Here is a 72,089-nt window from a genome sequence, read left to right as displayed (position 1 = left end):
CTCTCAGGAGGACCAGTTCCACCACAGAGCACACGAGATGGCCTCCTTCTTTCGAGATCGCAATTACCCTTCCCACATGGTTGAAGATGCCCTTCAATGCATATCATCCACATCCTGCACCTCTGCCCTCAAATGCCAACACTCCAACCATAACAAGGACAGAAATCCCCAGTCCTTACTTTCCACCCTACCAACCTTCACATAAACCGCATCATCTGCCGACATTTCCGCCACCTCCAAACAGACCCCACCACCTCCCCACCCCTTTCTACTTTCCCCAAAGCCCATTCCCTCCATGACTACCTGGTTAGGTCCACGACCCCCAACAACACACCCTCCCACCCTGGCACCTTCCCCTGCCACTGCAGGAATTGCAAAACCTGCGCCTACACCTCCTCCCTCACCTCCATCCAAGGCCCCAAAGGAGCCTTCCACATCCATCAAAGTTTCACCTGCACATCCACCAATGTCATTTACTGTATCCGTTGCTCCCGATGCGGTCTCCTCTACATTGGGGAGACTGGACGCCTTCTCACAAGGCACTTTTGGGAACATTTCCAGGACATCCGCACCAATCAACCCCACTGCCCCGTGGCCCAACATTTCAACTCCCCCTCCCACTCTGCCGAGGACATGCAGGTCCTGGGCCTCCTCCACCGCTGCTCCCTCACCACCAGACGCCTGGAGGAAGAACGCCTCATCTTCCGCCTCGGAACACTTTAACCCCAGGGCATCAATGTGGACTTCAACAGTTTCCTCATTTCCCCTTTCCCCACCTTACCCCAGTTCCAAAATTCCAGCTCGGCATTGTCCTCATGACCTGTCCCACCTAACAATTTCCCTTCCCACCTATCCACTCCACCCTCCCCTCTGACCTATCACCTCCATCCCCACCCCCATTCACCTATTGTACTCTTTGCTACCTTCTCCCCAGCCCCACCCCCTCCACCCCCCATTTATCTCTCCACCCTGGAGGCTCCCTGCCACCATTCCTGATAAAGGGCTTTTGCCTGAACCGTCGATTTTCCTGCTCCTCGATGCTGCCTGACCTGCTGTGCTTTTCCAGCACCACTCTAATCTAGACTCTGGTTTCCAGCATCTGCAGTCCTCACTTTTGCCTAGTTTCAGGGTGGGCTAGGCAGAAGGTCTGCCTGGAGATTCTAGAACTGTCGTCCAAATTTAGAAAGTGAGGACTGCAGATGCTGGAGAGTTACAGCTGAAAAGTGTGGTGCTGGAAAAACACAGCAGGTCAGGCAGCATTAGAGGAGCAGGAAAATCAACGTTTCGGGCATAAGCTCTTCATTCAGGAATGGGTTGGGGGGATGAATAGTGCTGAGAGATAAATAGGAGGGTGAGGGTGGGACTGCGGGGAGGTAGCTGGCAAGGTGATAATCTGATGAAGCTGCTTCTTTAACAAGGTTACACCATCGTTGGCTTTTATTTTATGCAGGTCATAAATGACACAGACTTCAAAATATCTGGTGGCAAAGGGTTTTAGGGCCATTTTGATAATAGCTAAAAGAGACTGCCTCTGGCAGAAGGCTTTCAAGTTTAAAAAAAACTCTTGTACAATGAAAAGGCAATGGCCAGTTCTCCCAGCTCAGCTTTCTCTAGTTTGGTTTGGTTTTTAGCAGTAGTTGAAGAAAAGCTGCTGAACCCACAAAAGCAGGTCCAGGCTGGTATTCTCTCTCTGCCATCTCTGCTGTAAGAACTTGTTTTGATTTTACCTTTTGTGCCAATGGGTGTTTAAGGGGATTGTGGCAAGTATTTGGAACAGCATCATTGGGATGATTTGTTGAGTTTTCGGAGACGTTAAGTTATTTTGTATTCTGTTTTCTGCTGTTTGGGTTTCATTCAGTAATCTTGTAAATAAACTTGTTTTTTTTTAAACTAAGTCATTTGACCAGCTGATTCTCTCCTGGAATATCCACTCTACACCTGCTTAAAACAACTAGCAAAGTTAAGATCTGGGTTACCTTCTTGAAATGTTTTGAGGAGGTCTAACCTGGTCCATAACAATAGGTAGATGCAAGTGGAGGTGATGGTGATAGGTTGGAGGGGAGGGTGGAGCGGAGAGGTGAGAATGAAAATGGACAGGCAGGTTCAAGAAGGTGGTGCTGAGTTGGATGGTGGCCATTTCAGAGACATGGGTATTGCAGGGACAGGAATCGTTGTTGCATGTTCTGGGACTTAGATGTGTCAGTAAGAACAGAGAAGATGGTAAAAGAGGTGGGGGTGTGGCATTGCTTGTCAAGAACAGTATTACGGTAGCAGAAAGGACGTTTGAGGACTCATCAACTAAGGTAGTATGGGCTGAGGTTAGAAACAGGAAAGGAGAGGTCACCGTGTTGGGAGTTTTCTATAGGCCTCTGAATAGTTCCAAAAGTTTAGAGAAAAGGATAGCAAAGATGATTCTCAATTGGAGCGAGATTGACAGGGCAGTTGTTATGGGGGCTTTAACTTTCCAAATATTGGCTGGGAATACTATAGTTCAATGTCTAATATGTTCAGGAGGGTTTTCTGACACAGTACGTAGACAGGCCAACAAAGGTCAAGGCCGCATTAGATTTGGTACTGGGTAATGAACCCGGCCAGGTGTCAGGAAGGTCAATACTTTGGTGATAGTGACAACAATTCAGTTATGTTTACTTTAGTGATGGAAAGGGATAGATATATGTTCGAGGGCAAGAGCTACAGCTGGGGGAAAGGCAATTGCAATGCAATTAGACAAGATTTAGGATGCATAGGATGGGGAAGGAAAGTGCAGGGGATGTGCACAATAGAAATGTAGAGCTTATTCAAGGAACACTGCTGTGTGTCCTTGATAAGTATGTACTGGTCAGACAGGGAAGAAGTTGTTGAGTGCAGCAACTGTGGTTTACTAAGGAAGTTGAATCTCTTGTCAAGAGGAAGAAGGCGGCTTATGTTAGGATGAGATGTGCAGGCTCAGTTAGTGCCATTGAGAGTTATAAGGTCGCTAGGAAAGACCAAAAAAGAAAGCTAAGCTGAGCAAGGAGGGGACAGGAGAAGTTGTTGGCAGATAGGATCAGGGAAAACCCTAAAGTTTTCAAGGGGTATATAAGGGATAAAAGAATGACTAGAGTAAGATTAGGGCCAATCAAGGACAGTAGTCGGAAGTTGTGCGTGGAGTCAGAGGAGATAGAGGAAGTGCTAAATGAATATTTTTTAATCTGCATTCACACTGGAAAAAGACAATGTTGTCGAGGATAATACTGAGAAACAGGCTACTAGACTAGATGGGATTGAGGTTCACAAGGAGGAGGTGTTAGAAATTCTGGTAAGCGTGAAAATAGATAAATCCCCTGGGCTGGATGGGATTTAACCTAGGATTCTCTGGGAGGCCAGGGAGGAGATTGTGGAGCCTTTGTCTACAGGAATAGTACCAAAAAACTGGAGGATAACAAATGTTGTTCCCTTGCTCAAGAAGGGGAGTAGAGACAACCCTGGTAATTATAGATCAGTGAGCCTTACTTAGGTTGTGGATAAAGTGTTGGAAAAGGTTATGAAAAATAGGATTTATAATCATCTAGAAAGAAATAAGTTGATTAGGGATAGTCAACAAGGTTTTGTGAAGGGTAGTCATACCTCACAAACCTTATTGAGTTCTTTGAGAAAGTGACGAAACAGGTGGATGAGGGTAAAGCTATTGATGTGGTATATATGGATTTCAGTAAGGTGTTTGATAAGGTTCCCCATGGTAGGCCACTGCACAAATATGGAAGCATGGGATTGAGGGTGATTTAACAAATTTGGATCAGAAATTGGCTAGCTGAAAGAAGACAAAGGGTGGTGATCCTGGAGTTCAGTTCTAGTGGTGTACCGCAAGGATTTATTTTGGGTCCACTGCTGATTGTCATTTTTATAAATGACATGGATGAGGGCATAGAAGGATGGGTTCGGAAATTTGCAAATGACACTAAGGTCGGTACAGCTGTGGACAGAGGAACATAGAGAAGCTACAGAGCTGGGCTGAGAGATAACAAATGGAGTTTAATGCAGAAAAGTGTGAGGTGATTCACTTTGGAAGGAGTAACAGGAAAGCAGAGTACTGGGTGAATGGTAAGATACTTGTTAGTGTAGATGAGCTGAGAGATCTCGGTGTCCGTGTTCATAAATCCCTTGAAGTTGCTACCCAGGTTGATAGGGCTGTTAAAAAGGCATACGGTGTGTTAGCTCTTATTGATAGAGGGATTGAGGTTCGGAACCATGGAGTCATGCTGCAACTATACAAAACTGTGGTGTGGCCACACTTGGAGTATTGAGTGCAGTTCTGGTCACTGCATTATAGGAAGGATGTGGAAGCTTTGGAAAGGATTCAGAGGAGATTTACTAGGAGGTTGCCTGGTATGGAGGGAAGGTCTTACGAGGAAAAGTTGAGGGACATCAGGCCATTTTCATTAGAAAGAAGGATGTTGAGAGGTGACTTAATTGAGGCATATAAGATAATCAGACAGTTAGTTAGGGTGGACAGTGCGAGCCATTTTCCTCGGGTGGTGAGGGCTAGCATGAGGGAGCATAGCTTCAAATTGAGGGGTGATAGATATAGAACAGATGTCAGAGGTAGTTTCTTTACTCAGAGATTAGTAGGGTGTGGAACTTACTGCCTGCAACAGTAGTGGGCTCGCCAACTTTACAGGCATTTAAATGGTCATTGGATAGAAATATGGATGAAAATGGAATAGTGTAGGTTTGATGGGCTTCAGATTGGTTTCACAGGACGGTGCAACATTGAGAACTGAGAGGCCTGTACTGCGCTATAATGTTCTATGTTCTATATGGGATGAGGTCGGGGGGGCAGCGATGAGGAAACTGGTGAAATCGATGTAGATGCTGTATAGTTGGAGGGTCCCAAGGTGGAAGATGAGGTGTTCTTCCTTCAGGCATTGGGTGGCTTGGATTTGGCAGTGGAGGACACCCAGGACTTGCATGTCCTTAGTAGAATGGGAGGGGGAGTTGAATTATTCGGCCTCAGGGCAGTGGGGTTGTTTGATGTGTGCGTCAAATATAAATCTCTTATGAAACCAAACATTCCACTTGAGTTTACACTGCTTAAGTTATTGCCCATCCCTAATTGTTCTTGAGAAGGTTTTGGTGAGCTGTTTCTTTAACTATGACAGTCCACATGGTATAGGTATGACATAGTGCTGTTAGGGAGAGACTCCAGGACTCAGTAACAGTGAAGTTAAGGTGATATTCTTCCAAGTCAAGAGTCAGTATGATTTGGAGGGGAACATGCAAGTAGTGATAATCCAAGATATGTGCTGCCTTTGTCATTTGAGGTGGCAGAAGTTCTGAGTTTGGAAGCTGTCTAAGGAGCCCTGGGTAGGTTGTTACAGTGTATCATGTACATTGTAGGGGGATGATGGAGAAAATGAATTAATGATTGTGGACGAGGTACCAAGCAAACGGGCTGCTTTGTCCTGGATGGTGTTGAGCTTCTTAAGTGTTGTTGGAGCTGTGTACATCTAGGCAAGTAGAGAGTACTCTTCTACATTCTGGACTTGTACATTGTTGATGGTGGACAGGTTTTCAGGAGTCAGGATGGAAGTTACAAAATTCTTTGCCTCTGATCTTCTCTTGTAACCATTTAAACAGCTGATCTGGTTCAATTTCTGGTCATTGGTAACCCACACATTTCTAAACACTTGACTCTTGAAGCCACTTCTTTGGTAGCTTGACACTTCTTGACAGATCTTGTCAAGTTGGACAGTTCCAAAGGGGTTATGCACCATTTACATGCAAATATTTCCACAGTTAACATTCCAAAGATTACCTGGCAACCACTTCGGCAAAGGATACAAGATGCTTGCAAAAGCTCCCTCCCCCACAAGAAATCCCTGAGCCTGTCCGAAAAGTTTCCAGGGACTATATCCTCGTGGGTACCCCAGCTCACCAAAGGGATACCCTGTTGGTCCAAAGGAATTTTTTTTGTACTGTAAAAATATACTTCATTCACAGGAAAAAGTTGTTATGTACATATACAGTTTCTGAAACACTTCTGTCCAGTCTTTGCACATGAAGAACAAACAAACATTAGAATTTGGGATTCCCTGCAGTTATAAAAAACCCAAGGCATTCCTTCCTGATACAAGATTATATTTACATACATTTGAGGCACCAAGACGGTCTGATAACTGAATGGACCCTCATTGTGCTTTGGCAGAAAGACCTTAGACGGTGGTCTTTCACTGCTGTGCCTTGGTGGCAGCTGCCCCAGGCTTTATTGTGTCCCTCAGTATGTAGCCCTGGACCTTGGAATGTGCCAGTCTGCAATACTCGGTTGTGGTCAACTCCTTATACTGGAAGAGCAACAAGCTTCAGGCAAACCAACAAGCGCCTGACAGCAAATTGATAGTCCTCCAGGCGCAGTAGATGCTTGTCTCGGTGTGCGTCCCGGGGAACAGCTTGTAGAGCACAGACCTGAGTCACTGAGCTGCCCGGGATAAACCTTAACAAAAGCCACTGCATCTCTCTCCAGACATCCTTTGCAAAGGCGTATTCCAGAAGGAGATGTGTGACAGCCTCCTACCAACGACCCTCAAGCCCCCACACCAACAGCCACTTGGAGGGCAGCGTGCAGTGTCGCAGAGAGTCCAGGTGTATGCAAAGGATCTCACAGATGGTGGCCATCTCACCACCAACCTTAGAGCTTGTTGGAAAGTTCTGGTGCTGAGTTACTTTGCCAAATGGCTTTGACAGTCTGCTTAAGGAACAACCTGATACGATTATCTGGGGCCCTTTCCCACAGGGTCTCAAGGGTGCTCATAGCTGACGACTAGGTTTTTATCTGCATTGGAAAGGGTGCTGTGTTTCTGCCTCCCCTTGACAATACGCTCCTCTCAAGCTTCGGCTCATGCCCTGGCCCCTTGTGAATAATATTCCACGCACCTTCAGGTAATCTGTCCTGATAGGTCGGCACAGTTCCCAAAGAACATGGCCTGACTCTTGCTTCGATTTACCTTAGCCCCTGAGGCCAGCTGGGACTAGTTGCAGATGCTCAGGAGTCTGCACACTGACAACAGATCCGAGCAAAAAATGGCTTTGACCTGCAGGCCTCCACTGCCTGGAATAGTCACCCCTCTCAGGCTCACATCCAAGGAGCCTTGGTGAAAAATTGGAGTCTTATGGAGGGAATTCCAGAACTTAGAGCCTTGGCAGCTGAAGGCATAGTTACCAATGTATTGTGATGGATATCTGGTATGTTGAGGAGGCCAGAATTGGAGGAATTCTGACATTTCAGAGTGTTGATTCTAATACCCTGTCTAAGCTGTGCTGGTGTGTGTCCATACAGCAATCTGGAAAATGCCCTGCCAGGAAAACAAAACAACAGTGCTCAGGGAAAACAGTCTTTAACATAATCAAGTTACAATCTGAACAGGACCACAGTGTGCAACAAGTCAAGCACACAAAGCAAACAGAAGTTAGAAGGTCAGGTGGTTGTAAGGTTAAGGAGATTGCTGAGGTAGAGAAAGGTGAAGTATTGGAAGTATTTGACCTGACACTGCAAACTGGGACAACTTGGACAGACTAATAAGTGTGTGTGCTTGCCAACATCTGTGTTAGTGCTCAGCTATCATTCCAATTTTTCACATTGATGATTCAGTTGAGATAAAGAATACGCTGTCAACTTCTGTTTGATCTTGCAAAATGATAAACTGTTGAGTTACACACCTGATTTACAATTTACCCATTGGCATAAAACGTGCTGGGTTATGAAACAAACGCTTAAGCACTGTTAACATTAATTCACAAGAGCCTTCAGTGGGTATGTGCTGACTGAAAGATTGTCAATGCCAAGAGAATAGTGAAGTCTTCAATATTTTGCATTTATATATCACTTTCATGAACATGAGGTCCTCCAGCCTCATGATCCTGATGAAGGGCTTTTGCCTGCTCCTTGGATGCTTCCTGACCTGCTGTGCTTTTCCAGCACCACTCTAATCTAGACTCTAGTTTCCAGCATCTGCAGTCCTCACTTTTGCCCTGTTTTTAAATGAAGCAATGTTGAAAGTAAGACTGCAGTCAGACAAGGCACAGTGAGATACTAGATAAGCAATGGGATAAATTAGCTGATAATCCGTTTGAATAATATCGTTTGGAAACGTAAATGCCTAGTCCTCTGGGAGAATTTTCCCGCATTCTGTCAAACAGCGCCAATAACAAAAAAAAGCAGATAGGAGCTAAAGTTTAAAAACTCATCTCAAAAGCAACATCTCCAACAGTGCAGCACTGCCTCAATGCTGCATTCAGTCATGCACACAGGTTTGGAAAGCAGGTTGTACCTGTCTCCCTCTGACACAGAGTTAACACTGCAACCACTAAGCTAAAGCTTTTACACCACACCACAGCAGAAACATAATCGCACCACAATGAGTTGGCACCTATGTTAGCATCGGCTCAGTTTTTGGACTGTAAACCCATTTTGAGAGCCTTTATTAATGCATGATTAAAAGGGACACAAAAGTACAAGGTCACCTTAGATTAGAATGCCGCACTGCTGCCCAGAAAGAAATGCTCCCTAAGTGAAACAAATTGCACTGGTCAAAAATGCAGCACTGTGGCAAGGTGTGGACGAATCAATACACGGATCAAACTTGGTTTTAAACAGAACCAGATCTTATGTGACTTGCTCTAAAATGGAGTATCCAGGATGCATGATGGGGAGTGGGAGTTCACTGAAATGTATATAATCAAGTGGCATTGAACCACATAATTCATCATGAGTCTCAAGGGCAAATGGGTCATATAATCTGATGCCACTGTGATTTATTTGAAGCAAACCACTGCCTCTGTTCTGTACCTTTTTTGTACCACACACATTTATTTTTCACTGTATTTTTGTGCAGAATGAAGACATTTTGAATTAAATGTTCTTTTGTGCAGAGCACATGGTTTTGCTCATAATTGTCAAAACCATACAACACCAGGTTTGTGCAAGCCAATCTGTCCAAACCCCTGGGAGTTCTGGGCATCAGACGCTTTGTTTTCACAGATTACTGTTTGCATCTGTGCCTGTTGGTTGGAACGGAGGTGTGCCTGTGAAGCCGAGACTTGAGAGCAGAGTTATGGATATGATAGAACACAACAAAAAGACTGCGCAATGACTAGAGAATGGGGGTCAGGGAATATCTGTTTATTTGAGAGAGGGACTCAGAGCAGAGGAGGAGAGGGTGAACTAGGGCATAACTTCAGGGGGTAGGGTAGGAGGTGAAATTTGGTTATTATGAAAGATACTTACAAGCTATTGTGGAGAGCAATCGAGTGATATAATTTCAAGACCATTGGAGAAAACAGATGAGAGAAAATTGAATGCAGAGTAACATAAAGGAGAGAAAGATGTGGAGGTGACAGCTGAGTGGTATTATCATGAGACTGTTAATCCAGAGATACTGGTAATGTTCTGGGGATCTGGGTTCGAATCCTACTATGGCAGCTGGTGCAATTCGAACTCAACAAAAATCTGGAATTAAGTGTTTAATGATGACCACGAATCCATTGTCAATTGTTGTAAAAACCCAGCTGGTTCACTAATGCCCTTTAGGGAAGGAGACTGCCATCCTTACCTGGTCTGGGCTACATGTGACTCCAGATCCACAGCAATACGGTTGACTGTTAACTGCCCTCTGGGCAATTCGGGATGGGCAATAAGTGCTGACCTGGACAGTGGCTCACTCATCCCGTGAATGAATGAATAAAAGTGGTCACTGAAACTCAGTGTAGACAGGTGCAATGGGGAGAGCCGCTTGGTAAAGAACTTAATGAAGAAGAGATGGACATGAGAACTCAGCGTGAAATAGTATGAAGGACAGAAAAAGGTAAGCATGGAAAGGAGACATAGAATGGAATGAAGGATAGGTACAACTCAGAGTCATTGGAAGATAGAGCCAGTGAATTACATCTGCAATAAATGCTATTGGTTGCAAATCCTATCACATCAAATGGATCGGTTGGAGTGACAGTTAGAGGCAATGAGGAATTTATGAGAGAAAGGGGGTGTGATGGATGGCAGTTATAGGAGGGGAGGGAGAAAAGTTGCAGATACAGTCACATAGATGGGTTAACTCCAGGAAAGGTAAGACAGGTAGGAAGGTAGTGCAGGAGTCTTCTGTGGTTATTCCCATGTCAAACAAGTATACTGTTTTGAAAAAGGTAGGGGGTGATGGATTCTCAGAGGAATGTAGCATGAACAGCCAAGTTTCTGGTATTGAGACTGTCTCTAATGCAATGAGGGGTACGTCGGGTTCCAAGAGATCAATTGTGTTAGGGGATTCTCTAGTCCGAGGTACAGACAGACGTTTCTGTGGCCAGCAGTGAAAATTCAGAATGGTGTGTTTCTTCCCTGGTGCCAGGGTCAAGGATGCCTCAGAGAGAGTGCAGAATGTTCTCAAAGGGGAGAGGGACCAGCAGGAGGTCATTGTACACATTGGAACCAATGACATAGGAAGGGAAAAGGATGAGATTCTGAAGGGAGATTACAGAGAGTTAGGAGGAATTTAAAAAGGAGGTCCTCAAGGGTAGTAATATCTGGATTACTCCCAGTGCTGCAAGCTAGTGAGTGTAGGAATAGGAGGATAGAGCAGATGAATGCATGGCTGAGGAGCTGGTGTATGGGAGAAGGATTCACATTTTTGGATCATTGCAATCTCTTCTGGGGTAGACATGACCTGGACAAGAAGGACGGATTGCACCTGAATTGGAAGGGGACTAATATACTGGCAGGGAAATTTGCTAGAGCTGCTTGGGATGATTTAAAGTAGAAAGTTGAGGGGGGGGTGGGGTGGTGCATTGGGGGCGGGGGGCGGGGGGCGGGGGGGGGGGGGGGATGGTGAGCGGTGTGGAGGTGGGACCCAGGGAGCTAGTGAGGAAATAGATCAATCTGAGACTGGTACAGTTGAGAAAAGAAGTGAGTCAAACAGTCAGGGCAGGCAGGGACAAAACACAGAACAAGGTAGGACTGATAAATTAACCTCCATTTATTTCAACGCAAGAGGCCTAACAGGGAAGGCAGATGAACTCAGGGAATGGTTAGGAACATGGGACTGTGATATCATAGCAATTACAGAAACATGGCTCAGGGATAGACAGGAGAAAGTGAGGACTGCAGATGCTGGAGATCAGAGCTGAAAATGTGTTGCTGGAAAAGCGCAGCAGGTCAGGCAGCATCCAAGGAACAGGAGAATCAACGTTTCGGGCATAACCCCTTCTTCAGGGATAGACGGGACTGGCAGCTTAATGTTCCAGGATACATATGCTACAGGAAGGACAGAAAGGGAGGCAAGAGAGGAGGGGCAGTGGCGCTTTTGATCAGGGATAGCATTACAGCTGTGCTGAGGGAGGATATTCCCGGAAGTACATCCAGGCAAGTTATTTTAGTGGAACTGAGAAATAAGAAAGGGATGATCACACTATTGGGATTTTATTATAGACCCCCTAATAGTCAACGGAAAATTGAGAAACAAATTAGTAAGGATATTTCAGCTATCTGTAAGAATAATAGGGTGGTTGTGGTAGGGGATTTTAACTTTCCAAACATAGACTGGGACTACCATAGTGGTAAGTGTTTAGATGGAGAGGAATTTGCTGAGGGTGTGCGGCAAAATTTTCTGAATCATTATGTGGATGTACCTACTAGAGAAGGTGCAAAACCTGACCTACTCTTGGGAAATAAGGCAGGGCAGGTGACTGAGGTGTCAATGGGGGAGCACATTGGGAACAGTGACCATAATTCTATTAGTTTTAAAATAGTGATGGAAAAGGATAGACCAGATCTAAAATTTGAAGTTCTAAATTCAAGAAAGGCCAATTTTGATGGCATGAGGCAAGAACTTTCAAAAGCTGAATGGGGGCAGATGTTCACAGGTAAAGCGACAGCTGGAAAATGGGAAGCTGTTAGGGTGACAGGAAAGGCTGGTATGTATAGAGAAAACTGGATGACTAAAGAAATTGAGTGTTTGGTTAAGAAAACGAAGGAAAGCATATGCCAGGTATAGGCAGGAGAGATGGAGTGAATCCTCAGAAGAGTATAAAGGCAGTAGGAGTATATTTAAGAGGGAAATCAGGAGGGAAGAAAGGGGACATGAGATGGCTTTGGCAAATAGAGTTAAGGAGAATTCAAAAGGCTTTTTATAAATACATTAAGGACAAAAGACTAACTAGGGAGAGAATAGAGTCCGTCAAAGATCAGCAAGGTGGCCTTTGTGTGGAGCTGCAGGAGATGGGGGAGATACTAAATGAGTATTTTGCATTGGTGTTTGCTGTGGAAAAGGACATGGAAAATATAGAATGTGGGGAACTAGATGGTGACATCTTGAAAAATGTCCATATTACAGAAGAGGAAGTCTTGAAACACATAAAGGTGGATAAATCCCCAGGACCTGATCAGGTGTACCTGAGAACTCTGTGGGAAGCTAGAGAAGTGATTGCTGGGCCTCTTGCTGAAATATTTGTATCATCGATAGTCACAGATGAGGTGCCGGAAGACTGGAGGTTGGCAAACGTGGTGCCATTGTTTAAGAAGGATGGTAAGGACAAGCCAGGGAACTATAGACCAGTGAGCCTGACATTGGTCGTGAGCAAGTTGTTGGAGGGAATCCTGAGGGACAGGATGTACATGTATTTGGAAAGGCAAGGACTGATTTGGGATTGTCAACATGGCTTTGTGCATGGGAAATCATGTCTCACAAATTTGATTGAGTTTTTTGAAGAAGTAACAAAGAGGATTGATGAGGGCAGAATGGTGGACGTGATCCATATGGACTTCAGTAAGGCATTCGACAAGGGAGACTGGTTAGCAAGGTTAGATCTCATGGAATACAGGGAGAACTCACCATTTGGATACAGAACTGGCTTAAAGGTAGAAGACAGAGGGTGGAGGGTTGTTTTTCAGACTGGAGGCTTGTGACCAGTGGAGTGTCACAAGAATCGTTGCTGCGACTATTACTTTTTGTCATTTACATAAATGATTTGGATGTGAGCATAAGAGGTACAGTTAGTAAGTTTGCAGATGACACCAAAATTGGAGGTGTAGTGGACAGTGAAGAGGGTTACCTCAGATTACAACAGGATCTTGACCAGATGGGCCAATGGGCTGAGAAGTGGCAGATGGAGTTTAATTTAGATAAATGTGAGGTGCTGCATTTTGGAAAAGCTAATCTTAGCAGGACTTATACACTTAATGGTAAGGTCCCTGGGGAGTGTTGGTGAACAAAGAGACTTTGGAGTGCAGGTTCATAGCTCCTTGAAAGTGGAGTCGCAGGCAGATAGGTCAGTGAAGGAGGTGTTTGGTATGCTTTCTTTTATTGGCTAGAGTATTGAGTAAGGAGTTGGGAGGTCATGTTGCAGCTGTACAGGACATTGGTTAGGCCACTGTTGGAATATTGTGTGCAATTCAGGTCTCCTCCGTATTGGAAGGATGTTGTGAAACTTGAAAGGGTTCAGAAAAAGATTTACAAGAATGCTGCCAGGGTTGGAGTGCTTGAACTATTGGGAGAGGCTGAATAGGTTGAGGCTGTTTTCCCTGGAGCATTGGAGGCTGATGGGTGACCTTATAGAGGTTAATAAAGTCATGGATAGGGTAAATAGACAAAGGCTTTTCCCTGGTGTCAGGGAGTCCAGAACTAGAGGGCATAGGTTTAGGGTGAGAGGGGAAAGATATAAAAGAGACCTAAGGGGCAACTTTTTCACACAGAGGGTGGTGTGAGTGTGGAATGAGCTGCCAGAGGAAGTGGTGGAGGCTGGTACAATGCAACATTTAAAAGGCATTTGGATGGGTATATGAATAGGAAGGGTTTGGAGGGATATGGTCCGGGTGCTGGCAGGTGGGACTAGTTTGGGTTGGGATATCTGGTCAGCATGGGGTCGGATTGGACCGAAGGGTCTGTTTCCATGCTATACATCTCTATGACTCTATGACTCTTTAATTAGTTCTCCTCAATGTGAGTTCTAAAAACAAAACACTTGCACCATTTAAGCACGATCAGGACATCAATGACCCAAGAGAAGAACAGTCATCCTGAATGATCTGCTGCAGAATAAAGCCCCATTTATTCTCCAGTAAGTTTAAGCACTGTTGTGCTAATGAGACAGAAGCAATGAAAAATATTTTGTCTTCGTTGCACCAAGGCTCAGCATCAAGCACTCCCTGATCAATATCATTGGCATTACTCTAACACAATGTCCTCAACCCCAATCTCAGATAACTGCACAGTGTGTAATTTGCATGTCCTCGTGCAGCCATTATTTTTAGGTCTCCAGAGTGAAATTGCTGATCTGGGGTCAGTTTGCCTTGAGTTGTGGATAGTCTTGTCCTGCGGTTTCATGATCACCAAGAACTGTATTGAGGTTTTTGTAAGTCAGTTTCATTTAAGATCCTTATAGCCAGTGAACAAGTTTGCACATAATCCAGACCATGACTATTTACATAGGCAGTTGCCAAATGTGAAAGGACTTTACTGGAACCTAAAGACACCTGTAAAAATCAATTCTAATTTTAAATGCACATACAAATAATATCCGTAAAAGAAAATCACTTGCATATATTTAATATCTATTTATTTTTTATGTTACCTTTTAGATGTAAATGACTTTGCAATGAGCTCATATTTTATTTGCTGGATGCAATTGGTCAGAGATGAACCTATTTATAAATCTCGACTAACCATGCACTTCTGGCTAATTCTGAATGATGTGAAACTGTGTTGTCGGTTAGTGTTAACATTGGAATGGAGCAATTCAATTCTTTTATCTTTCTATATTACACCAGCAAGGTGTGCCACAGTGGATTGATAGCACTGGCATTATAGGTGAGGTGTGAGACCTGCTGCTGGACTTTGCTCTGATCAAAAAAGCAAAATATCATAAAACCAAAATGGGTGGCTTGGTGGCTCTGTAGTTAACACTGCTGCCTCACAGTGCCAGGGACCTGGGTTCAATTCCAGCCCCGGGTGACTGTCTATGTGGAAGTTACACAATCTCCCTGTGTCTGTGTGGGTTTACTCTGGGTGTTCTGGTTTCCTCCCACAATCCAACCATGTGTAGGTCAGTTGAATTGGCCATGCTAAATTGCCCATTGTGTTCATGGATGTGTTGCTTAGGGGTAAATGTAGGGGAATGGGTTATGGTGAGATACTCTTCAGAGGGTAGTTATGGACTTGTTGGGCCAAAGGGCCTGTTTCTACACTGCAGAGATTCTATAATCTGTGGTACAATATTCAAATATGTTAAACTGTATAGTTTCCCAGAAGTTTGGAACTGTCTTTTGAAATGGAAATTGAAGCTAAATCAATTATTAATTTTAAATCTGAGATTGATTGTTTTTGGCGAACAGTATTAGAGGATATGGGGCAAAGATGGGTTATTGGAGGTAAGTCCCAGATTAATCACAGCCTCATCGAACACTGCATTACATTTGCAGGATTAAAGTGCTTACTTTTTTTCATTTGTTCTTAACGTATCTTGATGATTAGAACAGGTTTTCGTTCTGTGGATATAAAATTCAAGCAAGGTATATGTTATCCCTGCTCTGTTTGTCATTTTAATCAAACTCTCCCAGGTGGGTGTGTTCTGACATGTTTCTTCATCTCCTTTGCAATCTACAATGGTATATTTTTCTTCTTCACCACAATTGATGAAGATCTGGGTCATTTGTCTGACATTTCAACTGATGCATACACAATGGTGAGGATGGTACAATGCCAGAAATATGTGCCATTCATTAATCAATTGTTGATTTCTAGCAATGGATCTTGCATCACTTGGATGGCAAATGCAAATTTGGGGTGGGGGGGTAGTGGTCACACTGCAAAAAAAGACTGACGGAAAGGAATTTCGTGCTTTGATTTGCAATTTTTAAAGAGAGCATTCATATCTTCATACTATTGAACAAGGTGGCCCTTAGCCTAACAAACTGCATGTATAAGAACTTCTGTCATTGACAGAGAAATCTATGATCCACGAATCTATGTGATTATATCATAGAAATGGGGAAAGCTCCATTTGCTCGCTCTGGCTTCTTAGTTCAATGGGGAGAACTATATTAACTATTCCACCCAGCTAGAGTGATGGGAACTACGAGACATTGTCTGCCCTTCTGCGTCAAAATGATTTTTCTGTACATTAGTCATATTTTTACCATTATTATCTATCCGGTCAAAAAGATACTTGGAAACCCGTGACTCCAAGATGGTCATTCCTGTAATTCCATGGCTATCTAACTTGTTACGTGCTTTTGTGAGAAACCTGGCTCCAGTTCCTCGATGAAATTTTTTTTAGGGGGTTTTCCTCATTGTGCAGGTCAGGAAAAGAGAGCATAAAAGGTTCATGTCCATGCTCCATCACTTCATACACCACGGCTTCTTAAATGCTCTGTGGTCGCTTTTTCATCAGCTTCACCCTCACTCTATTACCATCATTATTTACATCCACTTTTCATCAGAATTGTCTTCACTGACATGTGGAGGGAATTCTTTTTTTAAAACTTTAAAGTTAATAATAACTCTTTCCAAAACTAGGTCACCAGAATGAGTTACCATTTCTCACAAGAAACAAGTGACAACACTAAGCTGACAATGAACTTTCATAGAGGAAGAAACCTTTGGATACAGTCAAATGATTTATCAAGTTTGCTTGCTCCTCATGTTGTCAATCTGTTATGTCTATTAGACAACAATACTTAGGAACAACCTGAGCCTAAAAGATAAAAACTTTTCTGCTGTGTCTTTGCTTGAGCCCACAGATTACCTCCACATGTTAGTCCCTCCACATGTTCGTCATGTCATTTCGTTTAAAGCAACATTTTCAAACTTTCCTTTAAAATAAAAAAAACAGAAAGAACTGGTTTATAAAAAAACCCAGAGAGTATCAGTCAGCATCTGCAAAAAGATGGAGAAGTTCACTTGCGGTGAAGTGTGTACATATATAATATTATTAACTGCAAGAAACAAAGTTTCTGTGTGGTTATGCTGATACTACTATCAGTGCAATCCCTTGGGAATTAAACAAACCAGTACAAGAAAACTGGGAATTTTAAAAATAAATGAGTTAAGCTCGAAAATTGCTTACCTTTATGCTTTCCACAATTATTTACGTTGGTTTTAGATTCAGCTCATCTGAATTAAGTTGCACACAGAAACTGACTTTACCCTTGAGGCCAATATTGGGAAGTTCCACCTGTCATGCCATCATGCGATCTGGGAGAGGGAGCATAGAAGATTCATACTCTATGCTCTATCGTTGAATACCGCACTGCCAATATCCTTGAGGTTATCATTGACTGGAAACTCAAATGGACTGACTGATTAAATATAACAGATCAGAGACCAGAAATTCTACAATGAACAACAACCTTCCTGTCTCTGTATTGCCTGATTACCATCTCCAAGGAACAAGTCAAGAGTGTGTTGAGATACATTCCACTTACCTTGATGAATGTAACTCCAACATACTTAATAAGCTCAATACATGCAGGTCAAAGCAACCCATCTGATTGGCATCCCAATTATTGCCTTCAAAATGCACTGCCTTCATCAGCAATGCACATTATAAGAATTTATTTATTACACGATGCACAAGAACAATGCACCAAGACACCTTCTATAGCACTTTCAAAAGCTTGTGGGTTTTGAAGGCAAGGTCAGCAGATGTATAGGAAAAGTAGCAATTGCAAGTTCCCTTACAAGTCAGGCAACATCCTGATTTAGAATGTTTTTACTGTTCATTCACTGTCATTAGGCCAAAACCCTGGATCTCCCTCTTTAATTGCACTGTGGGTGTATCTACCTCCATGGACCCCAGTGAATCAAGAAAGCAACTCACCACTGTCTTTTCAATGTCAATCAGGGGAAGGCAATAAACGCTTGTCGAGTCAGCAACGTCCACATCCTGCGAACAAATAAATGAAAATAAAAATTGGAGGTGTAGTCACTCTCTCAGGAACTTAAGCATTCCTAGAATTCTGCTGTAGCACAGATTATTGGATTGGAGTGAAATCCTGCAAGCTCACTTAAGAATTGGTTTCCACGGCTATGATGAAAGCAGTGCACATGACCTGCTTGGCATAAAACAGGGCTTACATAGAAACAAGAATCAATCTCACGAACTCTGAGCTTCCACTGCAGTGCACAGAGATATTGGGTGGCTTCTACTTGTGCTGTGATGGAAGCTGGCACATATGCCCTCTGACACTGCACATGGTATGATCATAGTTCTCCTCAAAGAGTTGTACAACACTTCCATACTGGAAAGACTGGGCTCCAAGCTTTCAATAGCGTCACCATTTCTGAATCCTTGACCATCAACTTAGTGAAGGTTTCTGTTGACCTGAGATTGAACTGGACCAGCAATTTAAGTATTCTGATTGCCAGAGAAAACCAGAGACTGTGTATTCTGCAGTGAATAACTTAGTCAACAGTAAAGCAGGTTAACTAAGATTATAAAGGGGTCAATTGAACTATTGGGCTGAGGAGTGGCAGATGGAGTTTAACTTGGATCAGTGTGAGGTACAAATGAAGCAGAGCTTACACAGTTAATGGTAGGGCCCTGGGTAGTGTTGTTGAACAGAGACCCAGAGGCTTAGGTACATAGTCCTTTGAATGTAGCATCAGAGGAAGACATGGTGGTTAAGAAGGCACTAAGCATGCTTCCCTTCATTTTTCAGATCTTTCAGCATAGGAGTTGAGACATCATATTAAGGTTGTACAGGACATTGGTGAGGCCACTCTGGTCGTCCTGCGATTACTAAATTGGGGAGGGTTCAGAAAGGACTTACCAGGATGTTGGCAGGACTGGAGAATGTGATTTAGAATGAGAGGCTAAATAGGCTGGGACATTTTTCCCTGGCATCTGGAGGTTGAGGGGAAAGTATTATAAAGATAGGTTGGGACTTTCTTCATTGAAGCGTAGGAGGGATAACATTATTGAGGGTTATGAAATTATGAGGGCATAAATAAGGTGAACAGCAAAGGTCTTTTCCATAGGATGGCGGAGTTTAAAACCAGGGCACATATTTTTGAAGTGGAGAAAGATTTAGAAAGGACCTGAAGGATAACTTTTTCACACAGACCATGGTTCACATGTGGAATGAACTGCCACAGGAAGTGGTAAATGCAGGTGCAGTTATAACAATAAGACATTTGGACAGGTACATGAATAGGAAAAAGTGAAGACTGCAGATGCTGGAAATCAAAGTCTAGATTAGAATGGTGCTGGAAAAGCACAGCAGGTCAGGCAGCATCTGAGGAGCAGGAAAATTGACATTTCAGGCCAACTTTTGCCTGAAACATCGATTTTCCTGCTCTTTGGATGCTGCCTGACCTGCTGTGTTTTTCCAGTACCACTCTAATCTTGACATGAATAGGAAAGTTTAAAGGGATATGGGCCACATGCAGGCAAGTGGAAGAAGTTTGGTTTGGAGAACTTGGTCAGCATGGACAAGTTGGACTGAAGGGTCTGTTTCTGTGCTGCATAACTCTATGACTCTATGAGTGTTTTTCCTGGAGCATTGGAGACTGAGGGAGTGACCTTATAGAGGTTTATAAAATCATGAGAGGCATGGATAGGATAAATAGACAAAGTCTCTTCCCTGAGGTGGGGGAGACCAGAACTAGAGGGCATAGGTTTAGGATGAGAGGGGAAAGACATAAAAGAGACCTAAGAGGCAACTTTTTCACACAGAGGGTGGTACGTGTATGGAATGAGCTGCCAGAAGAAGTGGCAGAGATTAGTACGATTGCAGCATTTAAAAGGCATCTGGATGAGGATATGAATAGGAAGGGTTTGGAGAGATATGGGCTGGGTGCTGGTAGGTGTGACTAGATTGGCTTGGGATATCTGGTCAGCATGGACGAGTTGGAACGACGGGTCTATTTCCATGCTGTATGACTCTATGATTCTATAACTATTTAGAGGTACAGGTCAGTTTATTAGTTTTCAGCTTGTCTGGGAACGATGGAAGAGCCAGAAGATCCCAACCAGTTAGTTGAAAAAAGACTTAGAAGTTATGACCAGTTGGCACACCCAAAGGCCAGTATAAAGACATTATAAAGACTATTTGGAAACACACAATGGAAAATGGATGTTTGAACTGTTAGGTCCTTTTCATAACTCAAAGGTACAGTGGAGCTGTGTTGGAATTCATTCATGTTAGGTAGAAGAATGTAATGTCTGCGGAAACTGGATTTTGATCTTTTGTGAGACTAGTTGGCACCAGGTGTCCTTGGGTTTAAAAAGAACATAAACTGTTTCGCAACAGATTTTACATTCATATGGGAGCAGTGTATCAGTGAACCGAGAGGACATACAACAGCAGAGGGAAAAAGAAATAACAACTCAATATGTTGACAAAGAGAAAAAGTCTAATTCAAGCCAGCCCTTGATCCAGCTAGTCAGCTACAAACCTGAGGATCACCATGGTCAACAGCAGTGTGTGATATTGTGTTGGATGTAGGTTTGCTCACTGAGCAGGAACGTTCATTTCCAGATGTTTCATTACCCTACTAGGTAAAATCTTCAGTGGGCCTCAGGTGAAGCAATGCTAAAAATTCCTGCTTTCTATTTATATGTTTGGGTTTCTTTGGGTTGGTGATGTCATTTCCCATGACGATGTTATTTCCTGTGGTGAAGTCATTTCCTGTTCCTTTTCTCAGGGGTTGGTAGATGGGGTCTAACTCGATGTGTTTGTTGATGGAGTTCCAGTTGGAATGCCATGCTTCTAGGAATTCTCATGCGTATCTTTGTTTGGCTTGTCCTCGGATGGATGTGTGTGTTTTAGTTAGTGGTTTTTTGTTAGCCCATAAAGTCACCAACACACTAAAACAGCAGCTAATGAACTTGAAAGACCCTATACAGACAACGAGCAAAACTAATGTCATTTACAAAACACCATGCAAGGACTGTAACAAACACTACATTGGGCAAACAGGCAGAAAACTAGCCACCAGGATACATGAACACCAACTAGCCACAAAAGATATGACCCTCTCTCACTAGTATCCTCACATAAGGAAGGACACCACTTCGACAGGGACAACACATCCATCCAAGGACAAGCCAAAGACATGCATGAGAATCCCTAGAAGCATGGCATTCCAACTGGAACTTTATCAACAAACACTTCGAGTTAGACCCCATCTACTACCCCCTGAGAAAAGGAACAGGAAATGACTGCACCACAGGAAATAACATCACCACAGGAAATGACATCACCACTCAAAGAAACCCAAACATATAAATAGAAAGCAGGATTTTTCAGTATTGCTTCAGTGAGACCCACTGAAGATGTTACCTGGTAGGGTAACGAAACGTCTGGAAATGAACGTTCCTGCTCAGCAAGCAAACCTACATCCAACACCTCAACCTGAGCTACAAATCTTCTCGAAACTCGCTAAGTGTGATATCATGGCTAAACGTTTAAAAAAAGCACTGTTGGGAAGCCCTCTCATTTCCCCTCATGGTTTGGAATCTTGATCAAGAGATTTTGTTCCTTTTTCATCTCTTATACTTCTGAAATACTGTTGAGTCTATTGAACATATGAACATTTGGATTTCAAGAGGGATTGATTTAAACTGAGAAATGAGTAATGCACTTTGCTGATATTAGAGAGAACGTTGGTCGTAATAAATAAGTTTTGGTTTTCTTGTGAAATCTGTTGTGAGTTTCTTTTAGAATATAGAATTACAATTGTAGAAGCAGGCATTCAGCCCTCTAGTTCTGGACTCCCCCACCTCAGGGAAAAGACTTTGTCTATTTATCCTGTCCATGCCCCTCATGATTTTATAAACCTCTATAAGGTCTATTAGTATGAGGAAAGGCTGAGGCACTTGGGGCTGTTTTCATTGGAGAAAAGAAGGTTTAGGGGTGACTTGTTAGAGGTGTACAAGATGATTAGGGGTTTAGATAGGGTTGACCATGAGAACCTTTTTCCACATATGGAGTCAACTATTACGAGGGGGCATAGCTTTAAGTTAAGGGGTGGTAGGTATAGGACAGATGTTAGGGGTAGATTCTTTACTCAGCGAGTCGTGAGTTCATGGAATGCCCTGCCAGTAGCAGTGGTGGACTCTCCCTCTTTATGGGCATTTAAACGGGCATTGGATAGGCATATGGAGGATAGTGGGCTAGTGTAGGTTAGGTGGGCTTGGATCGGTGCAACATTGAGGGCCAAAGGGCCTGTACTGCGCAGTATTCTTCTATGTTCTATGTTCTATAGGTCACCCCTCAGCCTCCGAGACTCCAGGGAAAACAGCCCTAGCCTATTCAACCTCTCTCTATAGCTCAAATCCTCCAACCTGGCAACATCCTTGTAAACCTTTTCTGAACCCTTTCAAGTTTCACAACATCTTTCCAATAGGAAGGAGACCAGAATTGCACGCAATATTTCAACAGTGGCCTAACCAATGTCCTGTACAGCCACAACACAACCTCGCAATTCCTATGCTCAATACTCTGACCATTAAAGGAAAGCACACCAAATGCCTTCTTCACTATCCTATCTACCTGTGACTCTATGAGCTATGAATTGTGGGAGGAAACCAGAGAACCTGGAGGAAACCCATGCAGACACAGGGACAACATGCACACTCCACACAGACAGTCACCCAAGGCTGGAATCGAATCCAGGGCCATGGCGCTGTGAGGCAACCATACTAATCAGTGCTGCGCCACCCACTCTCTTAGATAGTTATCACAGTCTGGCAAATGAATCAGCCTAATCGTTAAAGTCCAGAACTAGAGAGCACAGGTTTAGGGAGAAGGGTAAAGATATAAAAGAGACCTAAGGGACAACCTTTTCATGCAGAGCTAGTACATGTATGGAATGAGCTGCCAGAGGAAGTGGTTGAGGCTGGTACAATTGCAACATTTAAAAGGCATCTAGATGAGTATATGAATAGGAAGGGTTTGGAGGGATATGGGCCAGGTACTGGCAGGTGAGACGAGATTGGGTTGGGATATCTGGTCAGCACGGACAAGTTGGACCGAAGGGTCTGTTTCCATGCTGTACACGGTGGCTCAGTGGTTACCACTGCTGCCTCACAGCGCCAGGGTCCCAGGTTTGATTCCAGCCACGGGCGACTGTCTGTGTGGAGTATGCACATTGTCCCCGTGTCTGCGTGGGTTTCCTTCATGTACTCCAGTTTCCTCCCACAGTCCAAAAATGTGCAGATTAGGTGAATTGGCCATTCAAAATTGTCCATAGTGTCAGGAGCATTTGTCAGAGGGAGGTGGGTTACTCTTTGGAGGGTTGGTGTGGACATGTTGAGCAGAAGGGCCTGCTTCCACACTGTCGGGAATCTAATCTAATCTAGTCTAATCTAATCTCTATGACTCTATATGTATTGACATATGGAATAATGGGGCTTGATTTACAGTGCACTGTTTCCTTCAGAGACATGACAGCACTTAGTGAGTCAATGTTGCCCATCTCATGTGGACAGTCTGGCCCCTCAAGTCATTCGAGCCAAATAATCCGTCTCAGAAAGCCATTGTGAAAGATTAGGAGGCACAGAAGATGCGTGACCCCTGCACTGATTCTGTAATAGATAGTGACAGGAAAGGAGAAGTCTTTTTTTGACAAAGTCACCAACAAATGCATGACAAAATTAATATAAACTCATGAATGATGTCAGTTTCCGAGCCCGTCCCACTCAATAGAAGAGGTAGTTTTATACATTTTTAAGGCACAATGACAAGCTTTTGAAGAGCAAGAGGATCAAAGGGCTGTGAGAGATAAATTGGAATGTCAGGATGAAGCCACAATCAGATCAGTCTTGACCATATTGAATGGCAGAACATGCTCATTGGGCCAAGTGATCTCCTCCAGCTTCTGATTCATACTATTGCATATTCAGGAATATGACCGGCCTGGATGAATTCTGCTCAAAGAGTCCCTCAAGAAGTTCAACAACATCCAGGCCCAAACATCCTGCTTGACCAGTGCCCCATCCACTACCTTAAACACTCAGCACACCTTCCACGACCAGCACACCTGGTAGAAACACATAGTATCTAGAAAATGCAGTGCAGCAACTCACTAAAGCTCCTTTGAGAGCAGTTTCCGAATCCAGAACATATACTATTTAGAGGAACAAGGGCAGCTAATATTTGGAAACACCACTGCCCATCTCCCAAGTCACACGCCAACTTGGCTTGATGTGGATAGTTGTTCCTTCATTGTCTCTGTCACCATACCCAGGACCCTGCTCTACAATAGCACTGTGGGTGGGCATACACACGATGGATGGAAATACTTTAAGAAGGCAACTCTTCACTGCCTATCAAAGGCAGTTGGGGATGGTCAATAAATACTGGCCTTACTCATGAATTTTGTATTTATGAACTAATAGAAGAAATAAAAGTGAACTTTACACCTCCTCTCTCCACAGATGCTAACAGACCTGCTGAGTTTCCCCAGCATTTTCCGTTTTTATTTTAGAATCTTGCTCCTGTCCCTTCCTACCACCAAAGCCTCTAGTGCAGCATCCAAGAATCTTGGAGAATGCTTTCTGGTCTGTAATGCTTCCTCCAGGCCAAAAGTTTCAACCCTGCAGTAGCAAAAATGCACTTCACCTTTAGGATAGGTAGTGAGGTTTTCAGCAGCACAGGGTAAGTTTAATCAGTGTACACCTCACATGATCTTGGGCTACCTGCTGAGGCATACAGCAACTCAGCAGTTTGTTCAACACTGGTCTGTATGTCACAATCATTATAATTTGCAGGCAGCATGAAGTTTGCACAGGGTAGTCACACATTATAACCACTATAACAATGTAGCTCCTACAGATTTCCCATTTTCTCATAGGTCAAAATCCTGATGCTCAAATATTCTGATGACAGAAACAAAATAATATATTTTCATGAAATACTGTAGTTCTATTTCAACTATTGAAATTAATCTTTCCATAAATAACAACATTGTTTTATACTTGTCAATGAGGATAGAGTTTCAAATCATTCCAGGATATGACAGTAAACTGAGTACACTCAGCCTATCCTACTTCTAATCTGGTGAAACGCATTGTAAAACCTGTGGTTGTACTTTTGGGAGTTAACTCAAATCCAGCAAGAGGCTATTGATGGTCAGTTGTACAAAATGTAATGTGAATAAGACTGATGAGTCTTTGAACAAATGAACACAGGCATAGTATTATCGTTGGGAAATATCCAGCGACCATAATTTGATTAGCTTTAAAATAGTGATGGAAAAGGATAAACTGGATCTTAGAGGAAGGCTAATTTTGATGGCATTAGGCAAGAACTTTCAAAAACTGTTTGGGGACAGGTGTTTGCAGGTAAAGGGATGGCTTGTAATTGGGAAGTCTTCAAAAATGAGATAACAAGAGTCCAGAGTTGGAATATTCTTGTTAGGGTGAAAGGAAAGGCTGGTAGGTGCAGGGAAAGCTGGATGACGAGAGCAATTGAAGTTTTGGTAAAGACAAAGAAGGAAGCACATGTCAAGCATAGAGAGGATAGATTGAATGAATCCTTAGAAGAGTGTAGAAACAGGAGGAGTATACTTAAGAGAGAAATCAGGAGGGCAAAAAGGGGACATGAGATAACTTTGGCAAATAGTGCCCCTTAAAGGCAGCCTTTGTATGGAGCTGCAGGACTTGGGGAAGATACTAAACGTGTATTTTGCATCAGTGTTTACTGTGGTGAAGAGCATGGAAGATATAGAATGTGGGGAAATAGATGGTGACATCTTGAAAAATGTCCACATTACAGAGGAGGAGGTGCTGGATCTCTTGAAACACATAAAAATTGATAAATCCCCAGGATCTGCTCAGTTATACCCAGAACTCTATGGGAAACTAGGGAAGTGATTGCTGGGGCCCTTGACATCATCGATAGTCACAGATGAGGTGCTAGAAGACTGGAGGTTGGCAAACATGGTGCCACTGTTTAAGAAGGGTGGTAAGGACAAGCCAGGGAACTATGGACTAGTGAGCCTGACATTGGTCGTGAGCAAGTTGTTGGAGGGAATCCTGAGGGAGAGGATGGACATGTATTTGGAATGGCAAGGACTGATTAGGGATAGTCAACATGGCTTTAAGCGTGGGAAATCATGTCTCATGAACTTGACTGAGTTTTTTGAAGAAGTAACAAAGAGCATTGATGAGGATAGAGCGGTTGATGTGATCTATGTGGACATTAGTAAGGCATTCAACAAGGTTCCTCTTGGGAGACTAGTTAGCAAGGTTAGATCTCATGGAATACAAGGAGAACCAGCCATTTGGATACAGAACTGGCTCGAAGGCAGAAGACAGAGGGCAGTGGAGGAAGGTTGTTTTTCAGACTGGAGGCCTGTGACCAATGGAGTGGCACAAGAATCATTGCTGGATCCACTGCTTTTTGTCATTTATGTAAATGATTTGGATGTGAACATAGGAGATATTGTTAGAAAGTTTGCAGATGACACTAAAATTTGAGGTCTAGTGAACAGCGAAGAAGGCTCCCTCGGATTACAATGGGATCTTGATCAGATGGTTTAATGGGCTGAGGAGTGGCCAATGGAATTTAATTTAGATAAATGCAAGGTGCTGCATTTTGGAAAAGCAAATCTTATCAGGACTTATACACTTAATAATAAGGTCCTAGGGAGGGTTGCTGAACAAAGAGACCTTGGAGTGCAGGTTCATAGTTCCTTGAAAGTGGAGTCGCAGGTAGATAGAATCGTGAAGAAGGCATTTCATATGCTTTTCGTTATTGTTCAGAACTTTGAGTACAGGAGTTGGGAGGCCATGTTACAGCTGTACAGGACATTGGTTAGGCCACTTTTGGAATATTGTGTGCAATTCTGGTCTCCTTCCTATCGGAAGGATGTTGTGAATCTTGAAAGGTTCAGAAAAGATTTACAAGATTGTTGCCAGGGTTGGAGGATTTGAGTTACAGGGTGAGTCTGAATAGGCTGGGGCTGTTTTCACTGGAGCATCGAGGCTAAGGGGTGACTTTATGGAGTTTTATAAAATCATGAGGGGCATGGATAAGATAAATCTACAAGATCTTTTCCATGGAGTGGGGGAGTCCAGAACTAGAGGGCATAGGTTTCAGGTGAGAGGGGAAAGATATAAAAGGGACTTAAGTGGCCAATTTTTCATGCAGAGGGTGGCGCGTGTATGGAATGATTTGCCAAACGAAGTTGTGGAGCCTGGTACAATTACAGCATTTAAAGGCATCTGGATGGGTATATGAATAGAGGGATATGACCCAAGTGCTGGCAAATGGGATTAGATTAGGTTAGGATATCTGGTTGGCATAGGCAAGTTGGACTGAAGGGTCTGTTTCTCTGCTGTACATCTGTATGACGCTATAACTCAAGCCCATTACTATTTCCTTGTTAGAATAAATTTACTTTGTATTTAGCAATGTGTGCAATGGACTTAATTCACATTATTTGACCAAATCAATAATAAAGTAATCTCCCATAGTCTGCAATGATTTCATGAGTCATGTGAATCAAATGGATGGTGCTTGCAGTTCAAAGACACTCTCTATGATAGACCTACTATCGGTACAAGAGCAGCAGATCACCCTGGGATCTGTGATCCCGGGATACTTGCAAGCCAACCCTAAAGCTGACCAGGATTGGAGCCAATGCATGGGAAGTCCTGGCTGCTGGAGTGTCTAGAAACAAGCAGTCAGGCCAGGCATAGATTAAAGCAGAGGATAATGGCAGAAAAGAAAGTAGATAATTCATACTGTTTTTTATATTTGCATTAATGTACTAATATGACGTGAAAACTTATTTTACCTATTTAATATGCGTTTGAAAGAGGTTGAGAAATGAACTGAAACATTTTTACTTCACTCAGCTACAAGTCTGTGAAATGTAGATATACCCTTTGGTTTTAAAGGTTAGTTTGTCTTCACCTTTTCGATCAAATAAGCTTTTGACAGTAATACGTCTTGTGCTTTCAAAGGCTATTTTTCAAACTTGATGATAAAAAACTTGAAGCTTTCCTCACCCACAAAACGTTCAAAAACAATTTGAGCTTGTTTTAGTGTTCAAAGTAAGTTGAATGAATTATCCATCGGGAAATGCACACGAGGTTCTTCTGCATTCCTGATTCCTGTCAAAGAACAATTGATGGTATTGCCTGTAGCTACTTATAAACTGGAAACACTGTCTCCCCAGGCGTCTCTGTATTCTTACCCCTCTGCTCCTTTAAATCATTCTTCAAACGTAGCTGTTTGACCAAACTTCTGTCACCAGTGTCAGATAATTTTAAAAGCGGTATATTCAAGCAGTTGTTCATGTTGTTCAGTTCTTTTCACTTGGTTGGGTGGGAAGGGGTGAGAGGTCAAGAAGACAATATGACATCATTTACTCCATTTCACCACTCAATGAGCCCTGCTGGAAGAGCATGCAGACGCAAGGTGAGGACAGCATCAAGGCCAGTTTTATTGATCCCCATGGTGACCAAAAGCTAGTCATTTTCAAGGCACATGTCTAAATATTGATGATTCAGATGAGGTACTTAGTGGGTCTCTGGCTCCTGTGGGACCACATTTGGCTAAGAAATCAGGAAAAGCCAAAATAGGAGAAATATCTGCGAGGGGGCCCGTAATTATAACGTGGTCACAGTTTAAATTCACTTGGAGATCCTTAATCTTTCCAAGTTTAGAACATCATCAAGAACCAGCTTAATTCATCATTAGCTTTGTTAACTGGAATCTTTCAACGTTATCCAAACCACTCTCTGAAATAACTCCACAGAGGCTGGTATCCTGTCACCAAGTCACTCTTTATTTACAGGATTGAAAACAAAAATGCTGGAAACCATAGCAGCTCAGGCAGCATCCATGGAGAGGCAGCAAGCTGATGTTTCGGGTTGAGATGACTCTTCATCAGAGCTGAAGTGAAGTGCAGAGGAGACAGCATTAATGCAATAATGGAGGGGAAGGGGGCTGGAGGTTGGAGTGCTGGAGGAGAATGCACATTGATAGTTCAGATGAAGTGATCAGAATGCAGGAATGATAGAACAGTGGTATGTCAAACTACCAGACTGGAAAGGACAGACAGTCCCACTGAGGTAGGAGAGGGGAGAGAGGGTGACAGAGAATGTAACAAGCCCAACAAGTCCACACTGACCCTCCACAGAGTATCCCACCCAAACCCATCCCCTACCCTATATTTACCCCTGACTAATGCACCTGTGTCCCAGGTTCGATTCCAGCATTGGGCGACCGTCTATGTGGAGATTGCACATTCTCCCCGTGTCTGCGTGTGTTTCCTCCGGGTGCTCCAGTTTCCTCCACAGTCCAAAGATGTGCAGATCAGGTGAATTGGCCATGCTAAATTGCCCATAGTGTTAGGTGCATTAGTCAAAGGGAAATGGGTCTGGGCGGTTTACTCTTCGGAGGGTCGGTGTGGACATGTTGGGCTGAAGGGTCTGTTTCCACACTGTAGAGAATCTAACCTTTACATCCCTGAACACTATGGGCAATTTAGTATGGCCAATTTACCGAACCTGCACATCTTTGGATTGTGGGAGGAAACTGGAGCACCCAGAGAATACCCACGCAGACACAGGAAAAGGCTCGAATTAAACCCGGATCTCTGACGCTTGAGGCAGCAGTGCTAACCACTGAGCCACCGTGCCACAGTTCCTCTATTGGAGAATAGGCCACATTGGGTGCAGCAAATACAATACACAAGGTTGGAGGAGAGACAGGTGAAATGATGCTTCAGTTGAAGTTCTAAATTGGAGAAAGGCCAATTTTGACGGTATGAGGCAAGAACTTTCAAAAGTTGATTGGAGGCAGATGTTCACAGGTAAAGGGACGGTTGGAAAATGGGAAGCCTTCAGAAATGAGATAACAAGAATCCAGAGAAAGTATATTACTGTCAGGGTGAAATGGAAGGCTGGTAACTATAGGGAATGCTGGATGACTCAAGAAATTGAGGGTTTTGGTTAAGAAAAAGAAGGAAGCATATGTCAGGTACAGACAGGACAGATCGAGTGAATCCTGAGAAGAGTATAAAGAAAGTAGGAGTATACTTAAGAGGGAAATCAGGAGGGCAAAATGGGGACATGAGATAGCTTTGGCAAATAGAATTAAGGAGAATCCAAAGAGGTTTTACAAATATATTAAGGACAAAAGGGTAATTAGGGAGAGAATAGGGCCCCTCAGAGATCAGCAAGGCAGCCTTTGTGTGGGGAGATACTAAACGAATATTTTGCATCAGTATTTACTGTGGAAAAGGATATGGAAGATATAGACTGTAGGGAAATAGACGGTGACATCTTGCAAAATGTCCAGATTACAGAGGAGGAAGTGCTGGATGTCTTGAAACGGTTAAAGGTGGATAAATCCCCAGGACCTGATCAGATGTACCTGAGAATTCTGTGGGAAGCTAGAGAAGTGATTGCTGGGCCTCTTGCTGAGATATTTGTATCATCTATAGTCACAGGTGAAGTGCTAGAAGACTGGAGGTTGGCAAACGTGGTGCCACTGTTTAAGAAGGGTGGTAAAGACAAGCCAGGGAACTATAGACCAGTGAGCCTGACCTCGGTGGTGGGCAAGTTGTTGGAGAGAATCCTGAGGGACACGATGTACAAGTATTTGGAAAGGCAAGGACTGATTTGGGATAGTCAACATGGCTTTGTGCATGGGAAATCATGTCTCACAAACTTGATTGAGTTTTTTGATGAAGTAACAAAGAAGATTGATGAGGGCAGAGCAGTAGATATGATCTATATGGACCTCAGTAAGGCGTTCGACAAGGTTCTCCATGGGAGACTGATTAGCAAGGTTAGATCTCACGGAATACAGGGAGAACTAGCCATTTGGATACAGAACTGGCTCAAAGGTAGAAGACAGAGGGTGGTGGTGTAGGGTTGTTTTTCAGACTGGAGGCCTGTGACCAGTGGAGTGCCACAAGGATCGGTGCTGGGCCCTCTACTTTTTGTCATTTACATAAATGATTTGGATGCAAGCATAAGAGGTACAGTTAGTAAGTTTGCAGATGACATCAAAATTGGAGGTGTAGTGGACAGCAAAGAGGGTTACCTCAGATTACAACAGGATCTGGACCAGATGGGCCAATGGGCTGAGAAGTGACAGATGGAGTTTAATTCAGATAAATGCAAGGTGCTGCATTTTGGGAAAGCAAATCTGAGTAGGACTTATACACTTAATGGTAAAGTCCAAGGGAGTGTTGCTGAACAAAGAGACCTTGGAGTGCAGGTTCATAGCTTCTTGAAAGTGGAGTCGCAGGTAGATAGGATAGTGAAGAAGGCATTTGGTATGCTTTATTGGTCAGAGTATTGAGTACAGGAGTTGGGAGGTCATGTTGCGGCTGTACAGGACATTGGTTAGGCCTCTGTTGGAATATTGCGTGCAATTCTGGTCTCCTTCCTATTGGAAAGATGTTGTGAAACTTGAAAGGGTTCAGAAAAGATTTACAAGGATGTTGCCAGGGTTGGAGGATCTGAGCTACAGGGAGAGGCTGAACAGGCTGGGGCTGTTTTCCCTGGAGCGTCGGAGGCTGAGGGGTGACCTTATAGAAGCATGGATAGTATAAATAGACAAAGTCTTTTCCCTGGGGTGGGGGAGTCCAGAACTAGAGGGCATAGGTTTAGGGTGAGAGGGGAAAGATATAAAAGAGACCTTAGGGGCACCTCTTTCACATAGAGGGTGGTATGTGTATGGAATGTGCTGCCAGAGGATGTGGTGGAAGCTGGTACAATTGCAACATTTAAGAGGCATTTGGATGGATATATGAATAGGATGGGTTTGGAGGGATAGGGGCTGGGTGCTGGCAGGTGGGACTAGATTGGGTTGGAATATCTGGACGGCATGGACAGGTTGGACCAAAGGGTCTGTTTCCATGCTGTACATCACTATGACTCTATGACTCTATCTGGAAAGACTGTTTCGTCCCTTGGAGGGGGAGCAGGGAGGAGGTGAAGGACCAGGTTTTGCACTTTCTGCGGTTACACGGGAAGGTGCCTTTATTTATACGTTCATAGTATTTGACACTGGTTTGGCTCCGTCAGAGCTAGCTCTCAGTGTGAACAGAACCTCTGACACTCCTGTTTATTTCTGTCAGCCAGGGCTGCCTGATTGGACTAGATTAACTGCCCCAATCAGGGAACTCCTATTTTATGTCCTCATTACAATCCCTACACTCTCCTCACACTATTTGCCTAGTAAAGTTTTTTCATCATTTGCTCATGTTCAAAACAATGGCATTTTTTTTAGATTAGATTACATTACAGTGTGGAAACAGGCCCTTCGGCCCAACAAGTCCACACCGACCCGCTGAAGCGCAACCCACCCATACCCCTAACATAACACTACGGGCAATTTAGCATGGCCAATTCACCTGACCTGCACATCTTTGGACTGTGGGAGGAAACCGGAGCACCCGGAGGAAACCCACGCAGACACGGGGAGAACGTGCAAACTCCACACAGTCAGTTGCCTGAGTCGGGAATATGAACCCAGGTCTCTGGCGCTGTGAGGCAGCAGTGCTAACCACTGTGCCACCGTGCCGCAGAAGCTGATCTGTGATCTTAGCAGCTAACTGATTGGATACATCTCTTCCTGCTCCACTCAAATTGAATTTTGTTTGCATTGTCCATGGAGTGGAATTTACAATGTTTGCCAATTGGGTCATTTCTGTCTGCTAATGAAGGAAAGTACTGTCAATAAAAGGGTCTGATAGCGAGAAGTAAAAACTTGGACATTAAATAAAGATACATTCAAAAACTGTGAACCTACATTTATTAATTAACAACATTACATGTGCCATGGTAACATTTTCAAGCTGATTTTCACTTTCAGCACTGTTAGAAAATTAACATTCCACAGCCTGGTTTACATCCTGCCTGAATTTTCTCTTCTTTGACTTTAAAGGGAGGGAAATTGAGCAGAGTATGTAACGGGTGGAAGATTAGCTACCACCTGGTTTCTATCAACACCAAAAATGAAAACCTACTTTCAAAAACCCATCATTTTAAAGTGCAAATGACGAAAATGTGTGGAGCTCTGTAGGAATGCTGTGTTGCACTGAAAGTCTGGAGCAAGAACCTTCGGCTCAAATGACACATGTTTGGCACAAACGTAATTCAAACAAATACAATCTGGACAGCATTGGCTCCTAAGTACATTATATTTACTTTATCAATGCAAGTTAACATGTTCAAAATATACTACTACACTGACTGACTCGAATGAACATTTATTTACCTTGCTCAGGGGCAGATTACAGGAGATATATGGTTGATGGGTAGACATTGAGGAACAGTGTAAGTGTTGAATAGAGGCCAGATTATTCTTCTTCAATATGTAGGAAGAAACAAAAAAAAATTTGGACTGCTGCAGCGTTAGTGATTTTAAAAATATATACATCTGTATTTGTAACTGCATCAAACAAATCTCTCAGGTTTGTGAGGTGATAATTTTAAATGCTCACATTTTCAAACTTGTTAAAATTTCACTGAGCTTGTTTACTCCACTTCAATCCATGAAACTTTCGAAACGAATGTTGTCTTTCAACCTATTACGTGGGTCCAAACATCCAAATTCTGTCCAAGTAAAGTGAAAAAATGGGTTGAACCTTACATTTTTTTTTGGCAAAGTGCGAGTCGCACCAGGTTTTGTGGAGTGATTCATGCCTCAAGGCCGAGTTATCGTGCTGGATCTAACCAAACTCACCGCATCAATCGCCATTCCAGCCCTTAGAGTGAGAATCCCATCTGTAAATTCCCGTGCGCCATTCCCAGAGCAACTCGCCACTCAGCAGAGATCCTTCCTAAGACCAACATTCTTTGCACCATGTCATTTTCCAAAACTGACTGTATACCCTCATGAGCCCTGGCATCTGGAAGGTATCCTACTCGTTTGAGGAAGGGGTCAGGAGAGGTGGTGGAGAAAGGAGGCTGGTAACACGTTTCTTTGAGATGAACCTGGAGATCCTTGTGGTCAGGATGGTCAATAAAACATGTAACCTGCTCTGAGAGGCCCAGCAGAATCAAAAACATAGGTAAATATAATCCAGTTAGCTCCACATCTGTTATTGGAGCAGTTTAAGGAATGTAATAATAAAACATTTAGAAATACATAATATAACTAAGCTGAGTCAGCCTGGCTTAATGAAGGAAAATTCATGCCTGACAAATTCCTTAGAGCTTTTGAGGAGGTGACAAGCAGGGAGGGTCTTGAATTTGAGATCATAATCTCAGAGCAAGAGGTTGGCCACTTCAGGCAAAGATGAGGAGGATTTCTTTTCTCAGAGGAAAGTAAATCTATGGAATTCTTTACTGTAGAAAGCTGCCAAGGCTAGGACATGAAGCATATTCAAGGCTGAGATAGACAGATTTTTATTCAATAGTGAGATCAATAGTTTGGGGGAAAAAGCAGGAAACTGGAGTTGAGGATTATCAGATCAATAATTATCTTATTGAATGGCAGTGCAGACTTGAAGGGCCAAATGGTCCTGTGTTTTACAGTTTTATGGATTTGGAAAGAATTGTGGTCATGGGCAAAGAACAAATGAATAAAATCACAAAGTCATATTTTACCCTTTCTCATGACCTACAATCATCTTTTGTGTTCTTACAATGACACTTGGAGTTTCTTTTTAGCACAGGGTGAGGAAATGGTGAAAAGGAAACTAAGACACTGGAGTGGCCATGTTGTTGTAATGACAAAGTGATAGCTTTACTTACACAGATTTCTCTACAAATGTGGATGCAAGAATTTATACAAAAAAAAAGTGACGGAAGTAGATGAAACAGAACTGTGACAAAAATATGACAACAGGATGTTTTGTAGATAGGAAATAGCATATAGACACAAGACTCAAAATGTAATACCTTCTCCCCTGTGGTATTTGGTATTGAGGTGAGTGCACTTAAATGAGCAGGAAGTTGTCAGGTGGGGACCCCACTGCTGTTCTAAAGGCTAAAGTTGGAGAATTGGAGAGTCCAGCTCTCGATCTTGATGGAGTCAGATATGTCACCTATGGCTCCTGACAATCCTCATAATTATGCCTAACTTGTCAATATTTCGACATCATGCCATGACTACATTTTATTGTTGAGTTAAGCTCCAGTCCTGTTAAGATTCCAAATGGCTCAGCGTCTACCTCTGTTAGACTTAGTACAGAAAGAAGAGTTGGCATTGCATGGGCTGGTGTATATCATCGCTCCTGGAAATTATATTTTTGTTTAAGTTTACGTTTAATTTCTGTTAAGTTTTGTTGACTATTTGATTTTGATGTTTGGTTACAGTGCCCCACCAGAGGCTGACCAACTTAGAATCATAGAGATGTGCAGCATGGAAACTGACCCTTAGGTCCAACTCGTGCATGGTGACCAGACATCCCAAATTAATCTCGTGCCAGTTGCCAGCATTTAGCCCATATTCCTCTAATTTTTCCCTATTCATATACCCATCCAGATGCCTTTTAAATGTTGTAATTGTACCAGCCTCCACCACTGCTTCTGGCAGCTCATTCCATACACACACCACCCTCTGCATGGGACCCCTTAGGTCCCTTTTAAATCTTTGTCCTCTCCCTTTAAACCTATCCCCTCTAGTTTTGGACTCACCATCCCTCGGAAACAGACCTTGGCTATTCACTTTATCCATGCCCCTAACGATTTGATAAACCGTTCGCTATTAGACTACCTCTCAGCTTCCAATGCTCCAGGGAAAATAGCCCCAGCCTATTTAGCATCTCCCTCTGATTCAATCTTTCCAACCCCAGTGATGTAGTTATGGGTGACACAGTGGCACAGTGGTTACCACTGCTGCCTCAGCACCAGAGATCAGGGTTCAATTCCTGCCTCAGGTGACTCTCCGTGTGGAGTTTGCACATTCTCCCGTGTCTGCGTGGGTTTCCTCTGGGTGCTCCAGTTTCCTCCCACAATCCAAAAATGTGCAGGTTAGGTGAATTGGTCATGCTAAATTGCCTGTTGTGTTAGGTGAAGGGGTAAATGTATGGGAATGGGTCTGGGTGGGTGGCGGTTGGTGTGGACTTGTTGGGCCGAAGGGCCTGTTTCCACACTGTAAGTAATCTAAGTAAGTCTTTTCTGCAGCTTCTCATGTTTAACAAAACTTGTTTAAGATTTTATTTAAATGAATAGAATGGAATTCAGACACTGCAGGGGCTCAGGTGTATCATTACCCCTGCGAATATTTTAGACTGAATTTGATAAGCTTGTGTTATCATTTACTAAGTTTCCACTAACTGGTTAGCACCTTGTGGTAGGTGGGACTTCTGCACCTAAGCTCCTTGATCCCAGCGAACACTCTCTGCAACCCAGGCCTTCCCTGAAGCAGGTAACATGGCACCTCACTAACTCTCCAGCCAGTAGGTAGGAACACAGGCACCTGCAGGAAATACTGCCCAAAAGGTTTCCATATGTACAGCTGGTACATTTGTCACCACTAAAAATATCACACTTTGCATGACATATGAACAAATCAGAATAGAAGAATCCTTCCAACTGTTTTCCGAATTGTCAGATAACCCTTCCTCTCTCCACTGAGGTGTAGCAGTTTAGAAATGCAACTCCCAACAGAAGAAGCAATGATGTTCTATTGCCTTCATGATATTGCTATTTAGATCATGTCTCTCAAGGGAATACTTTACCAGTGGCTTTAAAGTGAAAGATCAGATGGGCGACTGAACATATGTGCCAGATCTCAGACTATCATGGGAAAATAACTCGGTTTAATCATAAATCTCTGGGTGCTATTGGACATTTCGTAGCTATCTATTTAGTCTGGACACTTTATTAATTCTTATTTGGCTTTTCCCAGATTATTCTAATTACTGCCACATTAGAATGTATATTTGAGTCTGGAGGATGTTGCATAAAGAGCTGCTATTGATTTCAATGTACTAATTGATTAACTGCAGTACAGAGAGTGCCAATGATAACAGGTTCAAATTATGTCACATAATAGGGACTTATTTCCACTCAGGATTGAATGGAGAAGGCATGGCTCTGAGAATGTACAATATGCAGACCAACTCCATTATTCAGTTGTTCGATATTTCACAATAGAATGTAGCAAATTCTTTGTGAAGATGATTTATCAATTCCTGTTAATGGAACATGACGTTCAGCTCAGCATGACATCTATTCAGAATCTTTGACTGCAGTTTGAAATTACACCATATTTTAATAAGACAGCTCATATTGTTTGTGTTATTTAACAAGGTTTCAGTTACAATGACACTTCCATCACAATTGCAAAAAAATGGCATTTGACATTAACATGTCTCAATGTAGAAATATCAACAATATATCTCACAAGTCATTGGCAATATTCTGTATGTTTACCCAATTAGCTTAATTTTGAATTTTGAGACAGAAACATGCAACATATTTACTGGATATGTTTAAGTATCAGTTATGTAATAACTAGTATTTATAATTGTCTCAAGTTAAATCCTTCAAGTACAACTTCAGAAATAAGCATTACACATGCCCAGACGCGTATTTGACTTATTGCATATATATCCAATGATTCAATGATCAGCAAGCAAAATGCAACTAATTGCACAATAAACATTGTAGCTGGCCATGTGATTTTATACACATATTTGCAAAGTGGTTGCATGTGTATTTTAAATCTTTTGTACATTTCTTGGTGAGGTAATACAAAAAGCAATTTGCTTGAGTGCTTCATATTCTTTGTCATTAAATGATGGCAGATGTTCATTAAGTAAATATACACTTGTGAAATACGTTTACTTACGAGCCGATCAAATCATTTTTATTAAAATGAGGGCAAAAACTGCTGCCGTCAAAACTGCACAAATTGCTTGTCAGCATTTCGTACTTCACAATGCTGGTCTAATATATGTGTAGGAGCTATGCTTTGTGGTGCTAAGGATATAGAGTTTGTATTCAGGAAAAATAAATGCATTGCTGCTTAAAAAAATATTTTGAAAGGAAAACATTCCACTAGTGTATTTTTCCCTTCCAGGAATAAAGTCAAATTCTGTTAGCAAATCTGATGACTGGTCCATCACAAAAGAGTGTTAAATTTGTACCATGAATGATAATGCCTTCATAAGCCTTCCTAATAATCCATAACCAATTATAAAACAGTTGCTGTGATTCTTTAGTTAGGGCAGAATGTTAAACATCTCCTGTCACAGCATACCTTTTACAGTTTTCAAACACAGCATTGTGAAAAGGGGGTGGGGTTTACACAATTACAAAAATTACTTTCTGCTTCCTTCCTTCCATAGAGTATGTGAAATTTTAACAATTAAATCTGATGGATTTCCCACGTCACTTCACTTGCATTACTTCATTCACATTTCACTTTCAGCACACATTGACGATTCCATTCATAGTTTATCCTCCAAATTCCATTCAGACCGAATGAAACATCAATTTTCGGGAGTGTTTTGCCAATTCTCATGCCAAGATGGTGGCAAAACAATTCAATGAACTGAATCAAAATAATACAGTCTGGGCAGCAGTAGCCTGTCAATTTTACAGAGGTCAAAAAACTTCAGGTCTTCCAACCATAAAAAACTGAACTTCAAGCATAGATGTGAATAAATGGTGAATAAAAATTGTTGCTTTTTCTGCTGTAAATAAATTGCATTGCGTGAATGATTTCTATGCCACTCATGATTCCCCTACATTTTGCTCTTTTTGCACTTGTACGTAATTTAGATTTCCAACAGAATCTGACTGCTATCCCTGTAAGTCTCAGTGTCATCAATGTACATGCAATGTTTGAATAGTATAGAAGAACTATAAATAAAGAGTGGCAGAGTGAAACTTAAGACCGAGCATAGGAAACATATTTTACAATGGTTCACTGTTTAACAAGTAGCACTTCTTTCCACTTCACATGCTTATGTTGACTTTTTGAATGCTGAAAACTGATAGTTGAACATAAACAGGATGAAATGAATTCAAACACTGAATAAAATCTATCAATGGTACAAGATATCCGAGGAGATAGGAATGACAACAGCAGGCCACAAAGGACCAGATGTGGCACCGAGAAACAATGATGGAAATGCAGAGAAACACATTTTGATATTATTTTCAAGCTAGTGAGGTAAAGGTGAGGAATTACTCACCCTGGGCTAGTTGGCAAGTGGAATTTTCCAGCCTTTGAATCTAATATCTGGGAATTACATCATAACTCATGGATGACATGGATTTCTACCAAACTAATAAGTCAGCCCCAGATGTCAGATAAAAGATGGATCTTACATTTTGCGCTGTAGGATTATTTATCAACGACATGTTCTTTATGCAAAAACAAAAAGTACCGGTTTTATAAGTGCATATTCCAGCTTATTAGAAAATGGAGACTCATCTGATCTGAAATCTAGCAGCTTTGTTAATGTGAATAACATTTATAAGCCTTAAACATTAATAATATTTAAAAGTCAAATAATGGCTCGCTTGTAAAACAGTTATCTCTGCAGGATCATCTGTAATCTTCTAAGGCAGGAGGAATGAGATGTAAAATTAAATGTAATGAAATATAATTTTTTTATTAATACAACTAACTTGGAACTTTGTCAAACCTAAGAGAAATTTAGTAACAAGAACTGTATTTTTGGTTAGAGAAAAGGTTTTGAAGTGTAGCTTCATAAATTAGCTCCTGAAATTCTTTTCAAGAGCTTCAGGCACCTTTATAGTGGACAGTTAACCTTGGTCATTGAGGTCCATCACTAACTTATCATGAAGACTCAATAATCCACCAGACCATTTGGGAAAGTGTTTGGTTTTACAATCAGGCATTTTAAATGACGCAGACAAATAGAAGTCCATTGGGAAATGAAAATGCAAGAGTAAAAATTTTCTGGAGAATGATAAGAAAGAGCAGATAGTGGCATTCTCTATGAAGTAGATCAGTTAGACTTTCGATGTGGTCTGCAAAGTTCTCTTCAAAATATTTCACAGGAATTTAATGTCGACACAGGAGTGGATAAGAAACCAGTTATTAAAGGAGACTGTGAATTGTCAAACTGGATGCAATTGTGAATGGAGGCAACTAAGGGAGGGGTGGAAGCACATCACTGTGTAGGCCCTTATTGCTTTTAGGCTACTCATATGACCGAAAGAAACAAAATTATTTGTACCATTGTCAAATTAGTGGCAAATTAGTTGTTGAATGAAACACAGAGTGTAATAGAAAGATTTGAAAAATTATTGAGTTCGGTTCTTCAATTGGTTAGAAAAATGGCAATTGAAGATTAAAGGATTGCAGGTGTAGTATTAAAATTATGACTTTTGAGTGGAGTAAAATCTGAGCATGGTGTTTGAGAACCACTGAAATCTAGGAATAATAGGTAAATTACTTACACTGACTAGACAATGTTATGCAGCAATTTAATAAAGCTTATGGATTTCTGGGATATGCAGAATGGACTGTCCTGAGATTTCATGACTATTGGTTAGATCATGCAGTCCTATGGTCAGCTGTAGACCCATGCCACAAAATATATACCTGCATTAGGTAGTGGACGTAGGAGTTCAAGAGTGGTCCCAAAAAACAGAGGGAAAGCTCTGTGAAGTAAAGTATGTGTTTTGCGAGAAAGAAGGGCAATAAGTGTGAAGCCTCTGATTCAACAAAATACAAACTAGGACAACTCAGGCAATTATTGTTTAAAAGGTGGTGAAATCAAAGGAAAGAAAGAATTTTACATTCACAATACAGTATGCTATATTTCAGAGAGACATTGAAATAACTTATATATTGAAAAAGTCATAAACAGTTCAGAATAACTTTCCAAACAGGTTGTGGAGGTGAAAGATGTAGTTGTTTGAAATATATGTTAATACTGTCATGAGAAAGAGAAAGAGCTGAGGAACAAGCTTCCATGATCACGTGACTTTTTTTATCATACATGACTGTACATTCTTATAAAAATGTCATTTACTTTTAATGTCTATCTTACCCTCACCATGTCAAATAAATGGTTGGTCACAAGCTCTCACCCTCAAATCTCTTAATCTTTTAAAAATAAACATGCAGGAAGAGAAAGCATCAAAGAAACAGCGGGTTTGTTTTACAAAGTAATAAAGATGTAATTGAAATAATGTGATCCCTCCCCTCTGCAGCTGTACAAACATTGTTTGCTGGGATCTAAATAGATTAACCTTTCTTGGAGCTCAGCCAGGCATTCACAAATTGACCATCCGGCACCTGGCAACATAAGCGAGTTGAACAGATGGTTTAATTATGAATATGTGGCTGACCTCCAAAAACTTTTAATCCATGTAGAATGGTTGTGGTTCAGATGACAGTGAATCTGCAGAATTCTTTACTGCAGAGAGCTGTTGGGGCTGGATCTTGACGTATACTCATGTCTGAGATACACACATTTTTAATTAGTAAGGGAAAAAATTAGTGAGGTGAAGACTGGAAACTGGAGCTGAAAATTCTCAGATCAGCCATTTTCTCATGGAATGGCAGAACAGACTGGATAGGCTCATTAGTCTACTTCTGTTGATTGACTCCTTTATGTGGTTGTAAGCAGAGCATTTTTATTCACAAGAACGTGTCGAAGTTTCCGCTCATCATATCAGTTTCACGATCATTTCAAAGGCCTGTCTGTCTTGCTAATGGCTCACAGCTCTGTTAATATTAGATAATACAAGAGTTGGTACATTGAATACACAGACATGGAAGCGACACAGGGGCTATGACAGGGCATTATGGAGGTGCATGGACAGAGGATAGGAGATATGGGGAATGTGGAGGTGGCATGGGAGATACGAAGAATCATATGGGACAGGTAGAGGGTTTGAGAGCTTAATATTCAACATTACAGATGGACTTACCTACCAGTAAAGCCTGCTGCCCTCACCATCCATCCATCTTGTGCCAGTCTCTCTCCATCCCACCCCCTGAACCGGAAATATGGAAGCAGTGGACCCATTAATGGAGATGCATTTCTGGAATCTGAAATGTTCCTGACCTCCTAGAACCATCGCCTTCAAGAAAATCCAGTCTGTAAACTTTATTTTCTTTCTCCTTGTATGTAGCTCCAAGTGCTGAATGTTTACAGCATCTTTTATTGTCACTTCAGATTTCCAGGACTTGGTTTATTTTGTTTTCTGTTTCTCCATTGATCCTTCATTCCTGGATACGGGTTACCAAATTCATCACGACTCTACTCATCCTTGTTAGGCAATGTGAAAGTTGAGATTAGAAACTCACCTTGTGAGTAAAGTAGACCTTGTATCTTATTAATCTGTATGCATACCATGTCACAGCATTATGGGTGGCCTCAGGTAAATGCAATTATTTTGTTCTCCAATGCATATTCTTTGAACAAAGTGAATAGGTGAAAAAGCAGGTAGTTTCTGCGTGTTCGACGAAACTGAGGGAGGGTAAAAATTAAAAGTTAGAAAGTCCTTTTGACTCTTAAAGTGTGGTATTCAAAAGATTTTTTAAAAAGGAAGTTTAGTGTACTAAACACTTGTCTTCTTCCTCTGGGAGCTGTATTGAAATCCGGATCAGTTTGATGGATTAAAAACTCTTCTTGCCTACAAAGTAAAGTCCTTGTAGAAACACATTTTTGAAAGAAGTAACGGCTCAGTGAAGACTGATGATTTAAATGCCACGTCCCGTAGCTTTGATTTGATATAGTTGTGCACTACAGCCAGTGCCTAAGTGGAATGTAAAGGCATTGCCCTAGTGACTGTGGTGTCTGCTGTTATACTGCACATTGTAGAAGCAAATTACATCAGTGCTTTCTGGAGATTTGCCACAAACAATGCAATCCTAATCCTTGCTTTTTTTTAAACAATGTGCACTGCCAAACAGCAATACCACAGGGAACAGTAATCATTATTGCGCATTTTATAAGACCATTAGGAAAGTGAGTGTTACCCGACGTAGTTCTACTTTGAACGTTCTTTAGTGGAGTGAATGAGCTCATATAAAAAAACACTGCAGTTTCAGTGTCCTTACCTGCACTGAGGATTGTTCAAGTTGAGATACAGGAGTGAGCTGGGAGGTACCATTTTTAGTATCCAGGTACTTGAATTAGTGTGAGGGGTTTCTGTCAATTTGGAGACTCCTCGTTATCTTCACAAATCTCAGCTGTTAGATGTCATATAAACAGTTATGTAATAGGTCAAACACTGGAGTAGGCACAAGGGTTCCATAAATTTAAAATGATATAAAAACAGCTGCTGGTCAAAGTACCATTACACTTTGATAGCATAATTAACAATCTGGCATCATGGTCATCCCTTTTCGTTTTAATAGCTGTAAACATTTTCGATACAAATTAATGGACAATTCATTGCAAGCTAATAAAAAAAATTCAAACACACTTATCGTAACTGCTTATTTATTTTACTTACCTAACTGTAGTTGCATAGTACAATTCACAAAAATGAGTGAATTTTCCAAAGCTATTATTAAAAAACATCTTGCTCCACCATTTAGATGAATATGACTCATAACATGACACCTTTAAAAGAGTAGAGCAATTTTGTCTGTGTTTTTGTTTACTGCAATATCTTTAAGTTGCCACACCAAGCTCCCATGAAATGTCATTTTCTACTTTGTGCCAAGATCCATCTGCTGATCATGTGAGTGATTGCATATAAATCAGGATAGTTTCCACTTATGTACTATTTACCCACCTCCTTTGGTTTCCCTCAGCACCATGAGTTTTTCTTTTAGAAAATTATTATTTCCTTGTTAGGTTCTGCAGTCTGGTCTTCAGCAAGCAGGGGTCTAGCAGCGTATGAAATGATGATAAGCCGCAGTAGCCATTTTTATTGTCAAAACGGCTGCCGGACTCCATTTTATCATTTGTTGGGATAGCCCAGTATTTATGTTCAGTTGTCTGTATTCAAAACCTCTGGTGTAAATTGTCAAAATAGAACTTTCAGCAAAAATTAACAATATTCATAATCAAAATCTTACTGCCCAAAATGGATACTGACAAAATGCAGACACCTTCAGTTAGTTTGGTGAACTGAGACTCTCCATATTCCTCCAGGTCCTTTAGTACATTTATACTGCACAACCTTGCATTGTGATGCCAGTAGTGTTGGCAGCCAGGCTGTTGGTTTGTGCCCGACTTAGTGTTCACTCCACAATTTGGTGTGGCATTCACTCTCACTATTTTGTTGCGACTAGTTTATGCTGGGACTAGGAATGTGCTCTGGAAATGTGCAGACCAAACAGATAGTGATGTTTGTCACTGATTTGACTCTAGTGGTGCTATTTTTTGACTTCAGCACTCCAGCCAGCGCCCACATCTAATCGTGCAATGTTGAAAATGCATTCTGCAGCAGCAAGAGCACACCCCACCAGCACATCAAAGGGCTAAAAAGATCATCAACCACTTTTCGGTGAGTTACTGATTGTTTTTTACGGCTGTTGTTCAGCTGGTAGAAATGTTTGGTGGTTTGCACTTTCACTTACAGTTGGTGAACTTTATCCTGAAGGTCTTGGTTTTGACTTCAAGGGCTCATATTTTAGCAGCTGAACTCAGTCATCAGCGCTGTTGTTTCTCACCCTGACAGGAAAAAATCAGCAGAGATAGTAGAGAGGAGGGAAGGCTGCTGGAAGATGGGGGAGGAGGCATTGGTGGTTGGGGAGGGAAACATATCCCCTCAGATCTTCAGGGAGCATTTTTCTTACAATAATCTCTCTGAAAAGCAGTGTGTCAGACAGAACATAGAACTGTATAGCACATGAACAGGCCCTTCGGCCCATGATATTGTGCCAAAGGTGATGCCAAGTGAAACTAATCCCTTCTGCCTGGACCTTGGTCCATATCCCTCCATGTCACTAAGAAGTTTATTGCTCACTGAATACAGCAAACGTGTTTCCTCAAAATAGGTCAAGAATCATAGTGCCAGAGGCAGTGAACATGACCTGGAACTTTTTTATGTCAACCTGTTTTCAGTTTTGAGTAACACCTTCCAGTTCACCATCCAATACTGCGCAAGGGAGGTGTTTGGCACAGTCTATGCATACAGAGGGAAATCACAACAGTCAAAATATGCCAATAAAGGATTAGATTGGTATAATTGTGAGGCACAATCTCAATTTAGAGGATTAAAATGCAGAATCAGTTTGGGTAGATACAAGGAAAATTGAAGGAAAACAGTTACTGATGGCAGACATTTATAGAACCCCCTGGCAATAGCTGCACTGTATGTTTGAGGACAAATCAGGAAATAGTGTGGATTTGTAACATAGGCATTGTAAACATCAAGGTCAATTTTATTTTTGGTAAAATGAAATTGGCAAAGATATCCTGGTGGACAAGTTCATAGAGTATATTTTCAACAAATCCTTAGAACATTATGTTCTGCAAGGAATAGGCTAACTTTGATCAAATAAAATATAATAAGACAGGTTTTAATGAAGGACCTCATAGTAAACGATTCTCTAGGTAAGAGAGATCGCGTTGTGGATCAGAGATGTGGGTCTGAAACAAAGTACAAAGAGGCAGCGGCAGATATTTTAAGGAGATGTTTCATAACTCTCAAGAGAGATACTTCCCACTGAGAAAGATAGATTGTGCCCCATGTGGCTAATTAAGGAAGTTGTGGATAGTCTCTAATTGAAAGTAAGTAGAAAAGACCAAGCTGCAAAGATTAGTAGTAAACCAGAAGATCAGGGAAATGTTGAGAAATGAGCTGTTTTAAGACAATTCAAGAGGATGATTTGAGGGGTAAAGGGAATGTCCTATAAGGAAAAATTGAGCAGGTTGGGACCTACACTCTTGGGTGTTTCGAAGGATGAGAGATGGTCTTATTAAAACATGAAGTAGAGGCTGAGAATATTTCCTCTCAAGAGAAAATCAAAAGTGAGGGGACACAGTTTAAAAATAAAATATCTACAATTCAAGAAAGAGGTGAGGAGGAATTTCCTCTCAGAAAATTGTTCGTCTTTGGAATTCTCTTTCACATAAAGCAGTAGTGACTGGTTGATTGAATAAATTAAAGGCTGATTTAGATAGATTGGCAAAGATGATGGGGTAATGGACAAGAAGGTAGAGGCCATATTCAGAGCATCCATGATATAGTTGAATAACAAGACAGGCCTGATGGTTTGAACAGGCCTGATGGTTTAATAGGTTAAAAACAATGACTGCAGATGCTAGAAACCAGCTTCTGGATTAGTGGTGCTGAAAGAGCACAGCAGTTCAGGCAGCATCCAAGGAGCAGTAAAATCAACGTTTTGGGCAAAAGCCCTTCATCAGGAAGAAAGGCAGAGAGCCTGAAGCATGGAGAGATAAGCTAGAGGAGGGTGGGGGTGGGGAGACAGTAGCATCAAGTACAATAGGTGAGTGGGGGAGGGGATGAAGGTGATAGGTCAGGGAGGAGGGTGGAGTGGATAGGTGGAAAAGAAGATAGGCAGGTAGGACAAGTCATGGGGACAGTGCTGAGCTGAAGGTTTGGAACTAGGGTGAGGTGGGGGAAGGGGAAATGAGGAAACTGTTGAAGTCCACATTGATGCCCTGGGGTTGAAGTGTTCTGATGTGGAAGATGAGGTGTTCTTCCTCCAGGCATCTGGTGGTGAGGGAGCAGCGGTGAAGGAGGCCCAGGACCTCCATGTCCTTGGCAGAGTGGGAGGAGGAGTTGAAATGTTGGGCCACAGGGCAGTGTGGTTGATTGGTGCGGGTGTCCCGGAGATGTTCCCTAAAGTGCTCTGCTAGGAAGCGTCCAGTCTCCCCAATGTAGAGGAGACTGCATCGGGAGCAACGGATACAATAAATGATATTAGTGGACGTGCAGGTAAAACTTTGGTGGATGTGGAAGGTTCCTTTAGGACCTTAGATGGAGGTGAGGGAGGAGGTGTGGGCACAGGTTTTACAGTTCCTGCGGTGGCAAGGGAAGGTGCCAGGATGGGTTGTAGGGGGGCGTGGACCTGACCAGGTAGTTACGGAGGGAACGGTCTTTACGGAAGGTGGAAAGGGGTGGGGAGGGAAATATATCCCTGGTGGTGGGGTCTTTTTGGAGGTGGCGGAAATGTCGGTGGATGATTTGGTTTATGCGAAGGTTGGTAGGGTGGAAGGTGAGCACCAGGGCGTTCTGTCCTTGTTACGGTTGGAGGGGTGGGGTCTGAGGGCGGAGGTGTGGGATGTGGACGAGTTGCCTTGGAGGGCATCTTTAACCATGTGGGAAGGGAAATTGCGGTCTGTAAAGAAGGAGGCTATCTGGTGTGTTCTGGGGTGGAACTGGTCCTCCTCGGAGCAGATACAGCGGAGGCGGAGGAATTGGGAATATGGGATGGCATTTTTGCAAGAGGTAGGGTGGGAAGAGGTGTAATCCAGGTAGCTGTGGGAGTCGGTGGGTTTGTAAAAAATGTCAGTGTCAAGTCAGTCGTCATTAATGGAGATGGAGCGGTCCAGGAAGGGGAGGGAGGTGTCAGAGATGGTCCAGGTAAATTTAAGGTCAGGGTGGAATGTGTTGGTGAAGGTGATGAACTGCTCAACCTCCTTGCGGGAGCATGAGGTGGCGCCAATGCAGTCATCAATGTAGCGGAGGAAGAGGTGGGGAGTGGTGCCGGTGTAATTACGGAAGATCAACTGTTCTATGTAGCCAACAAAGAGACAGGCATAGCTGGGGCCCATACGTGTGCCCAGGGCTACCCCTTTGGTCTGGAGGAAGTGGGAGGATTCGAAGGAGAAATTGTTAAGGGTGAGGACCAGTTCGGCCAAACGAATGAGAGTGTCGGTGGAAGAGTACTGTTGGGGACGTCGGGAGAGGAAAAAACAGAGGGCTTGGAGACCCTGGTCATGGCGGATGGAGGTGTAGAGGGATTGGATATCCATGGTGAAGATGAGGTGTTGGGGGCCGGGGAAACGGAAGTCTTGGAGGAGGTGGAGGGCGTGGGTGTTGTCTTGAATGTATGTGGGGAGTTCCTGGACTAGGGGGGATAGGACAGTGTCGAGGTAGGTAGAGATGAGTTCAGTGGGGCAGGAGCATGCTGAGACAATGGGTCGGCCAGGGTGGTCAGGCTTGTGGATCTTGGGAAGGAGGTAGAACCGGGCAGTGCAGGGTTCCCGGACTATGAGGTTGGAAGCTGTGGGTGGGAGATGTCCTGAGGTGATGAGGTTCTGTTTGGTCTGGGAGATGATGGTTTGGTGATGGGGAATGGGGTCATGGTCAAGGGGGTGATAGGAAGAGGTGTCCTTGAGTTGGCATTTGGCTTCAGCAGTGTAGAGGTCAGTGCGCCAGACTACCACTGCACCCCCTTTATCTGATGGCTTGATGGTGAGGTTGGGATTGGAGCAGAGGGATTGGAGGGCTGCGCGTTGTGAGGGTGAGAGGTTGGAGTGGGGGAGGGGGGTAGACAGGTTGAGGTGGTTGATGTCCCGGCGGCAGTTGAAAATGAAGAGGTCGAGGGCAGGTAATTGGCCAGTGCGGGGTGTCCAGTTGAACGCAGTGTGTTGGAGGTGGGCGAAGGGGTCCTCGGAAGGTGGGCGGGAGTCCTGATTGTGAAAGTAAGCTCGGAGGCGGAGGCGGCGGAAGAAGTGTTCGATGTCACGGCGTGTATTAAATTCATTGATGCGTGGGCGGAGGGGGATGAAGGTGAGTCCTTTGCTGAGGACTGATCGTTCATCCTCAGTGAGGGGAAGGTCTGGAGGGATGGTGAAAACTCGGCAGGTCTGGGAGCTGGGATCTGGTGTGGGTGTGGAGCTGGGAGTGGGGGCGGAGCCAGTAACTGGAGTGGGTGTGGTGATGGTGGGGAATGGGGGTGGAGTCATGAGCAGGGGTGGTGTTCTCCTCAGGGTTCTGGGGACTGGGAATGGTAACAGTGGGATATGTGGGGGGGGCGTGTCAGCAGAATGCAGGTGAGTGGCATTGGTGGGGGCGGAAGTGGTGGCAGACACTGCAGAAAGGGGTGGCGGAAGTCACTGAGCGTGTGACAACAGCGATGATGTGATGGGCGGAAGTGATTTCATGTGTGATGCATGAGGAATTGTGAGGGGTGAAAGAGGTTGTGGGAGTGGCCATGACGGGGGCAGAAGTGACATCATCAAACAGCGTGGGGGTGGCAGCTGCACCAGCCACATGGCTATTGGCGTCCAAGCAGTTCCAGAGGCCAGAGGAATCTTCTGGAATGTTTGAGGAGCGCTGGTTATGGAGGTGGGTAGATAAAAGTTTGTTGTACTTACAGTTTTTGATGTTTGAGATGGAGTTGAAATACTCTTTATTGAAAGTATGAATTCTCCTGAGGATGTAGTACAGAGTGGGCCCTTTGCAATTCTGAGAGAGTGTGGCCCTCAGCTGAGGCAGGGCTAACTGTAGAGAGGTTAGGTGCAGGCGCATTGCTGCAAGCGTGGAGTGGAGGATCTTGAAGGAGAACTGTTGCTGGTGTTTTTGAATCTGTAGTCTGTACTGTTTGTCCTGTTCGGGTCCGAACTCTGCTGGTTTAAAGGTGGTCTGGAGTCCGTGTGGGATGAGTTGGTTACGGAGGCAGGCACTGAGGAAGCAAATGTGGCTGTGGTAGCGAGTTTGTTTGAGGACATGGTTGAAGAGCTTCATGGCAGAGGAAATGACCTGGGAGTTGCAGTGAGAGAGGGACTCCCTGAGATTCTTGTAGAGAGAGGAGGAAAACTTCTTCAAGGCAGTCATCCTTGCAAGAGGATTCGCAGTAGGGTTAAAATCAACTAGGTAAAAACAATGACTGCTGATGCTGGAAACCAGATTCTGGATTAGTGGTGCTGGAAGAGCACAGCAGTTCAGGCAGCATCCAAGGAGCAGTAAAATTGACGTTTCGGGCAAAAGCCCTTCATCAGGAAGAAAGGCAGAGAGCCTGAAGCATGGAGAGATAAGCTAGAGGAGCGTGGGGGTGGGGAGAAAGTAGCATAGAGTACAATGAGTGAGTGGGGGAGGGGATGAAGGTGATAGGTCAGGGAGGAGGGTGGAGTGGATAGGTGGAAAAGAAGATAGGCAGGTAGAACAAGTCATGGGGACAGTGCTGAGCTGGAAGTTTGGAACTAGGGTGAGGTGGGGGAAGGGGAAATGAGGAAACTGTTGAAGTGTTCCGAGGCGGAAGATGAGGCATTCTTCCTCCAGGCGACTGGTGGTGAGGGAGCAGCGGTGAAGGAGGCCCAGGACCTCCATGTCCTCGGCAGAGTGGGAGGGGGAATTGAAATGTTGGGCCACAGGGCGGTGTGGTTGATTGGTGCTCTGCTAGGAGGCATCCAGTCTCCCTAATGTAGAGGAGACCGCATCGGGAGCAACGGATACAATAAATGATATTAGTGGACGTGCAGGTAAAACTTTGATGGATGTGGAAGGCTCCTTTAGGACCTTAGATGGAGGTGAGGGAGGAGGTGTGGGCACAGTTTTTACAGTTCCTGCGGTGGCAAGGGAAGGTGCCAGGATGGGAGGGTGGGTTGTAGGGGGGCGTGGACCTGACCAGGTAGTCACGGAGGGAACTGTCTTTGCGGAAGGCAGAAAGGGGTGGGGAGGGATGGTTGAATAGGCCTAATGAGTTGAATAGGCCTGCTTATGCTCCTATTTCTTATTATCTTATTTTTTACGTTTTCCCTTTAGGCTTCAATGAATGAACTATATAAACACTCTTTGATCTTTGATGTGTGACAGATTAGTATTCCCGTGGGTTACCTAAGCTTTTTTTAATCAATCTCATTTTAGATGCATTACTATGTTCACAATAATCGACAGGCATCATTTGACATTGAGGGGCAGTGGTTTTGGGGACCCGTGCCATTTTACTATGTCAATAAGCATTGAACATACAGCTCTCGCCCTAACCAGATTGCACTATCCCAACAGCACATGTCTGACTTGAAAATTTTGTTTTCCATCCTCCCCCTCAAAACTTTCCACGGTAGTTTCTTCTATCCCTTAACTTGTAATCCCAGAATCTGACAGCTAAACAAATACCAATTGGTTTCAAGTTTGGAGAGGACCTTTGCATTATGAATTACTCCAAGACTAAATCTATCAGAAAACATTTAATTTAGCATGTCACTTCTGTAGGAAGGATGTTGTAAAACTTCAAAGGGTTCAGAAAAGATTTACAAGGATGTCGCCAGGGCAGGAAGGTTTGAGCTATAGGGAGAGGCTGAATAGGCTGGGACCTATTTTCCCTGGAGTGTCGGAGGCTGAGAGGTGACCTTCTAGAGGTGTATAAAATCATGAGGGACATGGACAGGGAGAATGGCCAAGGTCTTTTCCCTGGGGTGGGGCAGTCCAAAGCTAGAGAGCATAGCATTAAGGAGAGAGAGAAAAGATTCAAAATGGACCCAAAGGGGCAACATTTTCACACAGAGTATGGTGCCTGTATGTTATGAGCTGCCAGTGGAAGTGGTGGAGGCTAGTACAATTACAACATTTAAAAGGCATCTGGATGGGTATGTGAATAAGAAGGGTTTAGAGGGATATGGGCCAAATGCTGGAAAATAGGACTAGATTTATTGAAAACGTCTGGTCAGCATCTACGAGTTGGACTGAAGGGTCCATTTCTGAGCTGTACATCTCTACGATTCTATGAACCTTTTTAGTTAATAGAAAGGACATTGCCAGGGTTGGAGGATTTGTGCTATAGGGAGAGGCTGAATAGGCTGGGGCTGTTTTCCCTGGAGTGTTGAGGCTGATATTTGCAAGTGGTCGCAAGATATCATTGCACTTCACATATCATTCATATAGGTCCCAATTACACTTTTGTGTTGATTCAGACTCTCTTGTATAGTATTGCCAATGCCACCTCCACAAGACTGATTTCACTTCATGATGCAGCAATGTAAATTTGTTATGTATGATGTAATCACTCACGGGTTCTGTAATTAATAGTGATGTATGGCATCAATTGAGTCAGTGCACAATAGTTTGCAGCACTGTGACAAGAGACATCAGCGGGTGAACACTAGTTTCAAGTCTTTATGTTTGCAAGGCATAATGATATTTTCAATTTAAAAAAACAACTGATTTGAAAATAGAATAATTCACAATCACCTTAATACCAATGCAAACTTTTGACAAATAGAAAAGCCTCCTATCCTTAAATGTTCATGTATGGATTAATGAACAACATCAATCCTTGGGGTTTTAAATCCTGTGGGATGGTAATTTCCTTTTTCAATGAAGAACAGGAGAAGAAACTATTTTTGCTATAATTAATGACACACTGATTAGACATTAGCAGGGAATCACAATAAACTGATATTTTGGAAAGTATGATTTTGTGTTCTAAAATACAGACATTCTTCTGATTTCTGTGAAGAAACATCCTCTGTTGGGGCCTCCACAGTAAGTAAAAAATAGCTTATCCTAAACGTTAACTTACACTGTTGAATATTTTGCAACAAGTGCCAATTTGTGCCACGCATTAAACATTTGATTATATCTTCTAATATTCAAACATTTGTAATACCTCTGGGGACAGTCTAGAATTTTACAGTGATAATTCCAGCTAAAATACTTAATCTGCATTAAACTCATTAATGTTGGTTGTTTAAGTGTTCTAGGTCCTTTGCAAAACCACCCCAGGCCAGTTCTGGTTAAGAACCTTCCCAGTGATCTGGGTTTGTCTGTGCTACAAGAAAACTTCTATTTGTGGCTTAAGCCTCCCGCTGGAGCAAGGGATGCATTCAATAACTATGACTGATTTAAATGTGGGATTGTTGAATGACTGGCACGTTGATAGCAAGCAATGAAATTTGAACATCTCCATTGCATATGTTCAAATGTTAATGTTAATGTTGAATGATACAGCCATTTCTGGAGGGGTGTTTTCTCCCCTCTCCTGGAGGCTATTGATAAGGTGAATGCGAGGTGTCTCTTCCCTAGGGTGGGGAATTTTAAGACTAGGGGCATATTTTTAAAGTGAGAGGAGAAAGATTTAAAAGAGACACAAGGGGCATTTTTTTTTAACATAGAGGCAGGACCTGATCAGGTGTACCCTAGAACTCTGTGGGAAGCTAGAGAAGTGATTGCTGGGCCTCTTGCTGAGATATTTGTATCATCGATAGTCACAGGTGAGGTGCCGGAAGACTGGAGGTTGGCTAACGTGGTGCCACTGTTTAAGAAGGGTGGTAAGGACAGGTCAGGGAACTATAGACCAGTCAGCTGATGTAGGTGCTGGGCAAGTTGTTGGAGGGAATCCTGAAGGACAGGATGTACATGTATTTGGAAAGGCAAGGACTGATTCGGGATAGTCAACATGGCTTTGTTTGTGGGAAATCATGTCTCACAAACTTGATTGAGTTTTTTGAGGAAGTAACAAAGAGGATTGATGAGGGCAGAGCAGTAGATGTGATCTATATGGACTTCAGGAAGGCGTTCGACAAGGTTCCCCCAATGGGAGACTGGTTACCAGATTAGTGGTGCTAGAAAAGCATAGCAGTTCAGAACTGCTGTGCTTTTCCAGCACCACTAATCCAGAATCTGGTTTCCAACATCTGCAGTCCTTGTTTTTACATGGGAGACTGGTTAGCAAGGTTAGATCTCACGGAAAACAGGGAGAACTAGCCATTTGGATATAGAACTGGCTCAAAGGTAGAAGACAGAGGGTGGTGGTGGAGGGTTGTTTTTCAGACTGGAGGCCTGTGACCAGTGGAGTGCCACAGGGATCAGTGCTGGGTCCTCTACTTTTCGTCATTTATGTAAATGATTTGGATGCAATGCGAGCATAAGAGGTACAGTTAGTAAGTTTGCAGATGACACCAAAATTGGAGGTGTGGTGAACAGTGAAGAAGGTTGCCTCAGATTACAACAGGATCTTGACCAGATGGGCCAATGGGCTGAGAAGTGGCAGATGGAGTTTAATTTAGATAAATGTGAGGTGCTGCATTTTGGAAAAGCAAATCTTAGCAGGACTTATACACTTAACGGTAAGGTCTGAGGGAGTGTTGCTGAACAAAGAGACCTTGGAGTGCAGGTTCATAGCTCCTTGAAAGTGGAGTCACAGGTAGATAGGATAGTGAAGAAGGTGTTTGGTATGCTTTCTTTCATTGGTCAGAGTATTGAGTACAGGAGTTGGGAGGTCATGTTGTGGCTGTACAAGACGCTGATTAGGCCACTGTTGAAATATTGTGTGCAATTCTGGTCTCCTTCCTATCGGAAAGATGTTGTGAAACTTGAAAGGGTTCAGAAAAGATTTATAAGAATGTTGCCAGGGTTGGAGGATTTGAGCTATAGGGAGAGGCTGAACAAGCTGGGGCTGTTTTCCCTGGAGCGTCGGAGGCTGAGGGGTGACCTTATAGATGTTTACAAAATTATGAGGGGCACGGACAGGGTAAATAGACAAAGTCTTTTCCCTGGGATCGGGAAGTCCAGAACTAAAGGGCATAGATTTAGGGTGAGAGGGGAAAGTTATAAAAGAGGCCTAAGGGATAACTTTTTCCCACAGAGGGTGATATTTGTATGGAATGAGCTGCCAGAGGAAGTGGTGGAGGCTGATACCATTGCAATATTTAAGAAGCATTTGGATGGGTGTATGAATAGGAAGGGTTTAGAGGGATATGGGCTTGGTGCTGGCAGATGGGACTAGATTGGGTTGGAATATCTGGTCAGCATGGACAGGTTGGACCGAAGGATCTGTTTCCATGCTGTATATCTCTATGACTCTATGACTCTATGAGTGGCTTGTATATGGAATAAACTTCCAGAGGAAGTGGTGGATGTGCTACAGTTGCAATGTTTGAAGGACATTTAGGTAAGTGCATGAATAAGAAATGTTTGGAGGGATATGGGCCAACTGCAGGCAGGTGGGACTAATTTACTTGGGATTAAGGTCAGCATGGACTGGTTGGACCAATAGGTCTGTTTCCGTGCTGCCTGACTCTATAATTCCCATACAGCCTGTAGTTATATTATATTATAGGCATGCATATTAGTGAATGACAAAACATCTTGATTTAACTGTTCAGCAGTTAAACTGAGTTCATTTAAATGTGGTGCAATCACTGCATGTTCTTCATAGTCATAAATCTGTGAAAATTATAGCTGTATTCCTTTCTCACAATTTAATACAGAGTGGATCAAAACCGAGATCAATGTCTAAGTGTCAATAATTACAGAGTAAACTACAAACATCACTGACAACAGTCAGTTTTTTTTTGTCAGACGTAGGTGACATTCTCAAGAGCAGGCCACCAAACAAAGTGCAGGCCTGCCGGAGTCAATGGGAGGAGAAGTAATAAATTACATAATGTCGGTTCTCCTGACCGGGACAAGTAACTAATTTATGGGCTGAGCTATGAGATGTTAAACACGTCACACAACTTATCCAAACTACAGCTCCATCAATAGTTTCGAGGGTAACTTCAGCACGCGGAAATATGCAAAAAACGCCACCCACAAATTGGAGGAGGAACACCTCATCTTCCGCTTACAACCACATGTCCTCAACATTGAATTCACCGGTTTCCAAATCATGCCCCCCACCCCAATCCAAGATCCAACCCTCCGACTCGGCTCCACCCACTTGACTTGACCAACCTGTCCATCTTCCTTCCCTTCTATCTGCTCCAGACTTCCCACCAGCCTATCACCATCACTTCCAACCTTCACCCACTATCACCATCCAACTACCTTTCCGTGGCCACACCTCCCTTCCTCTATTTATTTCTCAGCCCCCTTTCCCCTCCCCAGTCCTGATGAAGGGTTAAGCCTGAAATGCCAACTGTCTTGCTCCTCAGATGCTGCCTGACCTGCTACGCTTTTTCCAGCACCATGATTTATTGACCCATTACCATATATACCTAAGAGTTGGAAAGAAAGACCATCTTTGGTAATGTATGTACTCAGGTCTCAGTTCTTAATGATTTGATATCATAGAGTTATACAGCATGGAAACAAATCCTTTGGTTCAACCAGACCATGCCAATCATAATCCCGAATTGAACAATACCATGTGCCAGCACTTGATGCATATCCATCCAAATATTTCCTGTTCACGTATTTATCTAAATGTCTATTAAACATTGTAACTGTACCTGTATCCATCACTTCCACTGGAAGTTCATTCCATACATGAACCACTTTTCTGTTCAGGTCTTTTTAAAATCTTTCTCCTTTCACCTTAAAAATATGGTCTCCAGTCTTGAAATCCCCCAGCGGAAGGAAAAGACACCTGCGATTCACCTTCTCTCTACCCCTCATGATTTTACAAAATTCTATAAGGTCACCCCTCAACCTCGTTTGCCTCAGTGAAAAAGGTCCCAGCCTATGCAGCCTCTCCTCATAACCCAAATCCTCTATTTCTGGCAATATCCTGGTAAATCCCTTTTGAACCCTGTCCAGCTTAATAATACTCTTCCTATAACAGGGCTACACACCAGAACTGGACACAGGTTATGCACATACCTGACTAAAGGTATAGTTAATGCTTCACTCTATAACAACACATCAAAAGATCACAATTACATTCTGAGTTCAAATGGAGGTATAGTGGAGCTTCAGTTGGCCTCAGTTGCACTCAGCAGTGGAGGAGGACAGGTAGCCAGGATTCTCGGTTTTTTTTCTGAAAAGTGCACCTTTCTGGACACTGACTGATGCTAATGATCTAAATCCATTGTCGTGTGTTCCTACATTAAGTTGGCTCACTGGTCAAATTCACAGCATGAATCAATGGGTATGACTTTAACTCTTTGTGAGCGGGTGGGTTTTAATATCTTGCCTGATGCATACTGAAATGGAGCTTAAAATTGAGCTGAAAGGAAGGGTCACTAGACCCGAGACGTTAACTGTGATTCCTCTTCACAGATGTTACCAGACGTGCTGAACTTTTCCAGCAACTTCTGTTTTTGTTTCTTAAAATTGTTCGAGATTTATTTTGTAAGAATTGCTCATGATCATCCCAGGAAATGGCATCTGGATCGGTACATGAATAGCAAGGGTTTAGAGGGATATGGGCCAATGCTGGCAAATGGGACTAGATTAGGTTAGGACAGCTGGTTGGTGCTCATGAGTTAGACTGAAGGGTCTGTTTCCGTGCTGTACTTCTCTATGACTCTATAACAAAAATAGGAGGGAACAAAATTGTAAGATAGTGACAAAATCCAGCTTTAATGTAATCTGCAGCATTTTCCTTTCCCCTTGCCTCCTCTTTCCTCTTTGAGGAAGAGCTTTTGCTTCCCCACCTGTAAATCACTCTCCAATGTCGAACGCAGATAAAAATTGTTGGGCTATTAAGCACGTCTTGAAATATTGCATGATAATCAAGAGTAGGATTCTTAGTGGGTTGTCTTCGCTGGAACTCAGCAAATCTAATCCTATCCCAATACCAAGCAGACACTTGAGCCTAGGATTTTCACTAGCTCATGTGGTTTAGCCATGAATACTGGATATAAACTAAGTGAGTCAGGGAGAACATGGAAGCTTTTCATTACTGCTGGGGTCATACAATGATATTTAAATAAATGTTAATAGAGACATTGAAAAAATGTTCACAGACATTTTATTTACAATTTTAATTGAGATATTCCAGCAAAGCAATAGGCTGATGGAAATGGAGTTATGAATCTTTTATAGCTCCAATTGCACAGTGACTAAAATAATTGAGAGAAAGAAAAGGTTGACTTTACCTATTTGTTGTCCCAGCCATCTCTTTTCAAATTCTGGCAACCCCTGCCAAGTTTTGCAGAATGCATTCTGTAATTGCCAGCAAAACCAGCTATGTATCCATGTGCTAATGCCAGTGATGTAATCTTTGCAATTCTCAATGTGCCTGACATAACAAATCTAATCCTGAAATAGTCCAACTTATTCTGTAAATGTGATGGATATCAATGGAGCTAGAAGGCGCAGATTAGATGGAAATAACAGAAGAAGAGAAAGAATATATAATAGATCACAAATACTGTCCCCTCTCCAACTTATATATTTCTCCTGCTTGGTGAAATATGTTATCCATGTTATTAAAATGTTCGATTTTAGATTCAAAAGCAGCTAAGTGTTTGAAGGACCTCTCCACCAATAATAATTAGGGCTATTTTGGCAAGTAAACATCTATCTTTTGAGGGGGAAATGAAATAATATAATCCACTTTATTGTGCACTCAGTCAATTGTGCAGATACAGCAAGAATTTGCTGGTATAGATGAAAAAGGAGAGAAATATAATCCTTTTCCTTTACCCAGGTCTCAAAGGCATATTAATGCTCACTTTATATCTGATGCCAGTTGGTGCTATTTGCTTACATTGTAAGAAGCTTGTTTTGTCATGCCCACTTTAGCATTAGGTTTTAAAGTATTTTCTGACGTGATTTTAATATGACATTACACAGTCTGCAAAATGCCAATGCAGCTGTTAATTTATAAAGAGCTTCAAAACTACTGGCCCTTTACTTAACAGGTTAGGTATTTAAGAGGCAAAACCCAATAAAATCGCTGAAATGGACCATTATACGTCCCAGTAACAATTGAAATGCTTATAAAGGTGAGCTGCATCACTGAAGGATCTAATCCAAAGAAGGCAACAGGGGAAGAATGGAGCGTATGTTGAATTTACTCGCAAAGCTTCGTATACAACCTTTAATAAACACAGGTCTTTGTCAGGTGACTTAAATGGAGAAAAACATGCCAAGGCACATAACAGAAACAACATAATGGATGTCAAGCCAAAGAAGTAACTGTTAGGAGAGTGCTACAAAACTTTTGACCAAAGAGATGGATTTTAACATGGATATTCAACATTAAGAAAAAGTTGACAGAGAGCAATTTGAAAAATGAAATCCAGAGTTTAGACAACAACATGTACATCCTGTCAAAGGTAGATCCCAGAAAGGGGATTTACAAGAGGCCAGGCTTGAAACACTTTGCTAAAGTGAGGACTGGAGATGCTGGAAACACTTTGGATGACTAGGTAGACCAGAGCAGGTTACAAACATAAGGAGAATTGAAGGATTTTAATAATATGAGAAATTTAGACTTGAAGGGTCTGTTTCCATGCTGTACATCTATATGACTCTATGATTCTATGACTTGAGGGGCTGAATGCAATGCAACCTGTGACAGCAGGGACCATGATATCTGAATCTACTTAATCATGAGGGAGAATTTGCTTCAGTCTCCTGGCACCAAACGGACCCTGTTCCAATTTAACCTGAAATCAAAGGGGCTGGTGCTGGATTGCTGGCTGCTATCTGTGGGATTTCCATTTGGCTTTTTAATGAGCCAATTTACACCCATTACCCCTGAGCCCACTGCAATTTAGCTGCGGTTCAAAGATTAAGTGGAGGTCACACGTCTTCGTTGAGCCTGTGGAAGAGCATCAACCACATCCCGTGCCCAATAGAGGCACTGGGTATGGGATGACCAGCTGCCTGCCATTGTCTCTGATCCCACTCCCGAGCTTCCTGAGAGTGGAAAGTATTGATTTGCGTGCTATACAGACAAATCATATCTTACATAAGGATGTCAAGTTAGTAGAACCGAATCATAATATAGTGTTACAGCTATAGAGAGGGTGCAGAGAAAGATCAACTCTAATACATGAGCCTGCCATTCATAAGTCCGATAACAGCAGGGAAGAATCTGCTCTTGAATCTGTGGGTGTGTGTTTTCAAACGGCTGTATCTTGGAAGAGGGTGTAAGAGAATCTAACCAAGGTGGGAGAAGTGTCAGTTTATGTTAACTGCTTTCCCGGAGGCAGTGGGAAGTGTAGACTGGGTTAATGGAAAAAATCTTGGTTTTCATGATGGACTGGGCTGTATTCACAATTCTCTGTAATTTCTTGCGATCTTGGACAGTGCATTTGCATTGACTGAACACTCTATGTCTGATCAACTGACACTCTCACTGAGTTATTTTCCCTCTTTCCTTCCTCAGCTTTGGCATTGAATTATTCCGTTCTCTTTGTGATTTCAATCCCCATTAAGCTCCCTTGTTTGTCTATCCTGAATTCCTAATCCTCCTGTTCTCCCTATACCATTTCTTCAATACAAACTCCTCCTCATGTACATGGCCATGTCCCGGTCCTTGCCATCTTCCCTGGCCTCTCTGCTCTAATGATCTCTATATCCCGATGGTCTCAAATCAGTACATGATAACAGGATCTCTCACTAATCAAGTGCCATATTCACTTGTCATTCATCCTTAGACAAAAGTCTGCCTTAAAGTCATCTACAAATGCACTTTCAAATTCCTAACAGCCATGATAATAACGCTTTAATCATCTCAATTTGTCCAACTCTCTGTCTTGTCCTACTCCTTACAGCCCTCAGTTTTGCTTCCTCATGTACCTGATTCATAAGATCAGATTTGTCTGGATAATGTCAAACAAAACACTACCCGTTGTAATGTTAACTCTCAGCCTCTATTATCCACCACTAGCCATTCCTTCCTTTCCTCACCTGCAGCAAAACGTTTAAGAAGTTCACGGATTTCTCTGTACCTAACATTAAGGCCATCTGTTCAGCTGGTTTTGTTGCTTTGTGTACCTGCAGTTAACTCTCAAGTGTCTTTTAAGTTAAATAAAAAAGTGTTTTTCTAAAGAAACTATACAGATCATTATAAGCAATGGAAAATCCTAAGAGTGTATAACATTCCATTCCTCATCATGTCTCAAGAAAACTATGCAGTAATTAAATGGTATTACATGACTCACCAGCAGTTGCTCATGGACAAGAAGGTTGTGTATTCTCAACAACTGTAGGCACGGGAGCACAACATCTAATCTGACAGTCCTGTGCATTACTGAGAGAGTGCTACACTGTCAGCGCTATCAGCTTTTGGGTGACAGGTAAACCTTTCCACCTTTTGTCTTCTTATGTGAACATAAAAGATCCCATGGCACCATTTTCGAGAGATAGAGTTTTATCTGGCATATTTAGTTCTCAACTAATGCATAAAAAGAAACTGTGTGAACACTATTTCACTACCTTGCTGTGTGCAAATTGACTACTATATTTCCTATAGTGACAATGTTTCAAAACTACTTAATTGGATATTTGCACTATGAGAAATTCTGATTGTGTGAAATGTCTCTGTAATATATGTAAACGTATCCTTTTTTAAGAACTAGGATCTAATAAATTACAAGAAGAAGTATTTATCTTCATATACCTAGACAGAAAGTCTACCTTAAAAAATAAACTTCATAATAAATTATGAAAGCATTCCAATTAATTACAACTATACTCCTGCATCCTCTCAAAAAAGATGATTAATTTAGGATTTTATCTTAACAGATTTCCTTTGCAAACAGTATTAAAAAGGGTTTATCTATCATCCATGTAAATCATATCATCTGTTGTGTGCTCTCAAATTCATCAACAATAACTAGTGTGCACTGATTTAGTCAGCAAGCTGCAGAGTTCTTAATCTAATTAGATAGAACTGGATTGGGTCAATTGTTATGGCTGGTGCTGTTCTCTCTGTGCAGTTATAGAATTAGTAGAATCAAAGTGTCAACACAAGCCAGAAAGATTTCATTAAGATAACCAAAGAATTCTGGTACAGGCCCTTGCGCTTTAATTGCTCTCAGGAGTGTGAAGGTAAGTGGTAATGGGTGTCAGAGCAGTAACCAGAATAAAGAATGTATTTTATATGATAACTACCATTTATACATAAATGTAAACCCAACAGACTATGACCTGGTCTCCTCAGGCTGTTACTGGGTGATTGGTGCTGCTGTGTGAAACAGGCATTCAACACACAGCTGGTCTGCTCTACCCAGTCAATGGCAGGAAGCTTTGTGGCAGATGATATTTGTCATGTGACCCTTGACATTGTCTGCTGTTCCACCTAGTAGCTGGCCAAGATCCATGGCGACTGTGTATCAGTATTACAAATACAATGCAAGTTGTTTTTAGGTACTATTTATTTTAAGAAAAGAAGACTTGAACACTCCATTTAAGTGAGACAAGCTTAGAAGCATTGCATTCTGGAAATGTGCAATCAAATCAGAAAATACTATTACCTGCGGGGTCTAGTCCTGGCTTTTTGCTTTTCGGTTTTGACTTGAGTGTTGCCTGCCTGTAGCATTTTCTATGTTTACTTGACAGTTAATTGTTGCTTTAATAACATATACAGTATTGTATATTTTTGTCTGATTGTCTCACCATTTATAAGATTTAACTTTATATTCCAAATATATATTTTCAAATTGTGAATTTACTAGCAACTATACAGCACCTATTTTTCAATTTGCAACTTTCTGCTAATTCAGTATTGTCTGAAAAGCTTCAAAAAAACTACAGATTATTGTCAACATTTTAGTGAAAAACTATCAACTTTTTATGATGAGATATAGTTCATGGAACAGATTTGAGAATTTTAATAAAACAATCTTATGTTAATATTAAACTTTTCTCTATGGGCCACAGAAAGTATTCAATGTATTGAGTGGAAGAAAGTAGACACAATTTTCTGGAGATCACCTTTTTTTTTCCCAATAGATTTAGAGGAAGATAAAAATAAATATCAATGGCTTCCATGGATTGATTTATTTGTTTGAGGATCAATAATCCAACAGAAAAACAACCAACAATCTCCACAGCTATACTAGTTTAGAACTCAGCTAAGTACTGGCAAAGATGAGAAGGCTGTGAAAACTGTGTTTTTAAAATAAAAATAAAGTGACTGAAGTACAATGACTCCATTCTCATTAATGCACAGCCACTGGGAAAGTAAGCATTTAGGATATTAAGGATTGGGACCTTTGTTGCAATGAATGTTTCACAAGAAAACATACAATGCAATGTCGAAACTGGGGAGTCAAGGTCAAGTAGTCTTGCAGTCAAGTGAGCCCCATTGCTCTGTAGTTGGTATTAAAGCTGATTTTAAAAAAACATGCACTTATATGTATTGATACATTTTCATTTACATCAACACAATCCATATACGTATATTCATGCGACTGCACACACACACTGTCACACAGGGGCCTACACACACAACTAAATCAATTTTAAAATGCAGTGAAAGAATTGCTTAAGCACTCTATGTTGAGCATTAGTTTCAGTTTCTTCTTCAGAAGTAGACAAATAGCTAATTATTTATGTGGATGGCATTTAGTGACTAATTAGAGATAGTTCATGAATGGAAGTAAGTTTTAAGTTGAAAGTTTTCAGCTTTCCCATTCTATTACTCAGTGGTAAAATGACTCAAAACAAGAAGGAAAGTTTCTTTTTAAAGAAAACCCCAGCAATTTGACAGCTGCCACTTACAAAGAGAGATGTTTGCACATCAGGGCAAACATTTTTAGAAGTATCTATGAACAAAACCACTGGCTTATTTCTTTTCCAAAACTGCCAACACAGGCAACAGTAAAAAACACAGCAGACTTATGGAAAATATCATATAGTCTAGCAACAATGCTAGATGCCCCAGGCATTGTCCTGTTGCAGGTCATTGCAGGAGCAGCGATGATCAAATTGGGGGCAGTTTTCCATGGAGGGATCTTATAGCTGCTTTATAATAGATAGATGCTGCCAATTCATCTTATCAGTGATTTTGAACAACCATCCCTTACAGTACAGTGTACAAGCCCTTTATTGCCTGCTGACAAATGGGCCTTGAACGACAAAGAACCAAAAAGGTAACTCCTTGGATTCTTTCCTCGAGGGAATCAATACATTTTCTATTTAAAGATCAGAATAGAATGCGCTTTTGTGAATGATCAAAAACATCACAGTGATTCATATATGAACAAGCAATGTTCTCTGAAGAATTTGCTCCCTGCCCTGTGGCTTTATGGATCTTAAATAAAATCCAAATAGCATGCTGCCAACTAATTTAGGATTATATTCACTAAAATGCATTAAAGAGGAAATGTTCATGAACAAACATGTAATTTATTTTTAAGAAATAAAATGTTTATTTCAGTTTGTTGAGGATCTGAGCTACAACTTAAGTTAAAAGGCTGTTGCTGTAAATTAACATAGTTTGACTCAAGGGAACCACACTAAGTGTTTTGTGCAAGTGTTCCCTGCAAGCTGCCAAGAGACTGTGTTGCTATGCGAGAAAATTTTGAGCAATTTGCCTGATCCTTATGCAAAGCAGCAGCATTTTTTCAATATGGTGTGTAAAAAGAGTACCAGAATCCTTTGAAGAGAGAATTTATAGCTTATATTTGGGGACCAGCATGCCTGACAAGGGAGAAAGTAAAGCTTTCATTCTTGCTTAATAATGCGAGAGATTTTTCACTTTGTGAGTGGATCCTTTAAAAAACCTAATCAAGTATTAAAAATTGGATTTCTCAATATTGAATTCTTGATATATAAGTTACACATTTTAATTTAACAGTATTGGTTCATGCAGCTTATTGAACAAAACTGAATCAAATTACATTAAAATGGATAGTTAGCTCTCTCCACTCATCTTCATAGAGCAGGTTTCTGCTGTTTTGGAGCACTGCACAGCCCAAGGGGTATTAAAGAATCGTTGACAGAAAGCAGTCTCCATCTTCATCCACTCATATATAAAACAAAGTGACTCATTGTCTCCTCATAAAAAGTCAAGATTGCCCTCATTAGCACGAAGACAATGGCGACTTTGATTGCATGTTTACCTTTAAAGTTTGTATTTTGCCCTATTTTTAATGTGCTAAATGATGCATGTTAATTGAAGGCTGAGCATAAGTTATAGGATCTTAGAAAAAGGCCCAAATAAGACAGATGGACAACCCCCACCCCCCCAGATCTGTGGAAGTACCAAATCCCACTTTCAGTACTGTTTAAACCAGGTGGTGCAGTCTTGTATTTTAGTAATCATTCTAATCCCACTTTGCAGAAGAAACGGGTAAGACAGTAAATGGAAAAAAAATGCAACTTGAATGGTGTACACACACTCCAAACTAACAGCACATTTCAGGGCTGAGATGACATTGATAAACTATTGAAATTTTGCTCTTGTGGTTAACGACATCCTCTCAGCCCCTCACTGTTACAGCCTTGCAAGCAGCAGGCTGCAAAGTATGTGTAATCCACCACCACTGTAGATTTCTTTTTAAAGATAAATAGCTGTAAAATCCTACATGAACAACTTGTGAATGTTTAACAAAATATGTGATAATGAATTTCAGACTGGAGTCAAATCCATTGTATTCGCTAATTGCTAAAACAGCCCCCCACTCCCAGAACCAATTAATGTTATCAAGTCCTGTTATCTGAGTGATCACTACTCATTAACCAACATATCTCTATTGTGATGGCTGTGAACAGAGATTAAAAATAGCACAATTATTCAATGAACAATTTGGTGATGTGACCAAATTGCTACTTTAAATGTGGAGGCATCCAAGAAGAGAAGATACAGCCTCTTGTTTGCCTTAATGGTGTGATGCCATTACTAATTAAATTGGAATCCAATTAATCACAAAATGGCTGCTTGCAGCATACAACGAAAGGACTGCTCTTCAGAAAGAACAAAGGTGGATGAAAAGTCTTGGTGCATTTTCCAGTTATAAAATATTTTGGGCTTCAGTAGTATACCTTGCACTTTAATGGCGAGTGGCCAGATCAAAATGCAGAATCAAAAAATCTTACTTTTTAAAAATGCTGTTGTTAAATTTGCTCCCTGATAAGAGATGCGCCATGAAGATTTGTGTCTGATATCCCCTGTGCAGTATGTAGTAAATTGCAGGAAGTAATATTTTAATATGAAATAGACATAGCAGTTTACGTTTGTAATATATGTATGTGAGGAAGGAATTATCTGATGTAAGTACCTGCATTTGAAACCCGGGTCATAGATTTCTAAAATAATTTCCAATTACTTGAATCCCAAGTGTGTTAATAAGAAACATAATTGTTTTTCTATAAATGCTAATCTCTTCACACATAGAATTGCTCCAGTTTTCAGCATCTTTGAAGACCTCACTAATGCCTTGCTTTGAATCTCTTAACCACCAGAAGCACCTGCCCACTCCCCAAATCAGATGACAAACAGCAGTTGTCGTTGCTGTGTGTCTCATGGCACTGGTTACAGAATATCATTGACAGATGTCTGGGAGCAGATCATGTAAACTCCTATTCATCCAAACTCCATTACTGGGAAATAATGAGTAGCCCAAGTACGCTATGCAGAAGGAGGGAAAATGGATCAAATTTAAGATGCAGCACTAATAAAGGCACAATTACTAAAGGTTGTTATGAATGTTATTGTTTTCTAAATCAATTACTTAAACGATACTTTTTAGCATTGACATAAATGGGACTATTTTCGTGCATTTTTAAGCTCACTCTGTGGGACATTGTTGGTTTTAAATGACTAATGCGTTATTGCAGGAAATGTGTAATGTATTTCCATTGACCGAACACGTGCAAAACACACAATGACAACTCACTTGACTAAAATTGTGGTTTTCTCATCTCTGTGAACTGCATCCTCATGTTGAAACTGTTTTCTTTCATCAAAGGAAATAAACTACTTTTTTTTATATAGTAACTGAATCAATTAAATTGCCCATTGACTAAAAGTAATGGGGGAATGCTTCAGTTAATTGAGTTAAAATATTTAGTGAAAAAGTGTAATTTTGCAAAATAATCCTTTGTCTTTGGCCTTTTCATTGTTTCATTGATACAAAATCCTAGTTAGAATTTAGCAAACTGCTCACAAGACAGTTTCTGTGCTTTCTCTTTGAACATTATTGCACTAAATTTGTTTAGCTAATATTTCAAAACAGGACACAATTTATGAATGACACAGCGGAACTTGATCAGAATTCACTGGAGAATTGAAAAATCTTCATAAATGCAGTAATCCAATCGGATTTTGAAAGCAAGTTTATAAAGATTTGTGCAAGAATAGTTTTTTTTTACTAAAGGTTGGAGATCAGTTGCCAATAATATTTGACGCATGAAATTCTTCTGGTTATTTTAATGGAGATATTAACACTTCATGGTGTCATTAAAACAGTATTCAGTATTAATCACTTATCCACTATTATTGATTTTTCATGACCAAAGTTTCAAAACATCAAAGAGATAATTTGATATTTCAAAAAAAACAGGGCACTGAATAGTCCTGGAATTTATTCTTGAATACCGAGCGGTTACTTAAAAGCAGCTGTGTATTTAATTTCTCAGTCATGTAATAGTATTTGATCCTGTGCTATTTTGGGACTTGTGTTTAATATTCTGACAATAATGTCATGCCTTCCACTGTTTCCTTTTATATACATATATCAGCAATGGATTAGCTGCAGCAAGATGTCTTTTCATGGCAAACAGTTTCTGACGGACAATTCTTCTCATTACCATTTATCCTCGTTGAGAACTTTATGGGCTCAGAATTACAGAAAGGTGACGTTAATACAATCTTTCACAGCCTACGTTGCAGCCAATCAGGGAGTTCCTGCGGGCTGTCCTCTTCAAGTCTGTTATGTCTGGATCCTGTCCAGTCAAATGAAAAACGACGTGATGGGTCATGTGAGTTTGCCGTGATAGTTGCAGGTCAGACACATTCAGCATCTAATTTTGCCCACTACAAAAACAATCATCAGCCGCTTAGAGGTGGTAGTAACTGGTTATAGCTACCAGCCCTGCACATGCTACCATCTCTCAGTGTTAATCAACACATTCATCAGAAGCTGCAGACTTAAAACACGCTGTCCTTAATTTCATGGCAAACAGTGATACTGTGAGGTTATCCTTCACAGAGCGAGATAAATCATTTTCTCAGGCTATTTATTTGTTTTGGTCGCCAAGCGCTTAGATTAGCACTGCCTGCTGATCTTTTCACTTACATTTTCTGGATGTGGGTTCTTTCAACTCGCCTTCACAGGACGGCTTTCTCTCCCATTTTAAAGTCAGATGTTATTCTAAAATATTCCAAGAACTGTCAAATTATCGGATGCTGTCAACCTTGCATTTCTAGAGCTTGTTCTTTCCAGTTCATTGCCTGCTCCTCAGTGTGACACATTCCCTGTATGGTTCAGTGGTCACATAAGGATGAACTAAATCCTATTCAGAGCTGATTAATAATATTTTTTTTCAGAGAAGTCCCGCTTCCTTTTATTGTTTTGATAATGATTTCGGCTTTTGTTGAAGATGTGTATTAAACCATGGTTGCTTGCTCCAATCCATGAAATGTCTGAATTACCATGTTTGCCAAAGTAGGCTTTATGCAATGATATTTACCTGATCATGTATTAACATTCATATTAAACATTTGTTCTGAGCCATTTGCCCATTCATTAATTCCATGCTGCTGTGCTCTGGTATCCAGGCTGCTATTTAGTCTCTGGACAATTATTTTTAAAGCAAATTCTGAAATATGGCTTTTTGCAGCAACCTGGTCAAACCAAGAATATATTATTTATAAGCTAGCATTGAATAAACATGCCCGCTTTGCTTTTTAAATGTAGCTTAAAACATTCCATTCACCAAAAAGCAATGAATTCTAACTTTACCAGGAAAAAAACAGTGCCATTCAGTAAATGAACAAGATACTTGAGGTGAAATGTTGATGATTTATGTGTTCAGTCTGCAGCATAATCACCACGCGATGACTACAAAATATTAGAAGAGGAATTTTTGAACAAAAAATATAAATGGTTCACTAGAAGATAGAAGGTCGGACGTTATTCAAGTTGGTCTTGTAACCTTTTAAGGCTCGATAATCAAATCTGCCCAGTTCTGTATTTGAATATCTAGTCTGGGAGAGAAAAACTATAAAAAGAATATTAAATTTACAGCCCAAGTATTTTTTTTCATCGATTCCAGGAGAATCATAAAAAGTCAATAGTATTTAAGAAGGGTCTCCATTTGAGCATTAATTTTTAATAAGAAAATTGAAATTTTACTTGTTCACTGTATGAGTATAGAATTATGTGTAAGTGTAAATTATTTGAAGTAAATTTAATCAAGGGTAATTAACTCTTAATCTTTACTAATGACCCTAAAACAATTGATGGGTAGCAATTGCGAAAATGCAGGAACGTCTTATTCAGCCTGAAAGATAAAGTGCTAAGTAAATGTTGCTGAACCTCCCATCTGTTATTGTTTGGTCTATAGTTTGTAACAATTGTATGTTCCACTACATCTTAAAGGCAAAAAACTTGAACTCAGAATCCTTTGAGTCAGGACACGCATGAAGGTGGAGGTGTGTGGGCAAATGGAGATTTTGACTAACTGTTTGACATCAGTGTTTTAAGCATGACCTCAGACAAAAGCTGCAATTGTCAATAGTTCCCTCAATATACCATACATCCCATATCAGAGACCTGGACACAAAAATCAAGGCTGGCACTCCAGTGCAATTCTGAGGGGGTGCTGTACTGCCAGAGGTACTGCTTTTTGAATGAGACATTAAACTGAGGTCATAGCTGAAAATGTGTTGCTGGAAAAGCGCAGTAGGTCAGGCAGCATCCAAGGAGCAGGAGAATCGACGTTTCGGGCATGAGCCCGAAATCTTAGTAAAATCTGAGCACTAATTCAGAGCCAGATCCGAGATCACAAACTGGCCCAAGACTTTCCCAAGTAAAGGGAAAACATTTGGGATGAATTTGTACACCTTGAGTCTCATTCCCAATGGGGAGCTGAAGTCAGGTAACAACACAGAATGGAGCAAGTGGTAACCTGGACAACCCCTCTTCCCATTCTACCAGCTGGCATCTGGGCCACTAATGACAGAGCCTGAAGGTCATGCATTGGATTCTAATTGTGCAAGCATGTCATCCTCGACTATGAGGAACTGCCTCAGAAGAAGAAGAGATCCAAGTGTTATGTATAAAGTCTGTCATGGTAAACAATAGATTGAGAGGAATCCTAAGGAAGCTCCTTTTCACCCTTTCATAATCAGTAACTCTTCAATGTTTCAGGGTGCATGTCCACCACTAAGTTGGCTTGAACTGATCAAGCAGTTGAAAGTGTGGTGCTGGAAAAGCACAGCAGGTCAGGCAGCGTCCGAGGAGTAGGAGAATCAACATTTCAGGCTCTTCGTCAGAAATGAGGCTTGTTGGTCAGGGAGCTGACAGATAAAGGGGATTGGGTGGGGTTGGGGTGTAAGGCAGCTGAGAATGTGATAATAGATGAAGGTGAGGGAGTAAGTGATAGGTCGGAGAGGAGGGTGGAGTAGATGGGAAAGATGATGGATAGGTCAGGAGGGCGCTGTTGAATTGGAGGCTTGGGACTGGGATAATATGTGGGGAGGGCAAATGAGGAAACTGGTGAAGTCCACATTGATCCCATGTGGTTGCAGGGTCCCAAGGTGGAATATGAGGCATTCTTCCTCTGGCATCAGGTGGTAAGGGTTTGGTGATGAACTGATTAAGCGTCATGAACAATTGAAAGGCACAGTCCTTTCTCTCCAGCGGCATGTGGAATAATTATTAATTTCATACTCTCACTTGCAAGGTGGGTGAATATGTGGAATGGTGACAAGCCTTAGCACGACCCCTGTATTTACTCTGAATTTTGGCTACTTTACAAAAGGGCTATAGTCCTCACTAACATGGCTCAAGAAACCCTCATATCTGATTCTATCTACAGTCAAGGAGCCCATTGATTGTGAGAAATGAGCACTACTTGGCCATCACAACCACTTCCATCCTGGGGAAGGTTGTGAGGCTGTTCATACCAATGCAGCTAAACTACGTATACCAGTGAAAGTGACACCAGAGCAGACATTTTAAGAGGGTAAGTGGGGAAATGTTTGCAAAAGTGCAAGGTTATTTTCAGTTATGTGTGACCAATGTTATCTATACACCCGCAGTACATTTCTTCATCATCTCCTTCCCATCACATCTAAGTACAGTAGGCCAGGCAGCATCCGAGGAGCAGGAGAATCGACATTTCGGGCATAAGCCCTTCTTCAGGTTTTCCTGAAGCCTGTTTTTCCAGCACCACATTTTTCAACTCTGGTACTCCAGCATCTGCAGTCCTCACTTTCTCCCATCTAAGTACTGACTTCTGCAACTGGGGTGGAGGGAGATTGCTTTGTACTTGGCTTTATTGGTGTGGATGACCTGGTAGTTCTTCCCAAGGCTGTTTGACCCGAGAGGGCCCTGACCTACTGAGAATGTCCTGCCCTGTTGTAGGCTCACCCTCCTTCTACAGGGCCTGGCATCAGAGGCAGTATGAAGGTGGAGGCACTGGGCACCTCTGGAATGTCTTGAGACCCAGCCTCCATACAGGTGGCACCATCCTCTCCTCCTGAGGGGAAGGAGCACAAGGAATGAGGTCGGAGCTGCTTTTGTCCCTTTCCCCTTGCCATTAATGCTGAGCAGCTGAATTTACAGTGACGGAGTGCCATTATGTCCACATTATCCAGCAGACACTGTGTGGGCTGGGCCCAAGTCTCCATGTAAATTACCAGCCTCTCCATCAAGGCATCAACACGTAGGCATGTTGGGAGTCAGCACACTGATAACATTGGTGAGCTCCTCCGTCTTTTGAACTTATTTACTGAACGCCTCTGACAAACCAGTTCACTGCTCCTGTGCATTTTCACAAAGCCATTAAGAAGTGACATCACAGGATCATCTGCCTGGGGCTGAGCTAGCCCATGTTCTCTAGCTGTCCTCTAGGTGTCAGGGAGCAGGATGTTTAACCCTCAGCTAGCTGTGGAGATGGCTCAATGCTGTGCTCACCACATTGTGTTCTTGGGTCTAATCCAATGAATTCACCCTGCAAGGTGGACATCTCTGAGCTGGTAGAAGGTGCTTCCTGTCAGGGTTGAGTGGCTTCCTCCTTAAAGATGGATATGGGACTGAGGGTCTCTGGCACTGGCCTCTTTGCACAGTGAAAGAGGAAGAAATGTTTGTTCAGTGGGTTACGAAGGCGTTAGTGCTGGTGCTCATAGAGATGTGATGTGGCGTAGTGCAATGAAGCTTCTAGACTGGGTGTGTCGAGGTCCCTGTGTCCCCCATATGATGGGTAGTGCTCTTCTTCAGACAAATTGAGGATTTTCTCCTTGGAAGGAATGAAAAGCATGATGTGTGTGGCCCCCTCCAATATCACCGAGCCCCACACTCCCCATTTCCCCCACCCCCATACATCACTGGGGTAGGACTTTTAGCCCAGTATGGGTCACTGTGTCCCACCAGGAAGCAAAGGGAGAGACTGAGATCATGGAAAAACAGTCAGTGGTGATGTTCAGGAGAGGTAGTGAAGTGTGCCCAGTGAATGAGTAGCAAGGGTTAGTAGTTTTGGAAGATGAATTGGCCGAGAGCTGGTGAAGGTACATGCTCGATAGTGAGAATTACAGTCCATGAGCC

Source organism: Chiloscyllium punctatum, chromosome 17, assembly GCF_047496795.1.
Source record: "Chiloscyllium punctatum isolate Juve2018m chromosome 17, sChiPun1.3, whole genome shotgun sequence".
Lineage (NCBI taxonomy): Eukaryota > Metazoa > Chordata > Chondrichthyes > Orectolobiformes > Hemiscylliidae > Chiloscyllium > Chiloscyllium punctatum.
The sequence above is the reverse complement of the archived record's forward strand: the minus strand, read 5'-3'. Positions refer to the sequence as shown.